The sequence below is a fragment of the Beta vulgaris genome, chromosome 5, assembly GCF_026745355.1.
Source record: "Beta vulgaris subsp. vulgaris cultivar EL10 chromosome 5, EL10.2, whole genome shotgun sequence".
Lineage (NCBI taxonomy): Eukaryota > Viridiplantae > Streptophyta > Magnoliopsida > Caryophyllales > Amaranthaceae > Beta > Beta vulgaris.
The window spans coordinates 56,881,000-56,953,088 of record NC_079206.1 but is presented as its reverse complement, the minus strand read 5'-3'; the positions used below and the strand labels follow the sequence as shown (position 1 = coordinate 56,953,088).

At 35.2% G+C, this 72,089-nt stretch overlaps 3 protein-coding genes and 1 long non-coding RNA gene across 4 annotated transcripts; 3 read left to right on the top strand and 1 right to left on the bottom strand.

Annotated features, from left to right (window-relative positions):
- Window positions 1–11,487: 11,487 nt before the first annotated feature.
- Window positions 11,488–12,778, bottom strand: LOC109134973 (uncharacterized). The gene is made up of 2 exons (XR_002039853.3): window positions 12,261–12,778; window positions 11,488–11,595 (listed from the first exon to the last, which is right to left on the bottom strand). It is a non-coding gene; the product is annotated as an uncharacterized LOC109134973 (long non-coding RNA).
- A 12,235-nt stretch (window positions 12,779–25,013) lies between these two features.
- Window positions 25,014–29,085, top strand: LOC104894051 (gibberellin-regulated protein 6). The gene is made up of 3 exons (XM_010680219.3): window positions 25,014–25,165; window positions 25,294–25,339; window positions 28,487–29,085. The coding sequence occupies exons 1-3, from the start codon at window positions 25,100–25,102 to the stop codon at window positions 28,666–28,668; spliced, it is 294 nt and encodes a 97-aa protein (XP_010678521.1). The 5' UTR covers window positions 25,014–25,099; the 3' UTR covers window positions 28,669–29,085.
- Window positions 29,086–34,577: 5,492 nt separating this feature from the next.
- Window positions 34,578–36,881, top strand: LOC104894050 (gibberellin-regulated protein 6). Its single transcript, XM_010680218.4, has 3 exons — window positions 34,578–34,757; window positions 34,893–34,935; window positions 36,301–36,881. Exons 1-3 carry the CDS (start codon window positions 34,689–34,691, stop codon window positions 36,480–36,482), a joined length of 294 nt encoding a protein of 97 aa, XP_010678520.1. The 5' UTR covers window positions 34,578–34,688; the 3' UTR covers window positions 36,483–36,881.
- A 20,454-nt stretch (window positions 36,882–57,335) lies between these two features.
- On the top strand, window positions 57,336–59,253 carry LOC130591465 (uncharacterized protein At2g29880-like). The gene is made up of 2 exons (XM_057394789.1): window positions 57,336–57,668; window positions 57,991–59,253. Exons 1-2 carry the CDS (start codon window positions 57,336–57,338, stop codon window positions 58,276–58,278), a joined length of 621 nt encoding a protein of 206 aa, XP_057250772.1. The 3' UTR covers window positions 58,279–59,253.
- The last annotated feature ends 12,836 nt before the right edge of the window (window positions 59,254–72,089 follow it).

The following is a 72,089-nucleotide window of genomic DNA, read 5'->3' as shown; positions in this document are numbered from 1 at the left end:
GCTTAATTCCCTATTTTAATGCCTAGATGCTTGTCTTAAGCCATAAAGAGAACGTTTAAGCTTGCAAACTTGATGTGATTTAACTTTGTCATAGCCTAGGGGAGGTTTCATGTAAACTTCTTCATCCAAGTATCCATGAAGAAAGGCATTATTTATGTCAAGTTGACATAATGGCCATTGCTTTGCTGTAGCAAAAAATATAACTACTACCCTTATTGTAGCCAATTTAGCAACTGGAGAGAATGTGTGAGTGCCCAGCTACCTGCTGATAACCATTGGCAACCAAACGAGCTTTATATCTTTTAACACTACCATCAAGATTATGCTTCACCTTGAAAACCCACTTTGAACCTATGGCTTTCTTCCCTTCTGGTAAAACAGTGATTTCCTAAGTGTCAATAATGTCTAAGGCATGCAATTCCTTCTGCATTGCTTCTCTCCATTATGGAAACAAGCTTGCTTATGCATAAGAATGAGGTTCATGAATGGGAGAGTCAACGTGAACAGCAAAGGATCGAGAAATGGAAGCTGTGGGTGGAAAAGTAGGACAAATAAAATCCTTTAGTATTTTAGGTGGTTTAGATACTCTTATGGAATGTCTTAAAACAGGAGTATTCGGAATATTATTTTGTAAAGATACAGAAGAATCAACACTAAAAGTGGGTGAGTTATTATTATGAGAAGGAGAAGAATGAATAGAATGGACAGAAACGGGAGAATGATTAGAAGTTAACGGAAAGTTTAGCATCTAAATCATTAGTTAAAGGTTGATGGATAGAGTTAGAATCAACATTGTGAGATATAGAACGAACATTAGAATTTGTAACTGTAGTGGAGTATCAGAATCAGTAGCAAGAGACACAATGGGTAAATGTCTTGAAGAACAGACATAATATTTTAAAACCAAGAGATTTTTTGTAAGGAAATTCATCTTCCTTGAAAACAATTACTCTGGTAACAAAGTACTTGTGTGTGTCAAGATCATATACTCTATAACCGTTTTGAGCAAAAGGATAACTACAAAAAAATATCATTTTGCTCTTCGGCTAAAATTTGTCCTTAGACCTATCCATATTGTAGGCAGAACATAAACTTCCAAATACTCTAACGGCATGTTTGGTAGTTGGTCATAAATGGTGGTAATGGGAATGAATTTATGTGTAAATTTGTGAAAATACCATTGTCCATTCCCATGGTAATGCTAATTTATCCTAAAGTGTCCACTTTCCTTCTTGAATTTTCATTTCCATCCAATACCACCTTGTAGGTGGTAATGAGTGGTAATGAAAATTGCTTCCTCTTGTAGACAAAAACACAAGTTTAGGGGTGAGATTGTTTGCACATGGAGAAAAAATACCTCCCCATGGACATTTTAAGGATACTTCCCTTATAAAATTACACTTAAAATTCATTCCCATTACCACAATTTATTAACGACTACTAAACGGGCCGTAAGAGAGATGTAATCAGGAGGAACTCCCAAAAGAACCTCTAAAGGACATTTTCAATTTAAAATAGGTGTAGGCATGTGATTAATGAGGTATGTGGCAGTTAATAGGCAATCACCCTAGAAATGAGTAGGCATATTGGCATGAAATTTCAAGGCTTGTACAACTTCGAAAAGATGCATATGCTTTCTTTTTACCCTACCATTTAGTTGAGGTCTTCCTACTATACTTGTTTAATGAATGACACCTTTAATCATAAAGAATGAAATACATTATGTTTGTATTATCTCAGTGCCATTGTTTGTTCTAATGTTTTTAATGATAGAGCACAACAAAAATCCGCCTTTTTAGCGTCTGAATTAAGCGTCCGACAGTATAAGCGGACGGTAAATTCAAAATTAGCGTCCGATATATGACAGACGCAAATTAGTGTCCGCTTTCTGAGATTTAGCATCCGTTCTTTTAAACTAATGCTAATTAGCGTCCGTTAAGTAAATTAACGTCCATTTGGCAGACGCTAAAAAAGGGAAATTTCAGCCGATTTTTAAAAAATAAAATATTGCAATTTACCGTCCGCCTCCAGTCAAAATACTGTCCGAAGGACGGACAGTAAATAAGAGGTATAAATAAGCATTTTAGTACATCCAGTCAAACAAACCATTAACCCTAACCCACGCCTCTGATCTCTCTCTTCCTCACTCTTTCCACGCCTCTCTCTCTTCCTCACTCTTTCCACAGTTTCTCTCTCGTCTCTCTCTACGGCCTCATCTCACATTTATCTCTCTACTGCCTCACCGCACGGTGCTCTCTCTTTCTTTCAGATCTCACGAAATCAGGTTTCGCTACTCAGATTTAACTAATAAATTTGTTTTTTTTTAGTTTTGATTGTTGATTATGGAGTTTATTTTCTCGATTTTCTTTGTTTTTTTATTTTCGTTTTGCATTTTCTTGTTCTTGGTTTTTCGGTTTTTCATAGATCTGAATTCCCTAAGATTTTTTAATTTTTTTGTTTTTCGGTTTTTCTTTAGTTTTTTGAGTTTTCGATTTTATGAGATTTTGATTTTGTGTGTTTTTAATTTCGATTTGGTTATTCAATTTTTCAATTTCGCGATTTTGGGTTTTTTGTCTTTGGTTTTTCGGTTTTCATCTTTTGATTTTTCTGAGATTTTGAGTTGTTTCTAGTTTTATGAATGTTGTTTCCAGATCTGGTTTTTCTATCAATTTTCATTCAATTTCGCCCTCTTAATTTCGGGGTTTTTGTGGTTTGCTTAAAGCAACGACTACCATCAAGATAAGTTTAATTTTTAATTTTACATGAGTTTAAGTAGATTAATTTTTATGGTTGAATTTTTGATTTTATTTGGTGAATTTCGGATTTTATTTTGTTGAATTTCTGATTTATTTGTTTAAATTTGGGAAACTATGGTTGAGTTTTTTCGTTTAAATTTACCTTATGAATATCGTTTTTGTGGTGTTTTGTTTAACCTTTTTTTCCCCAGATTTGTCGAAATGATGATGAAGATTAGCCATGATGAAGACGATTGATGATGAAATGGTTTGAATGATGAAGATTTTGGTTTTATTGACTTTTTGGTTGATTTTTTTTTTTATTTTTTGGTATTTATAGGTGGTTGATGCGGTGGAGATGTGGCTGATGCGCTGGTGAGGTTTCTGGTGGTGCGGTGGCTGACCTCGGCATGGGCAGTGGCTCCGACTAGTATTAGATTGAAGTTTGTTGTATTAGATTTTAGTTACAATGTATTTATACTATTATAGTACTAAATTTTGGTATTAGATTGTAATTATATATACTTCTCATTTGTTTAATTCTCAATTTTTGTTATTCTAACATATTGGTTATTTTGAAATAATAATTGAAAGTTAATAAAATGAATTAAATAAAACTAATAAAGTAAAACCTTGGGTAAAGTGAAAGCTGATAATAAAAGCAACAGCTTGGGAAAAGTAGCTGAAAAGTGACAAGTCATACTTATGATGGGGTCTGTTTTAGCGTCTGGTTTCACTGCTTTAGCGTCCGACTTTAATCGGACGCTAATTAGCGTCCTACTTTTAATTGGACGTTAATTAGAGTCCGACATTAATCGGACGCTAATTAGCGTCCGACTGTAAGTCGAATGCTAACTCTAAAATTTCGTACGCTAAATTTTTAGCGTCCGCTTAGCTAACGGTAATTGGACAATTAGCGACCAGAGGTTTTGCATCAGCCTTTTAGCGTCCATTGACGGACACCAATCTCTTTAGCGTTCGATCCCGCGTTTTTAGCGTCCGATTTTGGCGGACGAAAAAGAGTGATATTCTTGTTGTGGAGTGAAATTGTGTTTCAACTTGAGAAAAAAAGAATATATAATGATGCTTTTTAATTGCATTTTGTTATGAAGAGGGAAAGTCCATGTGGGTCTACTATTGTCATCTAAAACAGTCAAGAAATAAGATGCTCCTAGTAATGTTTTGGACTTATAAGGGCCTCATAGGTCAATGTGTATAAGTTCAAAGCATTATTTAGCTCTACTAAGACTCTTAAGGGAAGGTAATTTGTGGTGTTTAGCTAGGATACAAACTCACAAAAATAATGTAACAAATGATCACAAGTACAACCATTAACATACTTCATTTTAGACAAAGATAAATGACCTAATCTGGCATGTAACAAATCAATGCCAACAGAAGATGATTTGACAGTAACAGATGAAGGAGAAGAAGAAATGTTTGTAGGAATGGATGTAGAAGTGGAAGAAGATGATAAGACTGTATTTGTGGATTTAGCATAAGCATCAAAATCAGAATTAGAGCAAGCAAGTAGAGAGGAATTTAACATGGATAAACCATTAATCTGTCTCCCAGCAACAAGAGCTTGTTCATGTGCAAGCCTTTTTAACTACACATTCTTTCTCAGTAAACAACACCTTTAATCCAGTATCCATCAACAATATTCCAACACTCAATAAATTGTCTAAAAATTCGGGAACCAGTAAAACATTTTTCAACACAATATTATAAGATAAAGCAACATCGCCAATTTCAGTTACATAGTTGCAAGATTCCTCAGGCAATCCAATTTCAATTACTTTATCTAATTGTCTCTTGTGAAGCAACATATCAGCATCATAAGTCATGTGATATGTTGCTCCTGAGTCAATAATCCAAACACTATGATGAGTTTGATTGCAATTTTTACCTACAAAATGTGCATGTGTTGTACCAGAGTTATTGGAAGATTCTCCAATAACCTGTTTGCCCTTCATAGCCTTATAAACTTCTTGAATAATGGACTGTATCATCTCATAATATACTACTCCTCCAGAAGTACTTGCACCATCATTTGAAGGACCAACAACAAAATTATACTCCAAAGGATTGTCAGCAGCATAGCAATCAACAGATACATGTACAACCATCTTGGCAGAACCAGATCCATATGAACCCCCTCCATTAGGAAACTTCTTCTTGTTGGTAACAATTCAGGATAGCCATTAGTTTGAAGCATTGATCCTAAATATGAGCAACGACTTTGCAAAAATCACATTTTCTGTCTAACTTCTCTTTCTTCCAATCTTTCTTGAATCCATTTCTAGACTGATTTCTCCGAGCAACTAATGCACTAACCTCATGATTGACAGCAGCATGGTTGAAACCACTCACTTCATCTGTTTGTCAACTTGCTGAACAAGATAAAATTCTCTATTCATGGAAGGCATGGGATCCATTGACATAATATTGCTTATTGCATTGTCAAATCCACTATTCAAGCCTAACAAAAATTGCATCGATCTCACCTCAGATTCAAAATCAGCAATTCTCTTCTAGAATTCACAGTTACATTTAGACATAGCTCCACAATTACAGCTAGTAATACTCCTCATATTCTTTAATTCATCCCAAAATCGCTTTATCTTGCCATAATAAGTCATAATTGATAGATTTTTGCCTCAAACTCTCCAATTCTCCCTTCAATAGATAGATTTACGGTCCATGAAATTGATCAAATCTCTCACATATTTCATTCCACAATTGTTCAGAACTCTCAATGGAAGTGAAATTTTCTCCAATGTCTTCATTCATTGAATTCACTAACCAACATATTATCATATAATCACATCTCATCCATCTATTGTAATCTTTATTAGTTTCTAAAGGTTTCTCAAGAGTTCCTTCAATAAAACCTAGCTTGTTCTTCGTAATCAACGCACGTTTTACATTTCGTTTCCAACTAAGAAAACTACTACCATTCAAATTCGCAACACCAAGTTTTCCTACTATCTGATCTGAATTAGAAAAAAAAAAAGGATCATTATAAGTTGAACTCACATTGTGATTATTTCCAGAAATTCTATTTTCATCATTCGCCATTTCCTCAGCCATATTTCAAGAATATGAATCGCTGGAAAATAAATCAATTGATTCAATCAAGAATTCAATTGAATTCAAACACAAATTCTAATTGAGAATTTGAGATTCTCAAAAATCAAGATGAAATGAGCAATCTCTGCTCTGATACCATGTGAATATTGTAATATGGAAGAAGAATTTCGTGAGAAAAAAACTCGGTTTCACAAATTGCAATATAGAGTTTCTTGATTGTCCAAATGAACTAACTAGGCTACTTATAATAGCTTACAAAACATAAAGGAGGTTAGTTATAAGTGTAACTAACTTCTTATAACAACTAGAGTTTGTTACATTTTATTAGGACTGAAATATATTTCATATCCGACCTATAAAGGACTCCACAATTCAACATCTACCTTATAAGGCTAATCGTGATACATAGTGCCGATGAATTGTTAACATTAACCGGGCATCATGGTTTTAGACTCGCAAAAAAATTTGCATCTTGGATTAATATTGAATTCTTTTTTTTTTTGCGTCTTGTGTAACATGTTATACCATAGCTACTTTGTAACATGCATAAGGACATAGGTTTTAACAAGAATGACATGAACTATACAAATAATGTTATGAATCTCATGTAATTTTGTCATTTATTTTATGTCATTTGAGTTTCTTCTTTTACAGTAGAAGTGGTGGTTTGTGGATTGTTATACACCACCCAAGAATTTATGATTCTTTGTATTTTCATGTTTTGGTATTGAAAAATGTTAAAGTAGTCTGAACCAACAATTGGTTGTTTGGTTCCAAAAAAGTTTTAAATCAATGATACCCTAGATCGCAATTAATTTGTTTTGTGTGTTGATATTATGAAGTACTTAATTGGTCCCAATGTAGTCTCTATACTTCCACAATCCACCTAACTTTCAATGAGGAGTCTTTTACTTATTTTCTCATCAAGTTTGTGAAACTTAATTACAGTGAATTTGGATCTTATTCCTCTTTTCATTTATCTCTTTCTCTAATAAGTTATTATACTTAGCCTTTTCACATGTTAATTAGTATAACCTAGAAGTGATCAGGTCTAAAACCACAGTTCAAAAAAAAGGCCCTATTTTGGGTAGATTTTCTACCCTGGAGTAAAATTTGGGGAAATTTGGGCTTTCGTCATAATTTTTAAGTCAAGAAAGTTTCTTTCTACCTAACTTAAGTTTAGACCCAAATAGCACCATTCAAGGGACGCAAAACAATGTTTTTATACTAGTGCAACTAGCTTAGCCTAATTTTTCCGATTCAGGAACAAGAATTGGGCAAAAAAATTGAGCTTGTCCGACACCTTGGTCGAAAATGGGACATTTTTCTAGCAGAAGTTAGGCCTAGCTCGACTCATGAATCGTGATCACCTCTCATGTATCCTTGCTTTTTGATTTAAGATTTGTGTGAGATGTTTTCTTTCTCTAATGGTCAAATTTATAATTATATTTTGTCATGCATGTTATTTTTCCTTAAATTAATTTCATGTGATAGATAATCGTAGTGTTTGAACTAAATAGAAGAGGACTCTTTTACTAAATGAAACCCTAATAATTATAATTGGTTAAGACATTTGTTTTCATTGCTTGGGCACCATGAAAAAAGAGTTCAACGAAGATATTATGTTGTGAATCATGAATGATTATGTTGATTAATTGGTGGTTGAGACCATAATAGACTTCCTCCACTCCTATTTAATTACAACACTTGTAGTTTCAACATTATTCACAATATCACTTATAAAAGTAGCCAATAATTATAATTAAGTAGGCCATGAAGTTTGTAATTAATTCAAGATTATGTAAATAAAATTAAAAGATGTTGCAAAACATATTGTCGGTCACATAGTTTTGGTTGTGACTAGCCAATATACTTCCTCTTTCTGAAATTCTTCTATGTGAAACAATTCTATCAAAAATATCTCACATAAAAGAAAGAAGTATTTCACTTATTTCAAAGCGAATGAAGTATATAATTTGCTGAACCATGTGCATAACTTTTTTTGCAGCATTTATTTTCACTCCATCTCTCCGTTTATCTTGTTTAATTTAAACCTTTTTCAATGACTTTTCTATATTTTTTCACATTTTTGTTGTTGTTATTTACTTTATATATCTTTCCTATTTACTACTTACACTTGTCAAGATTTCTCCTTACCTTATTAAAAAAAATCATTGTGTGTGTGTAGGTACGTACGTACACACACATTATCAAAATGTATGGGCAATTATTAGTAGGAAAACAAAGATTTGCATCAATTTTAGAGCTTTATTTGCATCGATTACGGGTGTGATGCAACTAATTTGGACGAAAATTACTCTAAAATCATGATTGATGAATCGGTTGTGTAAGGTGTTCAGCCAAGAATATATATAAATGCATTTGCATAGATCATTAGTCAACAACCTAATAATCATTTTGGAAAATGGTAAGAAAAGTCATTTGCTCTTATCATGGGTTGATGAACAACCGACGCATATAAATTATCCTATAATTTTCCAATAGGATTATTCGCGTTGGTTTCTGACCCATGACTGACGCAAATGACACTATTTGCGTCAAGTTTTCTTTAACGACCGACACAAATGATGAAAAGGGTTATTTTATATTATTCATATATATACTTTCACTTACGGATTCTCACATTGCCAACTTAACATAAGGAAATCCCATATGCTACTTATATGAAGGAAATCAATAATACAACTAATAATCAACAAAAAAATTATGATGCCCAAGAGACTGAGTGTTTCACCTAAAATGGAGTGGGCGCTACTAGTTTGATCTCTAGCTATTGCAAACTAACTACCTAATTCTTAAAATTTACTTATTTTGTGATCATGGTTGTAATTTTAGACATGCTTGTAATATTTAAAAGTAGTAAGCAAATTACTCAACCATTAAAGTAAGATAATTGATACCTGCTTGAGACTAAGACCTGCACAACCAAGTTAGTTGCTTGACTTCAAAAAGGTAATATGACTTGAAATTGAAAATAGGAAAAGGTGATGTTCACACTACATATGATTGGTGAGTGAATCTACATCAACCATAAATGTACAATTTTTTTGTGTTTCCTTCCTAATTATGATTGAATAAAAAATCAAAAATGAATATATTGATTGATATATGGGACCATACAAGCAACAATGTATTGTTGTAGCCGACCGTTGGGAGTCTTTATAGCTAGAAAGTAATATTGCTTAAAAGGCTAATGTGGCAAATCAAAGTACAAGCTATTGTAAGCTTGTAACTCACTATTTTTTTCAGAAAATAAGTAATATTAAGAGCCCAAAACAACGTAAGATTGCCTAAGCAACCAACACCACTAATCTGGACATACATAGATGACTAGTAGAATAAATGCTATTTGCTGCGGTTAAAAAGTGCCCTATTGCTGCGAATTTGGGCGCGCAGCAATTAAGGGCGCAGCAATAGGTATTAATTATATTGTTGCGGTTTTAAACCGCAGCAATATCGACAAATATTGCTGCGGTTTTTAGGCCAAACCGCAGCAATATATTAATTTTATTCAGATTTAGAAGGCATATTGTCGGTTTGGACGAAAACGCAGCAATATGCTATATTAATAATAAAAATAGCAATGTGCGGTTTTTATGGAAAACGCAGCAATAGGGTCGTACAAAAAAAAATTTTTTTTTTTTTTGCATTTTGCCATTAAATTTGGTAGACAAAACAGTTAAAAGAAAATAAAACACTATTGATTGATACTAATGACAAAAATTATTATACAAAATTCAAAATCATAAAAAATATAATATAAAAAACTAATATAAAATTACTTATGAATATCATTAATATATAAAAATAAAAAAACATTCAACTGAACAGATAGCTAGTTCAGTATCGGTGGATTACTACTAAGGTATACTTTTCAGAAATCATATAGAGAATGAAGACGAAATAAATAAGAGAAAAGTCTATCTCTAGTTCTCGTACATTATACTTGCTACAGGTATTCCGCTCTAGCTCTCGCTACATCTTTGCTAAGTATATAATAATACAAAGTAAAATAAAAACTAAAAAGACAATTGTTACAACCACTGCTAATTACAAAAATATATTAAAACAAAGATTAAGAAACTGATCTAAAAAACAAAAACAAAAAAAAAACAAAAAAAAAAACCCTAAAACAAAAATCTACATTCAAATCTATAAAAGGGAAAAATAAAGACAAATTCTACACCAAAAAATTTACATACAAATATTTAAAAAACGAAAAAAAAAGAAACTAAAAAAAAACCAGATCTGATAACTTTCGAACAACAAAAATTCGAGCGAATAACAACTTTCAAACAAATTTCGAGCAAATCTCGAATAACTTTCGAACAAATTTCGAGCAAATTCGAACAATTTGTAACTCAGAACGCGAGAAAAAGAAAACGTGAGAAGACAAAACGGTGAGAACAAATTCGAACCGCCGGCGTGAGAGAGAGAACGGCGAGAGAGAGAGATCGAGCAGTGAGAGAGAGAACAGCGAGAGAGAGAGAGCAGTGAGAGAGAGAGAACGGTGAGAGAGAGAGAACGGTGAGAGAGAGAGCACTGAGAGTGAGAGAGAGCAGTGAGAGAGAGAGAGAACGGAGAGAGCAGTGAGAGAGGACGGAGAGAGCAGTGAGAGAGGACGGAGAGAGCAGTGAGAGGCGCTAAGGAGGGAGAGAGATAAGGAATGACAAGGAAACCCTAATGGGCCTTTTTGTTATTATTTTTAAGACAATATTGCTGCGGTTTTGGACTGGGAACCGCAGCAATATATTTTAAAAATATTTTTTATTATATTGCTGCGGTTTCCCCCCAAAACCGCAGCAATATTAGTCTCTCCAGGCCCCACATTTTTTTCAAAATGTATCTATTGAACAATATTGCTGCGGTTTTGGGCGGGAACCGCAGCAATATTGTTATTTTTTGTTTTTTCTTTTCTTTTTGCGTGTTATATTGCTGCGTATAGGTAAAACCGCAGCAATATCACCGCAGCAAATAGCATTTATTCTACTAGTGGACTTTACAAGCTTTCTAACCAATTTTTATTTGTATCACTCACTTTAGGGCAAAGGATTTGAAGACGCATGCTTTATACTAAATTTTATATCCTGTACAGTGTACTCTATCATACTAACAATATTCTCCTAGTAAGCTTGATTACGGTTCCTCCAAATAAAGTAAGTAGCAGCAATAGTGGTGGGGGAGGGGGCGGCGGAAGTGAGGGGGATGCTGAGGTGGTGGGTGTGGGGAGGGGGCTGGGCTACCTGGAGGAATTAGGGGAGGGGTGGGAATGGGGGAGCAAGAGGAAATAAAAATAAAAGAGAAAAAAAATAAAAAAATAACCTTGGTAACATGCTACAAGTCATCTAGGTGCATTTGTGCCGGCCGGACCTCCCCAATAGTTGGGATTATACAGGAATAACCAATAGTTGGGGGTTTTAAAAGTGAACGAGCGAAAATTGGGGGTATTCTCATCCATTTTTCCTTTTAGGAAAAGTAATAAATAAATTAATTTCAGGCAAAGTAATAAATAAATTGTAACGTCCCGAAAATTACATAACTTTAATCGTCAGCGGAAGCATAACTTAAGCATGTGGGTTATGGCCCACAAATAAAATAATAGCCTAAAATTGAAAATCCACTGTACGATTACTCATCGTAAAATAATACTTGTTTATCCATCATACAAGATATTCTAAAACATCATAGAATCATACATAATCTCCATAACGCAGTCTATTAGTGATCCACAACTGTTCTTCCTTACCTAAAACATAAAACAAAACGTCATGAGCTGAGGCTTAGTAACATACTACTCTAACAACATAAATTCATTTCACATCATTTTATTTATAAATAGGAAGGAGAGAATAAGTAAAATTATTTTGCGAACATATCATATCATGCATGTTACATTATCTTCTTTATCATGTTCATCATTTGATTCATATTATTTGGTAACTTGGCTCGTATAACAGAAGGGACGTCTCCCCAGAACATAGTAACATCGTAAACGGAAGGCAGCCACCCGAGGACAAAGCCCTCACTAAAAGGAAGGTGGCGTTAATGCCCATAATATAGAAAATGCGCGGTGCCACCCGAGGACAATAGCCCTCACTAAACAGAAGGTGGTTAACCGGACGGAAGGTACGTGCACGACCCAGGATAACGGGATACTTGCCAAGAACCATCTTTCACTTGAATTTCATCATGTTTCATTTCTTTTAAGCATATCGTCATCATCATGAATAATTATATTCTTTCATTTCATCCATAACATCATCATCATCATCATCATCATTTCATAGCATCATATCATCATAACCATCATAAAATATTTCATTTCCCGCAATCCATATATAAAACATAATATTAATCATGATCATAAAACATACTTCGAAGGGGAATGCGGGTGTTAGCAGTAGACGTTACCTGAATTTCCTGCTTACCAACCTTGATAGTCGGGGGAGGCTCGTAATATCCTTTATCTTCTTTAATCTATTCAAGAATATTTTTATTAATGAATGTTTCATTATTTAGCTTTTAAGCCTAAATATTAGTTGGAGCTTATTAAGGTCATAGCGGTCATTATAACATCATAAAGGTCTCATTAAAGGTCGTTATTATCTTAGTCGTTAACAACTTCTTAAGGTGACTCTTAAACAACTAATAAGTGAAATAACTCCTTTAGTTATACTTTTAGAATTATTGAGACATTAAATTATATTAATACATATATATAACTATTTAAAAGCATATTCTTATTATAAGGGTCCATAGTTAATCATCAATTAATCGTATTATTAATTAAGTTTCTCACTATACTAGAACCATTAACATTATTATAATATTATTTAATCTCATAAAACTAATAAGTCAAGCTATCTTGTTATTATAAGTGAACTTAAGTATTAGTGAAGTAATAATAACTCAAAGTCATATTATAAATAACAAGCTTATTGGATTCTAATTAGTTTCAAACAACTCACTTTATTTAGTAATCATGAAATATAGCCTAATAATAGATTTTAAGTCTTTTAATAAAAACATAACAAGTCCAATCATCCTTTAGCCCAACATAATAAAATTCAGATTATAAACACTTAAGTCTTAGTCCAAAATTATTCTCGTAGGCCCAAACTAAAATAACTAACAAACGGACTAAACTTGGGCTTAGATTAATGAACTTAGGAAAATCAGAATTTCTTTAAAAGAAAGCAGAAGATGGCGTTACCTCTAGATTGGATCCGATCCGAAAATTCATTAAAGGGGTGAAAGTTCGGTGTGCGGTTTGGATTAGGGCCTAATCCAATCCGATCCGAATAAAATTTGGATTTCAATTTTTCAATCCGAATCCAAACCAATTAGGGTTTGAATCCGATCCAATCCAATCCGAAATTTCATACTCTAGATTGGATCCGATCCGAAAATCCGATTTTTTAAAACTCTAGTTTTTCGATAAAATAAATTAAGCACAACAGAAGCCTAGTAGATCTAGGAAATAAGGAATTAAGTGCAGTTAGTGTTTTAGGGGAAGGATTGCAGTGCTATGTGTATTGGGCTATTTGGAGTAGTTTTTTTATAATAAAAAATCAGTTAAACACTTAAGCCAATCCAGATACATAATACAAGACATATTACTATTTGGTTATATTGGATTTTTGGATCCAATTACCCTCAATCCAATCCGATCCGAATATCCAAATTTTCAAAAAATCTTAATCCGAATCCAATCCGAACACAGTTCGAATCCGATCCGAATTACTAATTCGGATTGGATTGGATTGGATTTTGGATTTTATCCGAATAACTTTCACCCCTAAGATTGGGTGCCTTCTATGCCAGCAGGGAAATGACTCCTGCTCTCTTCTTTTCTTCCAATGCCATTTCAGTAACGTGGTTTGCCAAGGCATTATGAACTGGTTGCATATAAGGATGAGTACGCAAGAAAATATCTATGTGCACTGGAGAAAATAGGGTAGATTGTTCCGTAGCAGGATCCAACAACAAATTGCTTATGCTTACCTAGCTGCCACTGTATACCACATCTGGAAAGCTAGAAATCACACACTAAGGGAAGCTGCAGTTTGGAGATCCGACTTTGTCAATAAGAAAATTCGGTTAGATGTATGTATTAGAGTCAAAAGGTAAACTCTGCCATAGATGGAGAAATAGTGAGCAACGATGGTTTGCGGATTTAGTTGGATAGGGCGGATGTTAATCGTGTCTGTTATTAGCCTCAGTATGGTATCTTTATTGTTGTCTGTAGTGATGGTTGGGTGTTGAGGAGTTTTGGTTGGTGTGTATTGTAGCTGGTGCTTTAATGCTCTTTTGGTAATAATAAATTCTTACATTTTTTACCAAAAAAAAGTAATAAATAGAGCAAAGAGTAATCAAGCATTTAATTAAAGCACAAAATCATCATACATGCCACAAACTTAGAGATGAATTTTACAACACACAAACGATAAGCCAAGATGGACAAATAAAGGGGAGACACGAAGGTTGTTGCCTCCATGGTTCCCTGCTTCAATTGGAGTGAGAATTTAAGATCTTGTCTAATGGCGCCAGAACATGCCTAGATACCTAAGTTAAATCTAAGAACTAAACTATAACCCCGTAAGGGGGTTGGACTATGCTAGTGCTAAGCTACGCTAAGGAATCGAGAAATGCTAGAGTTTATTTGATGGATTGCTCGTCCTTTTCTCTTGATAATATTTTCTCTATTTATAGAGAATCATAATGTGTAACTTCCATGCATGTGGGGGGAACATGTTTGAATCATATTTGATTCAAACCTTAACTGTTTTCTGACACTGAATAATCGTTGCCCACTAATGCAAGCTTGCCTTCATGTTGAACCATCTTCTGATTATCTTATGATTGTTATTCTTTCACTGCCTTATCTCTTGATAATCCTGATGATCTTCCTTTGGATTTTGTTGACATTTGACCTCTGTTAACTTCGCTTAATGGGCTTTATACTTATATTGGGCCCTTATGTTAAAGCATAAAATAAACCTTTTGAAGTTTGATATAAATTAAACCTTTTGTAACATAATAAATGTTACTGGACATCCCACATCCGAAAATGGTAGTAACATCGATAGACAACTTTGACCATCAATTTCTTCAATTGTATATTTTTACAAATTATTTAAAAATTTAAAAGTACATATTTATATTAACTCAATAAGAATTAAAGTAATAACATGTACCTTACATATTACTATACTAGAATTTTTTTGCACGCGATGCGTGCTTGAATTTTTTTCGAAACAAAAACTTTATTTTCTTCGGTATAAGAGTCAAAATTTGAACATTAGACATGCGAAGCATAATTGTTTTTAGTTGCAAAATTTGATTGATTTAGTTTATGTCACTTAAGTCTCTCACCAATCTTTTTTGTTTTACTTTTCAAAGTTAAATTCTATGAATAAAATAGAAATTTATTTATGATTTCTAATATTATAATTTTTTAGTTGATTTTTGAATTAAGTACGGTACTTCATAAATTGTAAAGAAAGCGGACACTTTGATTTCAAGTTAAATTTTTCATAGGTTGTAGTTTGTAAGTGAATTTTTAAGTTTTTGTAAAATTTTCTCATTTTAGTGATTTGCATAACGTAAATTATGCAATTTTTTTAGTTGACTTGTGAGTGATTGTTATAATTATATTTTTTGCATTTTTGCTTGAAGCCCACTTTGATTTGTAAGTGAATTTGTAATTCGGAATGGGAAGGGGGTAACTAGAGATGGCAATGGGTAGGATTTGGACAGGGTCCTCTAGGATCCAAATCCATATCCGTTTTTTAGGCAAGGATCCATATCCTACCCGGATCCACTGGGTAATAAAAACAAGGATCCGGATCCAGATCCGGATGGATCCTATGGATCCGGGTCCTAAACGGATCCAAAACGGATCTTTGTCTATTGTCTTCAAACTAACTTAATTTTCACAATAGTTATCTAATATCAATCAAAAAATACATTTAATTTTTGAAAAATAATCATTGCAACTACTTACAAGTATTCAATTATCAAACTGTAGATTAGTTATCAACCCAATTTTCGAACTTAATTATCTTGTAAATTCGCACAAAAATCACACATTAATTAAAATAATAATCTGAAATTCAAGCGAAAATCCGTTTTACATGTACTAACTAATATTATAATATTATCAAAATATAATATTAAATTATAATAATATTATAAAAATGGGTAAACAAATCTGGATCTGGGTAATAATTTAGGACCCGGTCCAGATCCGTTTTTTTCAAGGAGGATCCATATCCTGCCCGGATCCATAGGGTCCAAAATTTGAGGATCCAGATTCGTCAAAAATGGATCTGGATCCACGGATCCGGGTAGGGTCCATTACCCGTTGCCATCTCTAGGGGTAACATAATTTCTTCATTCGGGGACACCATAGCTCCCCCTTCCCTCATATAATAGAGATATGTTGTACTTTAATTCTCGTATAATATTTTTCATAAACCTTTTTATCTTGATAATTAATCGCTACTATATACTCCCTCCGTTTCCTAAAGATCTTCCCTCTTTCCGTTTAAGGGTGTTTCCAAAAGATCTTCCCTCTTTTGCTTTATTCCTTATTTGGCAAAACAAATTTCCCTATTTACCCTCTCATGTCACTATCATATGGTCCACCATTACATTATTAATTCAATTTTACTCCCTTTCTCTCTCCTACTTTAACCCCTTTTATTTGTTTATTTATCTAAAAACCTTTATCTCTCATACTTTACTCACACCATTCCCCACACAACTTGATTTTCCTTGGTATCTGTAGGAACAGTAAGTGGGAAGATCTTTAGGAAACGGAGGGAATATATATAATAGAAAAAGATAGGTCCAAATATATGTAAAAGTTTCATTATATATAGGGAATACTATAAAAAAGTAAATAATTTTTTTCCTTGTCTAACTTTTAAGTTTCAATTTTACTACAAATACACCTCTATTTTTTTTATCATGACCCACCATTAATTGTGAATGGTTCTTAAGAATAGTGATCTGTAAGTAAATTTTTGTAAATGTTTTTGTATGTATTGACGGTCTAGGTGATTAGTTTTAGTTTGTATGCTAATTTTAAGTTTAATAAAGTTTCCTGATTATTTGATTGATTTGCGTAATTTTTATAACGTGATTTTCTCAATTGTATGAGTGATTTGTAAAGTTTCTTCTTTTAAGTGATTTGTGAGTGAGTGTTGTAAATTAATTTTCGGTAGTTTTTTTTTTTAGTGCCGATTATGATTTTGACATTACTTTTATAATTTAGTAAGATAGGGGGGGAAAATAGGCATTTCAAAAGAGGACATCGTTGCTCCCCCCTTCCCTTATATAATAGAGATTAGTGATGTGGTAAGTTTTAATATTTAAATAATATAAAAAGTTAATACAATATACCTATTAAAAAATGAAAGAAGTAAATTCCAAAGCTAACTTTCATGATATTTTGCTTGTTCGTTCTAACTTCATTCATTTTTATCGGGGTCAATTACACTGAAAGATCGAGTGGGAGCACATGCATCAACGTTGCTCTTGGCCTTTGTTCGATTATTAGATTTTCAACTATTTCAGATCCTCGACCGCCTTCAATTATCACCATTAATATATCAATATCTTTTATTGACTTGGAAATTTGTGGCGTGAACATATTACTAGATCTGATGCATACTATGACACAATTGGATCCGATCAAATCAGCAATATATCTACTTTCTCAATGTGACGAAAGGACTTGAATCAAGCCAAGTTTTCATTTGTTTCTTACTTATAACAAAACACAAGGAGAATAAGGCTATGTTTTTTTAGATTGAACTGAATTGAATTGAATTGAATTTGTTCGAATTAAACTGAAATGAAATAAACTAAACTGAATTAAACTGAAATAAATGAAAACTGTGAGAATAAACTAACTAAACTAAATTGAAATAAAGTGAAATAAATTGAAATATAGTGAACTGAACTGAAATGAATGTGTCTCAACTGACTGTGAATTGAATTTTTATTAATTCGGTCAAGAATAAAACCTAAGTGGTAGAGAAGGAGCCATGTACAGAGGAAAATTTACTTGGCATTCCTTTCTTAGAGAGTGGAAGTGATTTTTTTTTTTTTTTTTTTGGGAAAACTATTTTCTCTACCATTAAACCATTACATTTTTACATATACTGTTTTTCATTCTTTACAACAAAGCAAATATATGAAAAAAAATATTATTAAAATTATTTTTCTTCCAAATAAATATCATCTCATGCCTCGTTCTTTTTTTCATCTTGTTACCCCGGCCCGTGAATATAGTTTACATACTTTGATACTTACATGGTGAGCCATTACTGTGAATGATTATTAGAGTGCTCCTCCATTATGCAATTCATAGATCTTGTTGACTTCTTGAACTTAATTCAATTCATAGATCTTACAATCACCTTTGAAAGTGAAAGTGATAAGAGCTTAGAAAAGATGGACCATTATGTCCCATATGTTATGATTATTAGAGTGCTCCTCCATAGTGTCAGATTAGACATCCACAACAATGACAGTCGAAGGGCTCAACCCCGGAATATAAGTTGGTTTTAGATAAACAAAATTTTGCGGTCCTCAATCCTAATTTAAGGTCTAATAGCTTAATAGAAGTATTTAGTTGTAGAAGCATAACGATGATTGAAAATCTATTATCTTATAAAATTGAATAATTAGATAGTGTACCTATGTGATAGGTAAATGTTTTATCTATTTCCATCATTAACATTAATTACGTGGTCGAATATTAGAGAAAGCTAACCTATATTTATCTTTATATCCAAAAAGAATGGTCGCAAAATTAAATTCAATTGAGAATTGAGAATTATCTCTATATCTCTTTTTGTGTGTGGAAGTCATAAAATAAGGATTAAAGAACCAACTTTTTATTTTTTGGTCGTAGTCGGGCAACAAGATGAGTATTTTAATAAAGAAAGTCATACAAAAATATTACTTCATGTCAATTACTGTAAAACGGGTCTTTTTTAAGAAATTAAAACTAAAAAGTACAAATTTCGTGTCAATTATTGCAATTCATTCAAAATACTTATAATTAATGGCGATTTTTAAAGAAAAAACTCCAAATTATCAAATTATTAAAAAATGACTGAAAGAAAAAACGAGCTTACAATTTTCAACTTTCAAGCTCTGAATTTACTCCAATCATTCCCGTTAACAAAAATATTAAAAAAAAACAAAAAAGAATAATTTTTGAATCCCTGACCAAAATAGTTGAAGTATTAGGAGTAATCCATTGAACTATGTCATTGCTTACATTCTACTCCATCATGCACGAGAAGTTATTGAGTTTATGTAGAATATAATATGCACCGATTCGAGTACAATCCACAAACATAACGCAAACCCCATGTTACTTCGGCCTCATACTTCGGAAGGATTTTGTTCGGGACTGAAGGCTGAATTATTGTCCTCACTCAACACCTCAACCTCAAGTCTTGGTGTAACTTCTCTTTTTTTAGAAAAGTCGTGTAACTTCTCTTTCTTTTTTAATTAAAGGATCTTGTTAGCTTATTAAAACTAAAAAAATTATAAGGTGAAAGAAACGCATTATAAACTGACCCTACTCAATAAAATTAGTTTTGGTCAATTTTTATAGTCGCCCAAAGAACCAAAACTAAATGGAATGTTTCACCACCGTCATAACTTAAATGTAACCATGTTAAACAACTCACCTTCCATCTCTAGCTGTCCTCATATAGGACATTTTTGACAAAATTAGCGGTTTTAGTAGCTATTAGCGGTTGCAGTAGTTGTAGCTGTAGGGGGTAGTTGCTAGCTGTCTACTAGTAGCTGTCAGCGGTCAGGGATTAAATCTATACTAATATATTAAAAGGCGTTCCTAATCGTGGAACGGTGCCACGTGACGCTCTCCCTAAAGCATGTATTTTACTCCATGTAATTCACAAACAATAAAAAAAACTAGAAATTGCGTAGCACAAGGTTTGATCCCATGACCTCAAGGTTATATATTAAAGTCTTAAACACTAAACCAAGTGATATTTATTGTTACTACTCTAAAGTATACTATTAATAAATGAAAATTTTCCTTACCCGGGGCATAGCCCGGGCCTAATAACTAGTTAGTTGTTTAATTAGAGGTGTTTGGCAAAAGTAGTTGTTGAAATTATAAAAGACAATAAATGACATTTATTCTAATACGAAATGAACTACAACCATTTTATATGTTCATTCAATAGTTAAATTCAGAATTTATTTTTTCAAAGAAGTTATGCAAAAAGGAGTTTACGACTTTTTAGCTGCTAAAAAAATGTATAAATCTAAGAAAATATTCAACCCTCGAAAAATTTATATTACCAATTTTACTAAAATACTTGTAAAATATCTTATCTTTAAAATAAATTTTTAAATTACATCTCTGCTATTGTAAAATAAATATTGAATTGCATAAAATAAAACAATTAATAAACAATAAAAGGAAAAAGAAATTAAAAAATATTGGTTAATAATTCTACCTTACACTATTTTAAATCTCAAACGTTACTTGTAGTAACGTTCCACAACCGCTACTCATAATCTACTCCAACTGCTACCCGCTATTACAACCACTACACTCATAATCTTGTCAAACCGCTAACCGCTACCTCAAACGCTAGTGCCAAACAGGGCCTAACTCGAATAACACAAGAAATTTCATCCTGCTACAATTTGACTTCATGCTTACTAACGCACAACTTCGACTATTAATATATTTATATTTCTACTGGTAAATAATATAAAGGTTAAAAATAATATGTAAATAAACATTGAGATAGATCCAACACATAAATAAAAATATTATGTAAATAAACATTGAGATATATCCAACATTAAGGTTAAAAAATTATGTATATTTATATTTTTTTCCTGTTGTCCATCTTGTTACTTTCTTCTTTCGTATGTTTAGTGCGTTAGGATGGCTAATATTATAAGATATCTGGTTGAGCTACTTGCTTGCTGCCTAGACTGTTGACTCTCTAGTGCTGCAGGTTCATACCCTTAGTTTTGATAATGACAAAAGGGGGAAGAAATGTTATTGGTATAGTTAAATTTTTTATCTTAGTTCCTATGCATGTTTTGCTCATTTCCGTTCCCAGTCCTAGTTGAGTCTAGTTACTTAGGTTGTGTGTTTTGCTAATTTCTGTTTCTCATTTCTGATTTTATTTCCTTATACTAAAAATGCAAAAATGAAAAAAAAATTTAACCAATTATTTGCCATCATCAAAAAGGGGGAATATTGTTGTATTCACTATTTTGATGATGACAAATATTTATCTTTGATTAATTTAGTTTCTTTTATTTCGTGTGTTTTGTTATATTTATTTATTTTATTTTATCTTATAATTTGGGTTTGTTATTTTCTCTTAGGTTTATTATTTTATATCACAAATATCATGTTTAATAACTTATGGAGAATTGATTAGGAGTTTAATCAAAAATTAAGTTATTAAAGTTATTTGTGTTTTTGACAACAGTTAATATTATGTACTTTGATTTTTTGAAAATATTAGAAACCATAATATTCTTGGAAGTAAGTATATGCGCAGGAAATGAACATGCTAATTGACGTGAAGCTTTGTGAGGCGCTAACTTCCAGCACCTAAAAAGAAGGGCGGTTGAAGTAGTTCCTAGATTTTAGGAACTACAACAACCCACAACAGCCTACCTATTTCTAAGGCGTGTGATCGTGGGTGAGGATTTAAAACCACAACAGCACAACTTCAAACAGATTTCTAACGGCTACAAAGTGGATGAGTGAGGCTGAATTTTTGCTCCCACTATGTTCGTGGAGAAGATCATGGGGCAATCTGTTATCTACAAATAGTTGTCTGTAACGAACAAAATAATTATGCTTTCAGTTATTCTTGTAATATCATTCAAAGAAAGTGTATTCGGTTTCTACTCTTCTTTATCTATTATTCATTGTACTAGAGATTGGATTGTGTGAAACAAACTTTGTAATCATTTTGAGAGAACAAGAGAAAGAGAAAGAGAAGAGAGAAAGAAGAAGAGTTCTAGTGAAGTCAAGAGAGAAAGTCACTTGTTCAGGGGGAACAAGGTGACAGGGAACAAGTTCGTAGAGGAACAGAGAAGGTCCTATATTAGGTTGTACAAAAGAGAGTCTTTTGGCCTAGTGTACATATTAAAGAGAATTGAGTCAAAATCCCTCGTGGTCAAGGTTTTTCTTCCTATTCAGCCTAGTAAGTTTTCCTTGTAAAAATTCTCGTGTTCTTATTTCTTTTAAGTTTATGTACTTATCTCTTTCTTAGATAAAGATTATTTTATTTCCGCAAAAAAGTTTGAAAATCTCCCCAATTACAATTCACCCCCCCCCCCTCTTGTAGTTGCTCTAGTGTTTGTACTCGACTAACAAAACTGAATAATATGTACTAGTACGACTAGACAATTCACGGTGTCAAAAACAGACCTAACCTATGGGTCCACACGCATCAAATCTGCATCCGATGTGTTCAGATCCGACATAATCAGGTTTTCTGACCGATCCATTCCTATTCGGAATCAACCCAACCCAGTTATAACCGAGCATATTAGAACTTAGCCCAATCTGTTACCAACCCAAACTTAATCCGAACTCAGTTATATCCAAATACCAAAATACAAACCCAATCTGCATCTGACCTAAAGTCAATCCAAACCCAATTAGACCCGAGAAAACTCATTTAGACCCAACCCATTGTAACCCGACCCATATCAACACATCTCATTACCGACCAAAGATTATCAATCAAATATGTTTGCTCAAAACTTTAATTCATGTTCTTATAAGTACTTCTATATAAGATATTAAAAAATTATTATTAATAAAATCTCTGGACATATTTGATAATATGATTATAGTTAACATTGCTCAAGTTTATTAACTTGTTCATTTATGTATTTATCGCGTTCACTAGTAGAGAAACGTCGATTTGCGTCGGACCTGGGACCCCTATTTGCATCGGACATAGATCCAACAGCACAAGTCTCGACGCAAATGACGAATAAGTGATCTGTGTCGTATCAGGAAACGACGCAGATATTTTAACCATTTGCGTCGCATGTAGCATACGGTGCGACACAAATGACCAATTTGTGTCGCACAGTACACAAGGTGCAACGCAGATAGCTCTTAAAAGTACCAACAAAGCAGTCTGAACCATGCATTTTCCATCCGCATTCATTTGCGTCGCACACAACTTAGCATGCGACGCAGATGAGTTTTTAAGCTTTCATATTTTCTCTTTTTCAGCTTTATATTTTTTTTGTTTTTTTTTTTCATATACTAAACGAACATTAATAATGTAAAGAATTTAAGGGCAATGTGAAGAGGCAATGTCCAACATTAGTAACATTTATTTTATATTAATAATGTCAAATATGTATTACAAAATCTAGAATGAGAGACGAAAATATGTAAACTAGATATAAAAAAAATACATTGCAAATGTAGAAAATATGTAAAACTAAAATGAAAGTAATCGAGGGCGAAGCACTGCCGACATTTTCCGACGAAGAAGACGAGAAGAACCAAACACAGATCTGCAAATGAACATAAGAATTTCAGAGAATTAAAAAAAATCCTAGATTAGAATAAATACCAAAAAAAGTAAATAAAAAATCAGATATAAAAAGTAAAAAAACAGAAGGCCATAATTTTCAGATGCATGAACTGAATCTAGAACGTTTTAATTTTTCACATCTGAAAATGAAAAAATGAATTTTCAGATCTGATAATTAAAACAAAAATAAGATCTAAAAAATTAAAAACGAAATAGACTATGATAAGCGCCAAAAATAAAACAGAAAATTAGATCTACAAAATGAAAAAATGAAGAAACAAAATTGTAGATCTATAAAAAAAACCCGAACCTGTCAAAGTGAGAGAGAAAGAGTTTTCGAGGAGAGAGAAAGAGTATTCATCCATGGCGGTTTTCGTTGTTCACTGACACTGCTCGTTCTTCAATTTTGTTTGCTGACACTACTCGTTCTTCAATTTTGTTCGTTGTTCACTTGAGGCGCACGATTAAGAGAGAGAGAGAGGGTGAGAGGGTGAGAGGGAGATAGAGAGAGAGTGAGAGGGTGAGAGGGAGAGAGAGTGAGTGAGAGGGTGAGAGAGAAAGAGAGGGTTTGAGGATTTGAGAGACGCTGCTCGACTTTTTTTAGGGTTTGAGTGTGAGAGGAATATAAAAGCCGCTAGCTAGGGTTTAGAAAAAGTGGGTTGAGCTTTTGGGCTGATCTGTGTCGGATGGGCCAAGGGGTCCGACGTAAATTAGCCTTTTGCAACATACACTAGTTAAGTGCGACTCAGATAGGGCTTCAAATTTCATAACTGGATGCAGCGAAGTACGTCGGATGGACCTCAATGTCCGACGAACATGAGCTATATGCGTCGCACATCAATAGGGTACGACGCATATAGCTCGTATCTGGTGTTTATGCAATGATGTTTTGCGTCGCATTGTTCGTAGCGTGCGACACAATTATGCTTTTGCAAATCGTCCTTTTTCTACTAGTGATTGTCGCGTACACAGACATACGTATGACGTCACAAACTTCGATCGAATGACTAGAAACGGACGGACTCAAACATATAATAGACCATTCCAACCCCACCCGATTCTGACTCAAGTCACTCAAAACACGACCTGAGCAGACTCAAGTCCATCCGAATCCAATTAACTGATCCGCACAAACCCATTTAGAACCCGATAATGTCTACTCAAAATCGATTCGAGCCGAGCCGAAATAAGTCGATTCATACCCAACCTGCACTTGATAATACGTTGGTCGGACCTGATCCAAACTAAGTGACTCCGACCCAACCCACACTCAATCCGAGAAAAGGTTTGATACAATATGATCTGACATTAATACATCCAAACAGGCTCGGGCCAACCCAAACCTACCCGATAACCCAAATTAACACTCCCACACACTACGCATCATAGTTCACAAGACGAGCTCAGCGATATTGGCGGGGGAGATAAAGGACAGTTTGGGCATTATACTTAAAACGGGAGAGGCCGCCAACTGAAAGTCAATGCAAAAGGTATAATTTGTTTTGTTTATATGGGGTTTCCAAAATTAGTTGTACCTAATAAATCTATAAATACCCCTTACGAACATAATCTTAGGCATCCCACATTAATCTCCAATCAAATTCTCCCCAAAAGCTTCCTCCACCGTCTCTTAAGTTATATTGCAAAATGGCCAATTTTAAGCTTCTATCTGTGCTTTTGGCTATCCTTGTCATTTCCATGCTTGCCACTGAGGTAGCTTTATTAGTTTTAATGTATACTGCTGATTGTTAATTAGCTGAAATTACTTGTCCTTGTCAATTGTTTCTTTGATGAAGTACATTTTGTAAATAAACATACTAATGTACTTTCCTTTCTTATAGGCTTTGGCAGTGAACAATTATGGGAATAATAGTTTGAAACCTTACCGTAAGTTACCATTCTAATTTCTAATGCTCCCTTACATTATCTTTTCTTTAACAAAATAATTAAAGTTTACTCTTTCAATTAGGGTTGTAAGCTGTTCAACTATAAGTCAATTTCGTGAAATTAATCCATATTACAAAAATTTAATTTTATAGTAGTCCAACAAATTATGATATTGTTACATTAGAGCATGACCACTCATGCCCCAAAAAATATGTCTCCTCTCTCTCAGCATCAACTTTTTCTCTCATCTTACAAAAGTTGATCATATCTTATGACACATTTTGACAAATACATCTCACTCATGACCCAGAAAATAATTCACTTAGAAAGTGTGTCAAAATATAGCAAAATGAATGTCTATTTATAGATCACAAAAAAATAGGATTGTTGGTGATTTTTTTTTTTTTTTTTTGCGATTTATATTTTTAAAGTTATTCAGATTACAAAATCTAAATAACAATGACTAACCTTTCTGATTCAGCAGCCACATGTAGAAAAATGGTTGGTTGGCTCGCTGTGACGCTGGGTAGTACCGATACGTCCAATTGTTTATGTGCATGAGTGGCGCTTCTTCATTGGCTCTTACAATTATTGCCCCATAAAACTCACTGTTTTCATTGTTTCCTAGCCAAAATTTCCCCACTTTTTCATGGACCTCTCCATCTCCTTTTACATGACTTAATCCATGATTTGGATCATAGGATGTTCAAACATGGATTGAGTCATTTTATGACCCAATTTAAAACATGAAAAATTCATGGATGGAAGGCAATGTCTTTTTTTTCCTTGATGGATGACTCAATTTCATGATCAATTCTACCATGAGTGGGCATTCTCTTATATAGTATATTATGTCATCATGATTTTATCATTTTGATATATATATATATATATATATATATATATATATATATATATATATATATATATATGAAACTTTTGCCAACTTCACACAAAAGGAACAACAAAGATCTGTTAGCTTAATGTTAAGGCTAATATTTATGCTTAGCCAATATCCCTCGCTTGCTTAAATTTCGTAAACATGTAGTCTTTCCAAAAAGAATAATTAAAAGACAAAGACAAATGTCGTGATACAACATGATCCCGAAGGGTACAATACCTAAACAAAAAACAAAACAAAAAATATTATAGAAAAAGCTAGTAACATGTATTTTAAATGTCAAAGTACATCTAAAATGTACTACTCTATTTCTCGTCATGTCATTAAGAAAATTTTCCATTTTTACATTATTATTAATGTCTCCCACATGCACACACATCTTTTTTTTACATATATCTACAAACATTGCATAGAGTAATTTATTTCAATTCTTCCTTCGATAATTTTGAAATTAATCCTTTTTCACCCTAATTAAAGTATATCTTTTTAATATTTCCTCCATGTTTTTTATTTGCAATGCTATAATTATGGTACTATTTATGCACTTACTTTAACCGAAAATATATGCATAACATATAATACAAATTTTAGCATGTAATGTATTATTGGATTCATCTCAAATATATACTTATAATATTTCATGTTTTAATTTTTACAAATATATAATTAGAGATCTTGATGGTCAAGGTTGTATATCAGCAAGCATGAAAGTCAAAATGTTGCAAGTAAAAAGTATTGGATAAAGTATTATAAAATGACTCAAATTTTTTCTAATATTATATTATTAAATGTCAATCATAAAATCATGAGATCATCTATAAATATACAGTGTACTACTCCCTCCATTTCCTAAAAATCTTCCCACTTACTGTTCCTACAGATACCAAGGAAAATCAAGTTGTGTGGGGCATGGTGTGAGTAAAGTAGGAGAGAGAAAGGGGTTAAGATAAATAACAAATATAAAGGGGTTAAAGTATGAGAGAGAAAGGGAGTAAAATTGAATTAATAATGTAATGGTGGACCATATGATAGTGACATGAAAGGGTAAATAGGGAAATTTGTTTTGCCAAATAAGGAATAAAGCAAAAGAGGGAAGATCTTTTGGAAACACCCTTAAACGGAAAGAGGGAAGATCTTTAGGAAACGAAGGGAGTACTTCGCAACAAGCAAGTTTATATTTTCATATCTATTATTAGTTACAAAACAATCGTTAATTATCAAAAAAAAAAGTTACAAAACAATCGTGCTTGAGCATAAATTAAATGTGGTTGAGTGGCATATAGAGAAATTTCTTTTTCATTGTCATTAAAATTATTACAGTGACCAATCTTTGCTTTGAGAGTGATTTTACCACATATTTACTTTGTGAAAGTTGTAGATCTGACAATAAAATTGAGTTAAGATTCAATTATTACTTTATTTGGAGTTATGTGCTAGTAGTTAGTTATGTTGTCTGAAATATTATTACTAAATAACCTCTAAACATAACAATTTGTATAACTTGCTTATAATAAGGCCATAAGGGTACATGTCATCTAGAATTACTCACACAAAATACACTTAAAAGTAATTTGATGTTTTGTGAGATAATCAGTAGTTGGGATTACGAAATAACAACTACAATTGAGACCGTTCTTGTTAATATTCCGCATAAGTATAATTTAGTTGAATATATTAAAACTCCAAATTTTGAGAACTTGGACTTTTCAGGTGTAAAACAAATATTATTAACGAGATTTCATTATATGTTACTCCCTCTGTTTCAAAATATAAGTCATTTACGCTTTACGAAAATTTGCTTTGACCACAAATATCTCTCAAATACGATAAGTAAAAATTATAAAAATTATACCGTTGGATTTGTCTTGAAAAATACTATAATAATATTATTTTTTAAAATTTTATATCAACATAAATTAAGAGTAATTAACGGTCAAAGTTCGACCTCGAACATCGTACGTGCCTTATATTATTGTGAAACGGAGGGAGTACTGTATTACCAAATGATTTTTTGTTATGCCTTTAAGACAATTGTCATCCTCCAATCATGTATGTTTCCTTGATGATTTTGTAAAAAAAAAAAGTTGTTTCCATGTTACTTGGGACATTTTTATATTCTTGGTACATAACGTGACCAAGAAGAGATAGTTCCAAGTATGACTTTTAACAGTACGTTTTTTTTAACCACCAACCCTGGTGTTGACATTGGTTCCTTAATAACTTTATTTGGTTGAAAAATTCAACAGAATGCCAAGGACGATGCGTACAAAGGTGCTCCAAGGCTAGAAAAACCCACGAATGCATGTTTTTCTGTTTGAAGTGCTGCAAAAAGTGCCTTTGTGTACCACCGGGTACCTACGCTAACAAAGAAGTATGCCCTTGTTACAACAACTGGAAGACCAAGAGGAATACCTCCAAGTGCCCTTAATTGCATCTAATATCCTCTTCTTGAAAATAATTCTGTCCCTAAAATTATGAGGCGGAAGGTTTATTGTCTATGCTTGTACTACTACTACTACTTTGTTCTTACGTTGAGGAATAGTACTAAGTTTTTGGTACTAGAATATGTATGCTCGTGCTATTATTTGGAATTAAGGTTATTATTGAGTTGTAATTTGTGAGTCCTTACTTTTTTTTTTTTTTTTTTTTTGAGGGGTTGTGAGTCCTTACTTCATCGGCTAATTTTCCAGCCTTTCATTGGAATGAGGTCTAAAGAGTTGTTATAAGCCCAACAATTGAGAGTTGTCACTAGGTAATACTCTAGTGTTAGGGAATTAATTATGTGTATTTATATTTGGAAATGCTTGATATAAATTTATAATGAAGATTTTTGCAATTTCAGGCATTTCTTAACTCTTGTCGAGTGATTCTCGTATCATTTTCAGTTGAATTATATAAGTAGATCAAGAGACATGCTAAGATCTACTATATATAATAATGGGCCAATGGCCCAATTAGCTCGAACAATGGGTGTTTGCTTGTTCATATCAACTCCAAATTGTTAGCTAGATTGTCGTTAATAATTGATTAGAGATATATAATTTTAGTTATTATTTAACGATAGGTAAGTACTTTCTGATTAACAGACATATCGGTATGTCAATAGCTATTAACCAGAAGAAGATAAATACATTATCGATTATCTGTCGGAAATTTTTGAAGATTGATAGATAAAAATTTTAATTACTGGAGCTAAAGGATTGGTATTAGGCCTGTTTGGCAAATCGAGTTTAGATGTTAGCTGTTAGATCAGAGTTTAGAGTTTGCTGGAGTTTTAACTTTTTGTTCAGCAGATTTGACTGCTGATTTGACAACTTTTTTTTATAAATATGTTTAGTAACAATTAACTACTTTTTTGAGGGGAAAGAGATGTGCATTAATCAAGGGACAGAACATCCATCAATACATAAGGAGCAACTAATCTGGGATAATGATTCTCCCAACACTGCTCTACACTAAAAAGCACAACTCTAGCGAGGTTATGGACAGCAGCATTTCCATCCCTCTTGACATGACTAAAATGAATAGAGTTCAAGTTCTTGCTCAAACAAAGAACATCCCCTAAAATAGAATCTAAATCTGAAAAAAATAAAGACCCTTTTGACAACCTGGAAATATCAACGAGGGCATCTGACTCAACTATAACTTTCGATAGTACATGAGATCTAGCACTGCGAACCGCAAACAAGATAGCCTTGCACTCGGCAACATCCGGAGGCCACCTTCCCCTTTGTCTTTGAACACTCGCAAAAAGGACCTCGCACGACGAATTTCGTGCTACAGCCGCTATACTCACCCAACCATCCATGCCAACATAGGCATCAGTATTGATCTTCACGGAGCCTTGAGGTAGAGCGATGCATCGACAAGAACTAGCGTGTATTGCACGACAAGGCTGGCCGTAAATCTGGTTGTTATACTCCTTATACTCCTCTACTTGACGACATACTCGTTGGCTTACTACCATTAGTGGACAGCAGATATTATAAAAAACAAAGCGATTTCGTTCAAACCAAATATTCCACGCCAAATAACATCCTCTCTGAACTATCTTTTGGTCAAGCTTGGACCATCGCTCCACCATCTCGCAACCCCCCTCCTCCCCGACATTACTCATCATTCCTCCGCAGCCATGATCCTCCCACAACCTACTAATCCTAGTAACAATTAACTGATTGCTAAAAATTTATTGTCATTTGTTTGTGTGAAAGGACATTTATAGATATTTTAATACATATCGTAGTATTATTATTAGAGGCAAAAAATTCATTGAACGTACTTTTACCTAATCCTCTAAAGAAAATAGGCTAGGAGCTTTTTCATTTTAAGAGTTTTTATTCCAAAACTCTCTTTTACCAAACACCCCTTTAGAATATTTGATTAGTCAAAATTCGAAAAGTGGTCCAAAATTTTCTTTTTACTCCAAAACTTTAATAGTCAAACATCCCTTTAATATTTACCACTGAATAATTGCAGCTATTTTTGGTATTTACTTGGATATATGTTGCATTCTTTCTTCATCCAAAAAAATATAATTCTATACTTAAAATTGACCTTTTAGGCTGGTCACATAAAAACAATATCCACCACACAGGCAGCACATGATTTGAAATCCTTTTTATCAGTTTTGGGGCATCATGAAGCTGCATCCTGGATCATGTACTGCTACTCATATGCGAGCACATGTATGAAGTCTGAAGTGGGTCCGTCCTTAAATTCCATTCAAAGCTCTCCCTTCGCTAGCCTATTATTTCAACGGACCTTCTGTAATCACTTTCTTCACTAATCATCATCACCTTGTTGGCCATTACTTTTCAATAAAGATTAGAGGCATCGAGCATTATCCAGCAACCGCGACAAGATCAAAACTATCTATAAGTGATATTATACCTCGTCGGTTATGAAATAAGTAAAACATTTCTCTTGAAAGAAAAGTGTTTTACTTATTTCAAAACGAATCAAATATGATCTTAAAATACTTAATCAATAGATTAAAGATATGAGGACATTTTTATAATATAAAATTATTTATTTGACAAAACTAAATCATAGAAGTTGTATGTGCTTCCTAAAAATTTACTTTTTACAAAAAGGAAAAAAGTTACTTAACAAAATCCTCTAATTTAGTGCTTAATTGTAAATTTGCTCATCAAAGTTAACCAATTAAGTTACATCTTTTTAGGTAAACATAACAAGATTTTTGACAAGACCTCAAAATAACAGAAAGTTGACCCAATAAAATTGGATTTCAAATATGAAGTTGCAGTTTGAAACACTATGAAAATCCAACATGGAAACTCAAATATAAGTGGGGCAAACTATACTAAAGACATTGGATTGGGGGGTTTGGTAAAAAGATATATACTAACAATTCTCTTGCAGCTGAGCTTTTAGCAATCTCGGAAGCACTTCGATATGCGGTGTTGTATAGCCTCCCCAAGGCTATTATTTACTCTGATTGTAAAGATGCAACGAACCTCCTCACAGGAGGTCACTCTGATCTTTATTCAAATCTGATTAACATGTGCAGGCAGTGGCTCACCCAGAGACCGGATCTTCAGATTAAACACTGTAGCAGGAAGTTCAATCTAGTAGCTGATCGGATGGCAAAATCGTCTAGAATCATGGATGGGGATAGTGTTGTAACTAGGTTTTTCCCCAACCCCCCTAGTTATTGTTCGGAACAAATTCTCGCGGATTGTAATATGTTTGACTTTATTAATTAATGAATGAATGATTGGCTTTGTTTACCAAAAAAAAAACTATACTAAAGACAACCTTATGTGATCCATTGGGTGGAATGACCAAAAACATTTATTCGAAAAAACAGAAATTTCTTAGATAAAACCAGCAATTGTATCCTACTTATGTATTTTCTCCTCCTTAATCCCCTTTCCGTTTTCACTATCATATCTCCATCTACTTAATCCCCTTTCCGTTTTCACTATCATATCTCCATCTACTTTGTGGCATACCGTACTAATTAAGTTTGGTATCATCCCATCATGAAATTGCTCATTCTCCAAATTTGTTGGGGGTATATGTGCTCAAACATGAGTTATATGTAGGGTGATAATGAATCTGGCATGCTTGTTGAACAATTCGAACTCAACTAGGTCAAAGCTTAGCTCGTTGTGGCTCGCCTCGAGTTCGACTTCGGCTCGAAACCTTAACGAGCCGAGCTAGTTATGACAACCTCGACTCGAAAAACCCGTGAACAAGATTATATTTTTATATATAAAAATAATGTATTATTATTATGTAAGTACACATAAATATATTTATTGTATATATTATACAAAGATAAATTAAAAGTTCTATTGTCCACGAATAAACTCAAAAAATAAATATATTCCAAAAATAAATATAAAGAAGCGTAAACCAAAAATAATAATAAGTCAAGCTTGTTCATGAACAACTTGATAACCGGTCGGTCATAGCTCGATTCATCAAGTTCTCACCTCAAATTCGAATAAACTTAAATGAACACGAGTCGAGCTAACAAGAGTTCGGGCTCGATTCGGCCGATGAGCATCCCTAATTATAAGTAATCATCTTTATTTCGTATTTACAATTTGAAGCATTATGGTTCTTGAATTGAGGCAAACAAAGTAATATTTACTTGTAGTTCCTTGATGTTTAATTAGTTAAAATGTAATATTGTGTTAGTTTATGTTTTATCATCATCAATGTTTACTCGAATTTAGTCAAGCATTGTTAGAAGAAAACATTACATGTAAGTTAAAATTACGATTATTTCAACAATTACCCCCGAGTCGTTTTCAGAAAATTCACGAGGCACCCTCATACTTTTCAAAATAAAGGGGGTACCCCTCAGTTTCATGGTTTTAAATCCAAATAGCCTTAATGACTAATGATGGGTAACTTCGTTAATCTTAATCCTAATAAAACCCTAACTCCCAATTTCCAACCCTAACCCCTAACTTATAACCCTAACTCTAACCCCACTACCACCCAACCCTAACCTCTAACTTCTAACCCTAACTCTAACCCCACCACCACCTCCCCCACCCACCCCCATCCCCGCAGGCCGTAGCCACCCATCCCTACCCATCCCCACAGCCCCCTACCCCCCACCCCCGCCGATTTCCACACCCCACCCCTGCCGATTTTCGCACCCCTCCTTCCGCTAATTTGCATTTTTCTCTCTCCTCCAACTTTGATTCACTTTCTCAGCTGCTAGGATGAAGAGGTGGGGGAGGGGGATTGCGGGGCTGTGGGGGTGAGGAAGGGGGCTGTTGGGGATAGGAGTTGTGGGGGGTGCGGGGCTACTGACTTTAGGGGGTGCTGCGAGGGAGGGGTGGTGGTGGTGGTTGGGTGGTTAGGGCTTTAGGGTTGGGGTTAGGTGTTAGGGGGTTAGGGCTAGAGGGGTCAGGTTTAGAGGGGTTAATTAGGGAAAAAGAGGGTTAATTAGGATTAATGTCTGACGGAGTTAATTATCGTTAGTCGTAAAGAGCATTTGGATGTATTACCATGAAATTGAGGGAGTACTCCGTGTATTTGAAAAGTGCGGGGGTGTGAATTTTCTGAAAACTCGAAGGTAATTGGTGAATAAACCATTAAAATTACTTACCTCACATCAGAAAATGAAAAGGAAAAATTAAATCGTACTCCACTTACTGAAGATTGATTTTTTTTTTTTTGAAAGAGTACTGAAGATTGATTTAGCCGTATGTAAAGCTGTCAAATACTATCGTATTGAAAATATTTGACATTAATCCAATTTACTCAATTACAAAAAAATAAAAACCCAAATTTAGAATATCTTCCCTTATTAATCTCAATTTTTTATTTAGTAATACATATTTCCAATACTAACGAAAACCACCATTCTCCAAGGCCCTCCTCCAAAACGTGAAAACGAAAACCTCAATATGGATGTAAACGTCTAGCGGCGTGGCGCAAGTGCGCAACTAACGTTCAGTTACTTTGTACACTTGCGCAATTTGTTGTAAAGTTGTTGTTTTCAGGTCTTGCTCTTCCTGTGCACCCCAAATAAAAATCTACTTCTCCCCATAAGAACTGTCCCTATGTGCAAAATCACGTCTTGATTGAAGGAGCTAATTACTTGTAGAGTTGTAGTATTTACATCTTGCCACTCACCAATTACCATTTACCCTTTCCAAAACCCAAAAAATATCAGAAACATTCGCAAGTAGAAAGGATAATTAGGACATTTTTATAAAAAAGTAGGGCCACCGCAAACTGGAACCAAAGTAAAAGTGTCCATATTTTTTTTTTGACAAAGTGACCATATTGGGAGTCTCAACTTGGGAGTTGAGTGCACCAATTGAATCTATAAATACCCGTCTATAATCCTCTTACATAGGCATTCCAAAATAAGCTTCATTTCCCATTGTTTTTTTCTTTTGTCTTCACAAATTTCTCCTCTTGTTTTGTTAGTGTTTGTCTCCATTTCAAGTGAAAATGGCCAACTCTAAGGCTATCTCTCTCCTTCTCTTGGCTCTCATAGCCTTTTCCATGCTTGCCACTGAGGTACTTTTGCTTACTTCCTAAACTTTGAGGACATTTTAATAAATTTTTTACACACTTGAAAAAAAATTATCAACTTTTTATTTTGCATGTTGGGAACATTTAGTTTATGTTTTGTGACATTTCTTTTGTTTTCAGGTTTTGGCAAAGAACTATGGACCTGGGAGTCTGAAGGGTTCTCGTAAGTTACCATTTCATTATTCTATTTTCTAAGCTAAAGGATTCTGTTCTGAAATATTTTTCATACTCTTGGGGTTAGTTGTTCTAAAGAATTTGCTAAATTTCACGTAAGAGTCCGACATTTTAGAGAACTGTTCTCCGCGAAACATGCAAAGATGGGACATTATACGATGGAGAATATATGTAACATGTTATATATTCTCCTCGTAGTTTTAGAATATATTTTTGTACATACTTAAACTGACTTATTGGTATCATGGTATGTTCTAACTGCTACCCACCAATTCCTCGTTTGGATTTGGTGTGGGAACCAGTTTTTCGTATAGGCATTTTCATCACTTAGTTGTGACTAGTGATATTTTCAAGTTAAAGTTTAGATAGCAGACCATTTGTTACAAAACACAAACAAAGGAAATACTTTAATAATCGCACTTTTGCGAGCCTCACTTACTTCCACTTTTGTTTATGGTACAAAGGGTACTTTAATAATTGCACTTTTTCAACCCTCAAATTTCTTCCACTCTTGTTTATAGAACAAACAATTTGCAATTAAATCGTACTAGTCTAGTAGTCTTAATTACTTTTGTTCTTTGATTGTTGATTTATTAGGACCTACCAAACATTCAATTGAAATAATTGTCAATAATCAAGTAGTACGATTTTAAGTTCATTTGTCATAGTATTGGATTTTTAAAGATTTTGGATGTTAATGACACAGATTTCGGTCGTTTTCACGTAATACCAAAGAAAACAAAGTACTTTATTCCTTTGATAACATAGTACCCACATGTGAATGTAAATGTATAGACTTATAGTATAAATTTAAGAATTTTGTCAGTGTATTCTGAGCAATTATAGTAATACTTAGGGTAGATTTGATGCTGAATACTACATATCCCTTCTCATTAGGGATAGTTACATCTAAGACATCATGGTTTTGCTTAATAGCAAGAGGTTAGCATATATTGTTAAATAATTTGGACTGTTTTATGTTCTGACAAGTATTGAACCTTTAAGGTTTCAAATTGACTAGTGTCTTGAATTTCGGATTCGTCAAAGTCTTTTCTCTCTATATTTTTTTTTAAAGAAAGACTTAACAAGGATTATATTCTAAGCATACACATTTGAGAGGGACCAATAGTAAATTGCTAGTATGTTAAGATTTTGAGTAACATTAATAATCTCCCACAAGTTTAATATAATTTTTGTTATATACTCGAGTGTATCGTGCTAGATTAGGGGCTCGCTTTGCTCGTTATGATAATTCTAATAGTTTAGCAAATTTCTTTTGTTGCTATTATTACCATGGAAAGATGAAAACTATAAAATTTTATTGTGACATTTTCCTTGTTTATGTATAAAACAGAATGCCTTGGTCAATGCACAAGGAGATGTTCACGGACCCAATACCACAAACCATGCATGTTCTTCTGCCAGAAATGCTGCAGGAAGTGCCTTTGTGTCCCACCAGGCTTTTATGGCAACAAGCAAGTTTGCCCATGCTACAACAACTGGAAGACCAAGGAGGGAGGCCCCAAGTGCCCTTAATTTCTTATTTGACCAAGTTAATACTCCTTCCGTCCGAAATTAGTCATCAAATCTACCATGAAATTTTAACAAGTAGTATGAGAAGTAAATTCGGACGATGAACGTAATACTATTATTATTTTTACTACCTAATTAATACTTCAAGCTAAAAAGTACTAATCTCTCATTAGTACTAAATATGTATTTTTCAAATTTATTTTCCCCTTAATTATGTGGATTTGATATTCAATCGATCCATTGGGAGGTATAATGGGCTTCTGTGAAACTCCCAATTGAGAGTGTAATAGGCTTGGCTGATATTTTTGGCCAATCTATATATGTGTCATATCTGCTATGTTGTCTAGCATTATTATATTGTTGAATGTTGATTCAAAGTTAATGAATATTTTCAGCTTTTTATGTTCTGAATCTCTACCACTTTGTCTCCCTTTCTCTTTCTAGATCTCTACTTTTTACTTTTTTTTAATTTTTCTCATGTTACCAGAGTAACTGTAAAGGGCGGTGATCTGCCAAGACACATGAATTCATTACTTATTTAATGTAAGATAAGGAGTAATAAATAATGTACACTTACCCCTTACCAAATTTAAGTCCATCCTTATTAAATTCTGGTGATTAAATTTTATGAGATTCATTTGAATAATTCTTCAATATTTCTTTTTACGTGAGCTCCTTTCATCATATTTTAAAAACACTATTAAACATAGTTGTTTTCTATTTTCTCAATCAAAGTATATAGTCCGTCCATAAAAATTCTTCTTACCTTAAAAAAAATATTAAGAATTTTTTTCTTGAATAATGCAAAAGTGGATTTTAATTTCAGAAATATGCCCAAAAAAAAAATTCTCTGCGTACCGTCCATGTAGGACGGCACACGAGAAACTGTTTTTTTTGTTTTTCCCCACGTAAACCGCTACCCTGAGTACTGGTTTACCTGGGCAAAATGTTGCAAGAGCATATCAAACTCTGGCATATGTAAACCGCTATTACAAATAGCGGTTTATGTACAAAAAAATCCCGATCAATGCTGCTTCCCCATAACTGGCAAACTGGGGGGAGTTGGGGATTTCAGTAAACCACTACTTGGAGTAGCGGTTTTCATTAATGAACCGCTACTTGAAGTAGCGGTTTATATCACTCAGCACCAAGCTATGGATTGGGGGGTTCAAGGACCAGTGAACCGCGACTTGAAGTCGCGGTCAATTAATATTAACCGCTACTTCAAATAGCGGTCTATTTTTACAATAACCGCTACTTTGAGTAGCGACTCATAAGGGTAAACCGCTATTCGTAGTAGCGGTTTTACTTAAGTAGAAAAAAAAATTCTCGCGTGCCGTCCAACGTGGACGGTACGCAGGGAATTTTTTTTTTTTTTTTGGGCATGTTTTTGGAATTAAAATCCACTTTTGCATTATTCAAGGAAAAAATTCAAAATATTAAACATACCCTTATCTTTTTCAATTTCGTTTGAAGCTTTTTTTAAAAACTATTGCAACTTTTTTTTTTTTTGAAATAGAAGGGGAATTATATTAAATCAAGTTTTGTTAAAGCAATAAAGCTTTTGGGGGAAGAAATACATGCAAACATATTACTCCATCCGTTTCTTTTTTATCTGTTTCATTTTAATGTACACATTATTATTTTCTTATTTTTGGTAACATGTTATATCTACTTTCTCCTCTTTTACATTCATTTGGTCCACTTTTTATTATAATAACCTCTTTAAAATTTCTTTATCTCACTTTTGTACTTTCTTCTTAGTTCTTTCCCAAAATAAGTGAGTAAATTAAAAAAAAAAACACGAAGTACACCTAATGTCGAAGTGCACTAAAATATCACTCGCCCAATTTACATGAGAAAACAAAGGTGTACGAAAGTTCCATAAAAGCTTAAAATTATCATCATAGATCAAATAAACGGGAGTAATGAAAGAATATCTCCTTAGACAATTTTTGACAATTATTAAATACTATTCCCTCCGTATTAGTCGCTAAATTATGCCATTTAGATGTTTGCTATATTTACAAATTAAACATTTCAACAAATAGTATATTGGATCACTTTATATTTACCTATATTCCCTTATTTTTGTACATATTCACCTAATTAAAATCTCAACCCCCCACCTAACCCATTTACCCAACCCCCCCCCCCCTAACTTTCACCAACTGGATTTTAACCATCCCTTCAAAACCCTAATCTAGTTTACGCCTCTCTTTTCTCTCTTCTCTCTCACTCTAACGTTCTATTCTTCTCTGACTATCTCTTTTCTCTCTTTTCTGCTTCCTCAAATCTTAAGATCTAGGATTTGATGCTTTTTCAGTTTTTCCAAAGTGAAATTGTTATATTTAGGTTGCTTTGTCTCTTATACTTCCTCTATTTTATGGTAGATATGTTGTTACTATGATGATAGTTGTTGGGAAAATTGATGTTCATGATGTTTATGGTAGATCTAGTGATTTTTGGCTAAGTCGTGCATTTTTTGGCTAATATTGTTGACATTGTTGTTATTTATGCCTCTCATGTTGTTACTTTGTTATTTATGCCTTATTATTATTGTTATTCATGCCTTTATCATTGTTATCTCTGTTATTTATGCCTTGTTTGACGTTGTTGCTGTTATTTATGTCTTTGTTATTGTTATCTATGTTATTTATACCTCTGTTGTTGGTGGTGGTGGTGGTGATATTTATGCTTTACACTGTCAGAAATACATCATAGCAGAATAGTGTAGCAGAAAGAATGAATCAGACACTTCTAGAGAGAGCTCGGTGCATGCTCTCTAATGTTGGCATGACTAGAAGGTTTTGGGGAGAAGCCGTCAGTACAGCATGTTATCTGATCAATCGTGGACCTCATTCTGGGATCAATCTCAAAACACCATATGAGATGTGGTCAAGTAAACCTGCAGATTAATTACTCAGATATGCGAGTTTTTGGTTGTAATGTTTACTATCATGTGAATGACGGTAAGTTAGAACCAAGGGCTAAAAAGAGAGTGTTTGTGGGTTATGGAGATGGAGTAAAGGGTTATAGAATTTGGTCTCCATCTTAGGGTAGGGTTATACTTAGTAGAAATGTTGTTTTTGATGAAAATTCCATGGTTAATCCTACTGTGAAGTCCATTGTCTAGAATCGCGAATCAAATCGTCTACCATATTTTGAATCGTAAAATCGTAAGATTTTAAGATTTGAATCGCGATTTTAATAACTTTGGTGTTGATAAACAGGTGGAGCAGCAAGTCACTCATGATGAGAGTGATGACTATTAGGGGTGATAATGAGCCTGACAAGCTTGCGAGCAGCTCGGGCTTGGCTCGGTCAAAGCTCGGCTCGTTGAAGCTCGGCTCGAGACTTAAACGAGCCGAGCCGAGCTAGGCAATGCTCGGTTCGTAAAGCTCGTGAACAGCTCGATTAATATTTTATACTAAAAAAAATATTATATTAAAAAAAATTACATTAAAAAATTTAATACAAATTTATATTTTAATTTAGATTACAAATTATATATTTTAATTTGTGATCCAACTTCACCTCTACTCCACTAGGCATTAAAGTCCCACATTGGTTAAGAAAACAAGGATCAACCTTATTTTTTTTTATAAATAGCTACTACTCCTTACTTCAACTTAAAGTTTAATTTTGTATCTCCTTGGTTGGAAAACAAAAACTATACTTTATTTTCTTCATAGAAGAATGAAGTATATTTTTAAATATTTGATTATTTAATACTTAAACTATTTAATAATTTTTTCTTTAGCAAAACATGGAGTCCCGCATTGAAATTTTAACAATGCTAGGAAGGATTCCAAGTTATAAAAAGCATATGTAAACAAAACAAGGGTATAATGAGTTTTTTTTTTTCTTTAACAAAATATTGAGTCCCACATTGAAATTTTAGCAATGCTAAGAGGGATTCCAAGTTATATAAGCATATGTAGAATGAGTTTGTTTCTCTTAAACAAAACATGGAGTCCCACATTGAAATCTTAGCAATACTAAGAGGGAAACCAAGTTATAAAGCATGGGGATAGTGAGTTTGTTTTTCACTAACAAACCATGGAGTCCCACAATGAAATCTTAGCAATGCTAAGAGGGAAATTAAGTTATAAAAGCATATGATGGGTGAGTGAACAAGCTCACCTACTTCGAGCCGAGCCGAGCTCATTAGTCGAGCCTAAACGAGCTCACGAGCCAAGCCTAAACGAGCTCACGAGCCAAGCCTAAACGAGCTCACGATCCGAGCTCGAGCCGTAGATTCTAATCACGAGCTCGAGCCGAGCTCGGCGAGCTCACAAGCCGAGCCGAGCCCATGAAAAGTTAAACGAGCTCGAGCCAAGCCGAGCCCAGTACTACTCTGGCTCGGCTCGCTCGATAAGCACCCCTACATTGACTATCAACACATTGGTTATGAAGAACCATCATCTTCAATACCAAGTGAAGAGGCGCCTAGCCTGGCTCGGGAGCGTCCTATACGGACAAATTTTGGTAAACCTCCAAACATATATGGTTTTGAAGACATGGTGGCTTATGCACAGCAGGTTGCTGAAGAGGTGGATGTATATGAGCCATCCACATATAGGGAAGCAGTTACATGTACGGAATCTACCCATTGGCTTGCTACAATGGGGGAAGAGATGGAATCACTTCATAAGAACGAGACTTGGGAGCTTGTGTCTAAGCATCTAGGGAGAAAAATAGTTACTTGTAAATGGGTTTTCAAGAAAAAGGAGGGGATAACATCTGAAGAGGGGTCAAGTATAAGGCTCGACTGGTTGCAAGAGGGTTCACACAAAGGGAGGGTGTATACTACAATGAGATTTTTTCACCTGTCATCAGACATACTTCCATCAGTGTGCTACTAGCAATAGTTGCACATCAGGATTTTGAGCTTGAGCAGCTAGATGTAAAGACAACTTTTCTACATGCAGAGTTGGAGGAGGAAATATACATGGCTCAACCAGATGGGTTCCAGGTTCCGGAAAGGAAAACAGTGTTTGCAAGTTGAAGAATTCCTTATATGGGCTAAAGCAGTCTCCAAGGCAATGGTACAAGAAGTTTGATAGCAATATGATGAAGCCAGGCTACCACAGGAGTTCATATGATCGTTGTGTGTATCATAACAAGCTGACAGATGGATCTTTCATCTACTTAGTGCTATATGTAGATGATATGTTGATAGCTGCTAGGAACAAGTCGGATGTTCAGAGATTGAAGGAACTTCTGAGTGCTGAATTTGAGATGAAGGATTTGGGTGCAGTAAGGAAGATTTTGGGTATGGAGATTTATAAGGAGAGGGCTCAAAAGATGCTTTTCTTGTCACAGAAAGGTTATATTGAGAAGATATTATCAAGGTTTGGCATGTCAGCAACAAAACCTATAGATACTCTAAGTGCTTTAAATAGTCACTTGTTTGTAGCTTTTGCACCTAAGTCTGTTGAGGAGAAGGAGTACATGAGTCGCGTTCCTTATGGTAGTGCAGTAGGGAGCTTGATGTATGCTATGGTTTGCACTAGGCCGGATCTTGCACATGCAGTCAGTGTGGTTAGTAGGTTCATGAGTGATCCTGGTAAGGAGCATTGGCAGGCATGTAAGAGGATCTTTCGGTATCTTAGAGGTACGTCAGATATTAGTCTCATCTATGGAGGTGATATGACATGTTTAGTTGTAGGATATTCTGATTCTGATTATGCTGGAGATGTGGATGGTAGAAGATCTATGACTGGTTATGTCTTCACTCTTGGTGGTTCTGTGGTACGTTGGAAAGCAACTTTGCAGCCTACTGTAACTCTGTCTACTACTGAGGCAGAGTATATGGCCTTGACGGAAGCAGCTAAGGAGGGAATCTGGTTAAAGGGGTTAATCAATGATTTGGGTCTACATCATGATCAGGCAACTGTGTATTGCAACAGCTTAAGTGCGATATGTTTGGCCAAGGATCAAGTCCATTATGAGAGGACTAAACACATTGATGTCAGGTATCATTTTCTGAGAAGTGAGACAAGGATTAAGGTGAATTAAGAAGGTAGGAACTGCTGATAATCCTGTTGATATGTTCACCAAGTCGGTTCTGCAGAGTAAGTTTCAACATTGTTTGCACTTACTCAATATTCGTGATTGTTAGTTGCCCTCTTGGGGGTATTCTGGGGTCCTTAGGGACTAATCTGATCTGGTTGTCTTTTGGGACAAATCTGGTGTAGGGAGTTTCTGGGCATTGTGATCAATGCATCTGGTTTTCTGGTTATTGTGAGAGGATTCAAGTCAAGGTGTAGATTTGTAAGAATAGTGCCTTGAATGTGTTCGAAGAAATGCGTCAAAGGGGTGTTTTGGAGTACCGCCCGATCGGGTCGGGAAAGGCCGTCCGATCGGGCCCGTGACGAATTTGAGAACAACAGTCTTCGTGAAGACGCCCGTTGTCATCGGTCTAGCTCGCCCGATCCGGCGGACTAGCGAATTACGAGTGGGCTAGTTTCGTCCGACCGGACGCGCAACAAATTTGAGGATTAATAATCGGGCGCCCTCTAAACGCGGAAACGCGTTTTTCTGACGGGAGTATAAATAGGTTACTATACCTAATTGTTTATACTACGAATTTAGTCTAATTCTCTCTGTAATCTGGTTTTCCTCATATCAATAAAATATTCTCTCTCTCTGCCGTGGACGTAGCCAAGTTGGTGAACCACGTAAATCTGTTGTCTGTTTTTCATTGTTTTGCATTCTTTATTTGTTTCTTTCTAACATCTGTCATAACACTTGAAGATAGGAGCAGGAGCAGGAGTAATATTAATGTGTAACAGCAGGATCATGAGAGTCATTGGAAAAGAAAAAATCGATCTCTAATTGCTCAAAAGCCATCAACGCCTTCTACGACCAACGCTTATAATTGTTACCATCGAGAAGTTTCAGTTCATAATCAGAGATATTGAACAAAGACTCACTGGAATGAGTAGTTGTTGCTAAACTATTTGCTTTCAAATTGTCAGATCAGAACAAGAGCAATGGCTTTAAAATAAGATTTGAATGTTGTGTTGTAGTAGGAGTCACTAACTTGAAAGCAATTACAACCCGACAATACTGGTAATTGACACTGGCCAGAATGCTCCCCAAGGCTAACACAGTCGTACACTTACGGCCCGTTTGGTAATTGGTCATAAATGATGGTAATGGGAATGAATTTGTGTGTAAATTTATGAAAAATATCATTGTCTATTCCCATAATGCTAATTTATCCTAAAATGTCCACTTTCCTTCTTGAATTTTCATTCTCGTCCAATACCACCTTATAGGTGGTAATGAGTGGTAATGAAAATTGTTTCCTTTTGGAGACAAAAACACAAATTTAGGGGTGAGATTGCTTCCCCATGGAGAAAAAATGCCTCCCATGGAGATTTTAAGGGTGCTTCCTTAATAAATTACACTTAGAATTCATTCCCATTACCACAATTTATTAACGACTACCAAACGGGTCGTTAGGGCGTGTATGACAATGGTGCTTGTGGTATTAGCTTTTACTTGTGAGTAGATGTTAGTTGTGGTGGTAGCTGTTAGTGGTTGGTGGGAAGTTGTTAGCTGTTCAAGTAGCAATATAAGATATTGATATTTGGTGAAAGAAAGTTGTTACAGTAACTGTTTACAAATAATTAGTTAAAAACTCAAACGAAACTTTAGTATATAATTTATACACCACTAAAAGCTACCCAAATACTACAAATTGTAGATTTTGACAAATAGTACTTATATCACAACCTAACCAAAAACTACTATTTTTATTTTGACTGGGTCAAAAGTACTCAAAATATTAAAAGTTTCTGCCAAACACGACCTTAGTCACCACTAACTTAGAGTGGTTTGGTGTACATCATGCATTACCCATGTTAGGAGAAGAATAAAAGCGAAAGGAGAAGTGTTTTATATGTTAGGGTTGTGAGTGCGTAGGGGAAGCAAATTAAAGATGTAGAGATTGAGATAAATAAATAGAGTTGGAAATGTGTGGCAAGAAAAGTAGCAAAAGATGGACACAAAATTTAACGTGGGAAAAATCCTCAAATAGAGGCAAAAAACCCACAGACGACGAGTACCCAAAATCCACTATATGAAATAGGAGGTACAAGAACCCTAAATATTATTAGGGTGAGTATACAATAAAACTCTCACTATAGTAAGAAACTCACAAAAGAGTATTACAAAGAAGAATAGTGGATTAATTATACAAGGTAGGTTACAAACATAGATGGTTAATAATTGTAGGAAGGCTTATGTATGATTTTTGGATTTGTGGGTGTTGGTTGATCCAAAGCATATGCACAACACCTTATTTATAGGTGTATAAGTATGTCGGTTAACATGCATCCTCAAATATCTAGATTTCTCTAGCTTAATGACTTTGACATATGCAGACATTATATTTCCCCAAATGATTTCTAGAGAAATCTTCATGCAACTAGAGCACTACTTCAAGAGATACACCGACATAGAGTTAGGCTTTGGGCCAAATAAAATTTGGGCCATATTGACCCAACAATCTCCACCTTGGACCAAATTTTATATATGTACTCATCGTATGAACTCCGAATTTTATGTAGATATATCACACTGGCCCAATCTTAAATTGGGGTTAGAATGATATGATATCCTGGAACCCGTTTTATGACGATATTGATCGATGTCGAACCGGGGTTGTGTAGGAAGAAGCCATAATTGAACACCCTTGTAATACATAGAGATTTCTATGTCTAACGGCCTTTAAAAGTTCATGAGCACCTTTGGAGACTTTAAGTACTCCACCTTGAGCCGAAATCTTGCACCCTTTAGAATCTAGAGTGCCCAAAGAAATGATGTTCTGCTTCAGATCAGGAACATGTTGAACATTGGACAGAGTCCTGATCTTACCATCATGTGTCTTGATCCGTACAGAGCCAATACTACAAACTTTGCAACAGGAACCATTGCCCATAGAGACGGATCTATTCTTCACCGATTTGTAATTGATAAAGTGATCCTTTTGAGAACAAATATGGTAGGTGCAACCGGAATCAATCACCCAATTAAAAGTTCTACTTCTTTCAGGAGAAGTAGCCAAAAGAACATCATCGGATTCTATTTCACCAAAATCGGCTTGTGCAGTTTCTGATGCTTTTTTCTCATTTTCTTCTCTTTCGAGCTTTTTCTTTAATTTTAAGCAATCAGAAACATCGTGCCCATGTATTTTACAATATTTGCATAATTTTTTAGATTTATGCCCATTAGAAATGACCCTATTTTTGGTACTTATTTTTCCGTGTGATCTCCCTTCTACATTTAATCCTTCGGCATTATCATTGGAATGCACTTCAAGGTCAAATTTTTCTTTTGAGAGTAAATGTGATTTAACATCCTCAAAAGATAAAGTATCATTATTACCATATAACATGATTTCCTTGAAGTGCTTGTACGAAGTAGGTAGGGAGACAATTAATAACACGGCTTTATCCTCATCTTCAATCTTGACATCCAAATTTTCAAGATCAATAATAATAGAATTAAATTCATTAAGATGAGATTGAATGGAAGTACCTTCGGCCATCTGAATAGTGTAAAGCCTTTCCTTGAGATGGAGCTTGTTAGCGAGACTTTTAGTCATGTAGAGGGACTCGAGCTTTAACCATAGCCCTGCAGTGGTCTCCTCGTGAATAACCTCGCGTAGTACCTCCTTAGTTAGACATAGTTACGTTGGATTGTAGATAACGCTTTTTCATCCAACTCTTGCCATTGCTCGTCAGTCATAGTAGATGGCTTTTTCTGTTTGCCATCAAGTGCCCTTTTTAATCCGCTCTGAGTAAGAACGGCCTTCATCTGGACTTTCCAGATGCTAAAACTAATCTTGCCATCGAATTTCTCAATCTCGAACTTCGTTACCGAAGACATCTTTAATATAATAACACTCTAAACAACCTTCGGCTCTGATACCACTTGTTAGGGTTGTGAGTGCATAGCGGAAGCAAATTAAAGATGTAGAGATTGAGATAAATAAATAGAGTTGGAAATGTGTGGCAAGAAAAGTAGCAAAAGATGGACACAAAATTTAACGTGGGAAAAATCCTCAAATAGAGGCAAAAAACCCACGGACGACGAGTACCCAAAATCCACTATATGAAATAGGAGAGTACAAGAACCCTAAATATTATTAGGGTGAGTATACAATAAAACTCTCACTAGAGTACAGTAAGCACATTTGACAGATTCTTAGAAGGAACATATTCAGGGTTATTACTTATTAGCCCGAACAACTTGTGTATCTCTAGTGAAATGAAATGGCATTCTAACATGTTTGGTTTTCTATGGTGGACAAGAATTCTAGCTATGTAGATAAGTTTTTCCCAATTCAAAATTGATTATGGTTTGTTTATTCAAATCATGGATAAAAGTAGTATATTTAACAAAATAACTAGTGTATTTAATTAATAAAGTAGTACATTGGAATATATTTGTGAGTTGAAATCTTGTGAATGGTATAAGACTGACTTTGAATGCACATATCTCTTAATATATAAATGGTTTTGATGTGATTCAAATTGGCGGTGATAACTTGTTTCAAGAGCTTTCCAACGATAGGTCATATGCCCAATTCAGCTAAGAAACGAGAAAGTTGCACCCGTTTTACGAAGAACTGCCGAGAGCATACCACGACTAGCAGCAGCCACTGCACCTCACGGTTTGTGAGATGCATTTCCGAATCAGATTTTCTTTTTAGAGTTTTGTGCGGAGTATATTCTAGGGTTTTTTGTGCGGGGTTCCTTATGTTATAAACGGACCTCTTGGTGTTCATTATTTGACACAACTTATGAAATACTTTTAGCCTCTAGAATTTTAGGACATCTTGTAATTATTCTCTCTGTTTTTCTCCATCATAGTGAAGAAGCTCGAATCCCCACCTTCGGACGTAGGTCTATTTTGACCGAACCACGTAAATCCTTGTGGTCTTTTGTTCATCTTCTTTATTGCTTTTATCATCCTTATTATTTCATTGATTTTGTTCCGCATTAATCAAACTACAACATCCCGTTTCCTAACAAAATACATCATCACTATGATAATATACTAATAAATAGGTCATATGTTAGGTTTCTATGTATTATCTTTGTAATGAATATACTATTTTTTTCTTGATATACCACCAAAAAGTGTTATGAATAAAAAATATTCCTAATATTTCCGATTCAGGCGTTTCTCACTGTTAAGGGTTGTATTGTTGACTTGTTGTCACGTTTTGATTATAATTGATCCTAGAGACTTTAAACAAAGTTTGAAATCATGTTTTGATGGTAGCAATCTCTTCAGGCATATTTAAGGCATTGTTTGGTTGAACCTAGAAAATGGGGGAATTGAGATTTCATGGGAAGTGACTAAAAGCCTTATTGTTTGGTTAACATTGCACAGTAAAAACAAGGGAAGTAAAACTTCCCTGGGAAGTTGAAATTCCCTTAAAACATAGGAAGTATCTTACCTTACCCCCCCCTTGGTCAGCCAAACTTCCCACATTTTACTTTAGCTGAAATTACATGATTGCCCTTGTAAATTTGGAAAGGCGCCTTACTATTTTTACTTTCCCGCCTCCTGATGATAGCAAATATTTCTTTTCATCTGAGAGGAGACCTTGACCCTCTTTCATCTCCCTCTTCTCACACGGCCCCAAATCTTCAGAAATTCAGGTTGTTTCCTCTCTTTCTCCTTCCCTTGGCATACAAATCTACAATTTCAATGACTAATTTAAATTGTCTTTGTTGTTTGGATTATTATAAATACAAAATCAACTCATTTTTAAAATAAATACAATATCCTTCTCCTAGATGTATCTGATTCTTCATATCTCATGAATTTCTCTTGGATTTGGCATTGTTGTGTAAACAAATCTTGAATTGAAGTGTAATTACAAAATTCTTAGGTTTGTAGTTTTTTTTCTTGAATTTTCGGATTGTTTATTTTGGGTGAATGTGCAATTATTTTCTGGGTCATATTGTGAGATTAATGTTATCAGATTTTTTTGGGGAATTTGCTGCTATGAATTAGCTTTTTTTTGGGTGAACTTATACAGTTGTCAGTTGATTTATGTCCATAGTTAAAAAATTTGATTGATGTCGATGGGTTGGTCGTGTGTGGTGGTTGTTTTCTCTCTCCTCGGTGGTGTCTCCATTGTTCATAATCTTTACAAACCTGACCTTGTAATATTTGTTCTCTCTCTCTTATGCTTTTTCTTTGTTGCGCACCACCTGTTTGATAAAATGCCCCAATCACTGTCTTGTATGTTTTTGGGTTTATATCAATTTACTCATTTTATTCTTGGATTATTTGGCCTTGTATGGTTATCTTATCTTTTGGTCTCTATGTAATGCTTGTTGGACTTGGATTGGATAAAAATGGATTATCAACTACTCCTAGTAGTATGAATTATGTAAAGTTATGTTGCTCCTACTGCCGCTTCTGAATTGTATTTGATGTGTTAGTGGGTGCTTGAGTAAAGTTAGCAGCTTTCAATGATTTTTGTCTTAGATTCAATCTTTTTGCTTAGTTTGGTGTTGATGCTATACTAGGTATTGTTGTTAATAACTACTCTTTTAATCTAGTTCCTTGGTATATTTTGGCAAGTTTATGAAGACAAACACCACCATTGCCAAATAGATTGGTAGCCAACTTAGAAATTGGAATACACCTTCATGCGTGTCTTTTTCCATTAGTAATGTTTGATTTTATTTTTAAACAAAGTGAAGTAATGAAGAATACTTAATCAAATACTCACTTGTTTAGGTGATTTGGGAATCAAATTTCTGATATGATCAAATTGTGATAAGAGTTGACTTTTAGGAAGTTTAAAGTTTGGGTCTTAGCTTGTGTTGTAGTTTCCAGTAGGTTATTGTGTATATGAATTGAATTTGTGAAGCTGAAAAACAAACTCTTTTTCCCCTTTATCCATTATGTTTTGAAAATTACACACCTTACAAGGAAGTAAACTACTATTAGAAACTAATATTTGCTGTTGGAACATTTATAGGGTAATGGGTTTGAAACTCATATGGGTATGTACTAGAAGAGGAGGAGGTCTAGTATGCAAAAGGCTAGAGTGCATCAAGTGGCAAAACGCATTGATAAACCAAGGGAGACAGAAGACTGGCCGCGAGTCGCGACAACCGTCGCGAGTCGCGACCAGTGGCCCGTCGCGAGTCGCGACAGGTGTCGCGGGTCGCGACCAGCGCCTCGCGACTCGCGAGCTTTTTCGCGAGTCGCGACGTGTCTTCTGCCTTGGAATGCGAAAAGATGCCTTGACGGTTTTATGTCCGTTGTGATGTTATGGCCTCATTTTAATGACCTTTAAGGTCCTTAAATCAGCTGATTAAAGGCCTTTGATGGGTGATTAAACATGGGGGTTATGGATTAACTACTCTAGTCAATGAAAGGTTTATTCTCCTATATAAACCTTGGGATTCCTATGAGTGAAGGGTTAGAAGAAAATCAGAATTTTCTATTCTATATCTCTCAAATACTTCTTGCTTAGCTTAGAGAAAACTTGCAATCTTCTCTTGAGTGTTCTTCACAAACACAAAACACAAGTTCTTGTTGATTCACTTAGAAGATCATCTAAGTGGATTGTTTCTCTCCATTGTATCTCATTAGTTATTTCGTGTTAACCCGGTGATCCTAGAGGGGCGAAATTAAACTAATAGGAAAGCGTAGTTTCCGTGCCTTGGAGTGGATATCCGGTTCTCTCATTGATCACACATATAACAATCTATTAGTTTAATTTTTTTCTCATTTCTTTTCGGATATGGCTCAATCACTCAAGGACATGACTATGAACTTCCAAAAGTTGGATAAGTTTGAGGGGGTGGGCTATCGGAGGTGGCAAAAGAAGATGCACTTCTTGTTGACCGCCTTGAATGTGGTGTATGTGTTATCAACTCCTATGCCACCACTCCCGGAAGATGGAGAGGAAGAGCCTCTTGAGACTACTAGGAAGAGGATAAAGTGGGAGAATGATGACTACATTTGTCGTGGTCATATTCTCAACTCTCTCACCGACCCGTTGTTTGATCTCTACCAAAATGTGGAGAGTGCAAAGGAACTTTGGGACGCTCTTGAGGCCAAGTACATTTCGGAAGATGCTTCAAGTAAGAAATTCCTTGTTAGTAATTTTAATTCTTTTAAAATGACTAATGATCGGCCTATTATGGAGCAATTCCATGAGGTTCATCATATTTTGAACCAAATAAGATCACATGGTATGGTGATGGATGAGGCAATTGCGGTTGCCTCAATCATTGACAAATTACCAAATTCTTGGAAAGATACAAAACATCTTTTAAAACATAAAAAGGAAGACATGTCCATGGAGCAATTAGGAACTCATCTTCGTATTGAAGAGGGGATCCGGGCTCAAGATGGGGTTAAGGATACTACTCCTAGTATTCCTAAATCTACCGTTAATTTGGTAGAGGTTGGTGGGTCTAGTAAGACCAAGAAATCCAACAAACAACAACAACAATAACAAAACCAATGTTGCAAACAAGAAGAGGAAGACCTCTCTTGTTGGATATGCAATGGTCCTCATCTTAAGAGGGATTGTCCTTCTAACAACAAGAAGAAGACAAAGAACACCAACCTAGTGTTGTTCAAAACCAAGGTAACAATGCACATGTTAATGTAATTGAAGAAATGCATTTTGTTGCTATGATTTCTGAAATTATGTGTGTGCAGGTTGATGATTCTTGGTGGATAGATTCGGGAGCCTCTAGACATGTGTGCAATAACAAGGATTTCTTCAAGTCTTTGAAAGATTTGGATGATGGTCCAATCTTGTATATGGGGAATGATTCTACGGTAAAGGCTAGAGGCATAGGCCAAGTAGAATTGTTGTTAACCTCGGGAAAGACTTTAACTCTCCGGGATGTTGTGTATGTACCGGAAGTTAGGAAGAATCTTGTGTCGGAGGTCTCTTGAATAAGTATGGTTTTAAAGTTGTTTTTGAGTCGGATAAATTTGTACTTTCCAAGGGTGGTATTTTTGTTGGACAAGGTTTCTTTTGTAATGGAATGTTTAAATTTAGTATTGATAATAAAATTGGTACTAGTTCTATTTACATGCTTGATGTTTCTTCTCTATGGCACAATCGTTTATGTCATGTGAATTATCGTAGATTATATGACATGTCTAAAATGGGGTTAATACCTCCTTTCGATTTAAAGTTAGAGAAGTGTAACACTTGCTTGCTAAATAAAATTACAAAAAATCCTTATCCTAGTGTGACTAGACAAACGGTATTGCTTGAATTGGTGCATAGTGACTTGTGTGACTTTCATAGTTCACCTTCTTTAGGAAATAAGAAATATGTTGTAACTTTTATTGATGATTTTTCAAGGTTTTGTTACATATATTTATTATTTACTAAAGATGAAGCACTAGAAAAGTTTAAGACCTTTAAAATCGAAGTGGAACTCCAACTTAATCAAAAGATTAAAAGACTTCGAACGGATAGGGGTGGTGAATATTATAATCCAAGTTATTTTAGTTCCATTGGTGTAATTCATGAAACAACCGCCCCATACTCACCTCAAAGTAATGGTATAGCGGAAAGGAAAAATAGGGTCCTAAAAGAAATGGTTAACACTATGCTTTCTAATTCGGGTCTTAATGACGGTTTTTGGGGTGATGCAATTTTAACTGCATGTTACATTTTAAATCGAGTTCCTAATAAAAGGAATAAGACTACCCCTTATGAACTTTGGTGTAATAAAAAGCCTAATCTCAATTACCTTAAGGTATGGGGTTGTAGGGCAATTGTCAAATTGACGGAACCTAAAAGGAAAACTTTAGGTGAAAAAGGAATTGATTGCATTTTTATAGGCTATGCGGTACATAGCAAAGCCTATAGGTTTTATGTCATTGAGCCCAATGACTTTGTCTCTATTCACTCCGTGATAGAGTCAAGGGATGCAATATTTGATGAGACTAGATTCTCATCGATTCCAAGACCAAAGGACATGATACCTAGTACTAGTTCCAATGTTGTAGATGACATTTCAAATGATCATGATACTACAACACCGGAAATTAGGAAAAGTAAACGAATTAGAAAAGAGAAATCTTTTGGACCGGATTTTCAACTATATTTAGTTGAAGGGTCAAGGGAGTCAATTTCGACTCAAATTTCATATTGTTACAATATGGAGGAGGATCCTAGGTCCTTTGATGAGGCTATGAAGTCTCATGATTCTGCTTTCTGGAAAGAGGCAGTGAATGATGAAATGGATTCTATAATGGGTAATCACACTTGGATTTTAGCTAATTTACCTCCCGGTTGCAAACCCCTAGGTTGTAAATGGATTTTTGTAAGGAAAAAGAAAATCGATGGAACCATACTAAAACATAAGGCCCGGTTAGTGGTCCAAGGTTTTAGGCAAAGATATGGTATCGATTACTTTGATACTTATGCTCCAGTAGCTAGAATAGCTACTATTAGACTATTGATAGCATTAGCTGCGATTCATGGTCTAGTAATTCACCAAATGGATGTAAAAACTGCTTTTCTTAATGGTGAATTGGAGGAGGAAGTGTACATGAATCAACCTGAAGGGTTTGTGGTTAAAGGTCAAGAAACTAAAGTTTGTAAATTGTTAGATCTTTGTATGGTCTTAAACAAGCACCTAAGCAATGGCATCAAAAATTTGATGAAGTTGTGTTGTCTAGTGGGTTCAAAATAAATCAGTCCGATAAGTGTGTATATAGCAAATTTGATAATAACGGTAAAGGAGTTATAATTTGCTTATATGTTGATGATATGCTTATTTTTGGGACTGATTTGGAACAAGTGGAAAAGACCAAAGTCTTCCTTTCCTCTAGCTTCTCCATGAAAGATTTGGGTGAAGCGGATGTTATTCTAGGTATTAGAATAATAAGAGGGAAAGGGTCGTTTTCTTTATCACAATCTCATTATATTGAGAAAGTGGTCAAGAGGTATAATGAGTCAAATTCGACTCATTTTGCTACTCCTATGGATCCTAGTATTCACTTGGTTCCGAGTAGTGGTACTCCAATTTCACAATTGGAGTATGCAAGCTTAATTGGAAGCTTGATGTATGCTATGACTAGCACTCGGCCGGATATAGCCTTTGCTATTGGCAAGCTCAGTAGGTATACTAGTAATCCTAGTATGTTGCATTGGCAAGCATTGAGAAGAGTGTTAAGGTACTTGAATAAGACCTTGGATTATGTCATAACATACAATAGAGAACCTTCTATCTTAGAAGGTTACTCGGATGCTAGTTGGATTTCGAATAAGGAAGATTATTCATCCACTAGTGGTTGGGTGTTTCTTCTTGGAGGAGGTGCCATTTCATGGGCTTCCAAGAAGCAAACATGTATAACGGATTCCACTATGGCATCGGAATTCATTGCTTTGGCTTCTTGTTGCCAAGAAGCGGAATGGCTAAGGAATGTGTTGAGTGAGGTGGACTTATGGGTGAAACCAATGTCACCTCTTGCTATCCATTGTGATAGTGCATCAACCATAGCTAAAGCATATAGTGAAGTCTACAATGGCAAGTCAAGGCACATTGGAGTTAGACATAGCTATGTGCGGGAAATGATAAGGAATAGTTGTATAACTATTAATTTTGTTCGGTCTAGTTTGAACTTGGCGGATACGTTTACAAAACCGTTGTCAAGGGAACTAGTGAACAAAATGAACAAAGGGATGGGTCTTAAGCCTATTGATCAACCTATGGTGAAGGAAAACTCTATTTGATGTCTAATACAACGTTAGATCTCAAATTCAAGGAGGATAGTACTTCTCTAAGAGGTTGGGAGCACTTGTTTAATACATCCCGAGGTTAGTGCTTGTTGCTACAATGTAAAGAGGTTGAATTTTATTCTTAATAAATCTTTGATAAGGTGCTCAATTGTAGGAGCATGTCCGGAAAGATTTACCTATGTAAGCTAGAAGTTTGGCCGCTTCATCAAGTCTTAGGCTTGACTTGGAATGCTTATGAATGGATATGGACACCAAGGCTTCATAGGTGTCGGAGGTTTTAAGAACCTAGTTTATGTTTGTGTGTATTAGTAACTTCAATAATTTGTAATGGTTATATGATTCAAAGCTTTGTCTATCATTATGATCTAAATTATTGTAAAGATTACTTTTACTAAATGGAAATTCAATCGTTAGATATTTCCATGATGCATGAACATGTGTGTTTGCGATTTATAGCAAGTTGAAAACTTTTCAACATTACCCTATAAATGGGAGGAGGATTGTTGGAACATTTATAGGGTAATGGGTTTGAAACTCATAAGGGTATGTACTAGAAGAGGAGGAGGTCTAGTATGCAAAAGGCTAGAGTGCATCAAGTGGCAAAAGCATTGATAAACCAAGGGAGACAGAAACTGGCCGCGAGTCGCGACAACCGTCGCGAGTCGCGACCAGTGGCCCGTCGCGAGTCGCGACAGGTCGCGGGTCGCGACCAGCGCCTCGCGACTCGCGAGCTTTTCGCGAGTCGCGACGTGTCTTCTGCCTTGGAATGCGAAAAGATGCCTTGACGGTTTTATGTCCGTTGTGATGTTATGGCCTCATTTTAATGACCTTTAAGGTCCTTAAATCAGCTGATTAAAGGCCTTTGATGGGGTGATTAACATGGGGGTTATGGGATTAACTACTCTAGTCAATGAAAGGTTTATTCTCCCTATATAAACCTTGGGATTCCTATGAGTGAAGGGTTAGAAGAAAATCAGAATTTTCTATTCTATACTCTCTCAAATACTTCTTGCTTAGCTTTAGAGAAAACTTGCAATCTTCTCTTGAGTGTTCTTCACAAACACAAAACACAAGTTCTTGTTGATTCACTTAGAAGATCATCTAAGTGGATTGTTTCTCTCCATTGTATCTCATTAGTTATTTCGTGTTAACCCGGTGATCCTAGAGGGGCGAAATTAAACTAATAGGAAAGCGTAGTTTCCGTGCCTTGGAGTGGATATCCGGTTCTCTCATTGATCACACATATAACATTTGCCTAATTGAGTATTGAGAAGGATAATTGATTAAGAATATAATTTTTTTCGTGTTAATTTTTCCTTACTAGCTTTCGAGTATAAGAACTCTTATTTCTTTGCAATAATTTGTAATTTTTTAGTGTGTATTTTGTAAACAGATATGGCTCGCATGCCACGAAATAAACAGAAGAAGATTGCAACGACATGTATTATCATTTATAGGCAAATGGTGGTTATGGTTATGGCGATAATAGTCGATCTCATATATTTACTTTCTATCCTAAATATCAAAGTGCCTAAGCCTATAACTTATGTATTTGATAATTCTCTTGAAGAAAGGTGCTATGCTAGAATTTTAAATCTTAGGCCAATTATCCAAGGGAGTGATGTAGCATGTTTAGATAACCTTAGAATGGATAGAGCTTGCTTTTATAAGTTATGTGAGATGCTGAGGGATGTTGGTGGATTGCAAGGAAATAGGAACACTAGCTTGGAAGAAATAGTTGCATTATTTCTTTTCACTCTTTCTCATGATACAAAAAATCGAAGAACTCAATTATACTTTAGAAGAAGTGGAGAAACGATTTCAAGACACTTTAACTTAGTCTTGAAAGTTGTTCTTAGATGCCACCATATTTTATTTAAGAAACCTGAGGCGGTGACAGAAAATTGTCAGGATGAAAGGTGGAAGTGGTTTAAGGTAAGTTAAATTTCGTACTAAGAATGAATTGTTTAAAAAATATTTACATAGGGAAATCAATAAGTGAATTTATCTTCCCTCTTTGAAGAATTGCTTAGGGGCATTGGACGGAACACATATTAAGGTTCGTGCTGGTGATAAAGATAAAGTTAGATTCAGAAATAGGAAAGGAGAATTCACCACCAATGTTCTAGGAGTGTGTACTCGTGATATGCAATTTGTTTATGTATTGCCTGGTTGGGAGGGTTCAGCACATGACAATAGAGTTCTTCGTGATGCGTTGTCGAGAAGAAATCCTTTAAAAGTCCCTCAAGGTAATAGGAAATTTGCATTTTTTTATACATTTTGTCAAGAAAAGCTAATGAAAGAAAATTATTAAAAGTTTTATTGGTTGTTTTTAGGTTACTACTATTTATGTGATGCTGGATATATGAACTATGAGGGATTTTTAACACCATTTAGAGGTCAAAGATACCATTTGAGTGTTTGGAAAAGTGGGGCACATCCGGTATCGGCTGAAGAATATTTTAATATGAAGCATTCACAAGCGCGGAATGTCATAGAGAGATGTTTTGGATTGCTTAAGATGAGGTGGGGTATACTAAGAAACACAACTTGGTACCGTCGAAAGGCCGTCAGTAGAATTATTTTGGCATGTGCTTTGATGCATAATTTCATTCGAACATATATGACCATAGATCCTATGGAGTCTTTAATTGGAGATGACGTACAAGAAGATATCAGTGAAAACAATATTGAGGTTATGGAGACTAGTACTGAATGGAATGTCTTTAGGCAGAATCTGGCAACTGAAATGTATGCAACATGGTTGAACTCAAGACCTTCTTAAAGATTTTTGTGATTAGTAATTACTTCTTGTAATTGGTTTTTGCTTTTAGTTGTAACTTGTAAGGAGAATTGCAAATCAAAATTAATCTACAATGTATGTTACGTGTGTTGTACTTTTGGATATTTAGTACAATATCTACTTCATATTTCAATGAATTTGGCATCTTACAATGCATTTCAAAGTGTCATATACTTAAAGGATGTGTGCTCATTTTTTTTGAACTTAAAGTTATTGTTATATAGCTGAATTTATACCTATGTCTTCTATATCATATTATTTTTGTGTTGTAGAGATGAGTCAAGGTAGAATCTGCATGAGATGGTCAGTTTGCGAGGATCGGGCCCTCATTAGTGCCATGAATGATCTTGTCGATCTTGGTGGTTGGAAAACGGACAATGGTCAATTCAAAAATGGGGCTTTTGCTAAGTTGGAAACTCTAATGAAACAAAAGCTTCCCGAGTGTGAAAAAAAAGCTAAGCCCCATATTGAGTCTCGAGTAAAGCTCCTCAGAAAACAATATGATGCTATTTCAGAAATGCTAAGCCCGAGTGCAAGTGGATTTGGATGGAATGAAGAGGGGAAGTTTGTTACATGTCCGCAAACGGTTTGGGACGAATGGATTAAGGTAATGTTCGAAAATTATATATGTTTTTTCCTACCTTTTGTTTTCTTTATAGTTTACATGTCAGGTTTACATTGCAAATTCTCAGATTTGATACATTACTTTTAATAGTGCAGTTTAACATTGAAAGTAGTGATGAAGTTTACTTTCTTCCTGTAGATATATCTTATTGAAATGTTAGTTAGAGATAATATAGTAGTTTTCTTGTTGTGGCTCCGAAACAATTTTAGAAAAGCCATAGGTGTAAGTTTAAAGTCATTACTTGTTTATTACAATAGAAAAACATTGATTGATGTATGTTCTTGTTGTTGTGGTGTTATGACAGAGTCACAAAAATGCCATTGGGTTGAGAAACAAACCTTTCCCTTTTTTTGACGAGTTGGGCAAGATATTCGGCAAAGATAGGGCTGTTGGAAATGAATCTACAAATGTACATGATGTTCTTGAAGAGATGGATGAAGAAGAAAGGGAGGAAGAAGGACAAGAAGTCCCTCAGTATAGTTTAGAGGAGATCAGTCCTTCGTCTCAAAATAGCCCAATGGGACCTCCACCTTCACAACACCTTCAACTAGAAGGACAAAAAAGGCAAGGACCGAAACTATTGAAGTCTTGAAAGAATTTTCCACTAAACTTGAAAAAATTAGTGATGTGATGGAGGCGGCAAGTGAGCACATAGGAAGGTTAGCTAATTGTTTCCAACACGAGTCAGATTCTGCTGAAAGAAGGATGAAAGTGACAAATGAGGTTATGAAAATGGAAGGATTAACTCCTACTGATGTTATTTTGGTCTCAAAGAAGATTGCTCTCAATCCTCTAGAAGTTGATTTCTTCTTCAGCCTTCCTGATGAAGACTACAAATATGCTTATGTTCAAGGTTTGTTGCTTCCAGATCAATGATTGAAAAAATAACATAAGTCGAAGTAGTAGCTACGACATGGTTTTAATGTAGTATGCAAATAGTATGTATATAGTTTTGGTATGTTTTTGGTTTTTTGTAAGCCATGCTAAATTATACAAGTGGAGGTTAAAGTGAAATATTTTGGGTTGTCATGTTATTGCTGACTATATATTTAGAAGCATAGGTAATAGGACCGATCCGATTTTTTGTAAGGCCCGATTTCCGATTGTTAACTTTAACTTCGGAAGGATTGAAAAACTACTACTTCACATTGTAAAATGCAACAGGTTAAACTCGTTTAACTTTTGTGTGATGCTATCTTCATATATGGTTTCCCATTGTTCTATTTTTTTTTTTGTATTATTATGTATGAGAAGGGTGTTACTAGTTGTATTAAAATTTTTATTCCTTTACTTTATCATATTTGTGTAATTTTTAATGAATAGTTTTAAGTGTGTGGTAGATGTTTAAAAAAATTACACATAAGTAGTTAAAGTTAGTTAAATTTCATGGGAAGTATAACAAGTGAACCAAACAACATATAGGAAGTAGATTCATAGGAAGTGCAAATTCCATAGTACCAACCAAACATGTTAATGCCATTTCCTAGGAAGTCATTAAGGGAAGTAACTTCCCATGAAATGAAACTTCCCATAGGAAGTTAATTCCCATGTGAACCAAACAATGCCTTAGGTTGCAAGTAATTACCAGCTATGAGACCATTTACATACACTAGAATTAGCGACTTAATGTGTTTTCATGGTGTTCAATTTTGTGTATTGGGAATATTCTATTAGAGATTGAGCGAATCCAAAAATTTTTTTTTTTTTTTTTTTTTTTTTTTTTTTTTTGACATCGAAGTAACGTACAAGTAAAACCAAAAGAAACTTAATTAAAATGAAGCCTAGCTCGACGGCCTTGCGTCGCTAGCACATGTGCTTGTTGGACTTGAGAACGAGAAACCTTCATTAGACAGCACCACTGAAAGCCCTCCGCCAAAATGCGAATGTCCGTCAGTGTATGATTACCGAGATTTGCGGTTGCCTCTGAGACTCCAGGCTGCGAACCAGTAACTCTGAATCCGTGAGCAGGAGGATGTTGGAGAAGAGTGATGTTCGAGCCCACCTCATGGCGTGAAGACATGCCATTGCTTCGGCCTGTAAAGCAGAAGGTGTATATATAAACATCCCATGCTGATGTAGGCGCTGATGCTGTTGGTGAACCACATACCCAACCCCACCTGACCCGTCTCCTGCCTTCCAGAGCCGTCGAACTGAATAATAACATCCGGTGTACCTGTAGACATTCGACCTAGGTGTGCTATGATGAAGCCTGGTGGTCGAACATAATTAGGGGCCGGAGGCGGAGGGGGGGTAAAAACAATCGCATCGATAAACCGTGAGTGTTGACCAGCACCTTCCCGAACTTGGCCGTCTAATGATTGCAAAGATGCCCTAACCTGTCGAAAGACTTGGCCATTTCGCGTAGTCCAAATAGCCCACAATGTGTTAATAAACTCCGGCAACCGATTACCCCCATAACCATCTTCTTTACGAAATTTTCCAATCCATAATTCTAGCCACGAGGCTAGGGTCAAATCCGGGAAATCTAAAGGCGAAATGTTCAAAGTACTTCGTCCCAAGCCTCTAGAGCTAAAGGGCAGTGTCTGAAAATATGTTGGTCGTTTTCCTCATCGTGAAGACACGTTTGGCATTGGTTCAAAATAGGAATTCCACGATACTGTAGATTTGAAGCCGTGGCCAAGCAATTATGCCACAATTTCCAAATAAACAATTTCCACTTTGGCATGATGTTCAGACCCCAAAGTTGACGAAAAAACGTCGAACCAACTGGACCTGTCATGCTCTGAATTTCTTGTGAATGTTGCTGAAAAACATAATTATAACCTGATTTTGTAGAATAGGAACCAGATTGCGTATGAGGCCAATACGGTTGATCGGGAGCCTCATTAAACAGTGGAAGCTCAATACTTTTGATGTGTCTAGCATCTCGAGGAACAAATAACTCATTGATCCGTCGTAAATTCCAACCCTGGTGGTTAGGCAAGATAAGATCCTTGACATAAGTGGAGGCAGCACTACGCAGCGGAACAGAATCCCTAAAAGTTGGAATCCGTCCGTGAACCCAAGCTTGGTTCCCTGCACGAATAGACGCCCCATTACCCACCTTCCATACACAAGCTGCTTGAAGAGTGCGACTGGCCAAAAGAAGCCCCCGTCGACCCCAAGAAATACCATTTAATGTCGGTCGGATCCAATCATTGAGCGAAGTTGTAGAATGGAACACCCTTGAAACCAACAATTGGGGATGCTGGACAATACGCCAGACCTTTTTCATAAGAAGAGCTTTATTAAATACCCCCACATTGCGGATGCCAAGCCCACCTTGACCTTTTGGCTGATGAATAATCTTCTGAGCTCGCCAATGAATCCCTATTTGCGCGTTATTTTTCCAGAAGAACCGAGCAATCATGGCATTCAATTTGTTCACAATCGTTGCTGGAATCGGGAAAACAGATAGCTGATTCATAATGGTAGCCACAAGAATAGAATTGATAATAATTAGCTTGGACGACTGTGATAAGAAGCTATGATTCCATCGAGCTATCTTGCTTGAAATGATATCCAGCAGAGGGGTAAAATGTTGAACTTTGGATCCCTGAATGTCAATTGAGGAACCCAGATACGTCCCGAGAGAAGGTTTATCGTCCATTTGAAGGATGCGTTTGAAGCCCTGACGTTGATCAGGTGGAATGTTCGGACTAAATTTCACGAAAGACTTCTGAAGGTTAACGACCTGGCCGGAAACAGAGCAAAATCTAGTAATCATCGTATGCAGAGCTTGACATGCTTCCTCCGATGCACGGAAGAAAAATAAAGCATCATCTGCAAAGAACAAATGAGAAATAGTAGGCCCTCGTTTTCCAATCTTTATACCTTGAAATTTACGGATATCCATTGCCAGCGAAGTCATGCGTGATAAAATGTCCATACAAAATAAGAAAAGGTATGGTGATAAAGGATCACCCTGCCGCAGTCCACAAGATGGATTGAACGTTTGTGTAGCCGACCCATTAATAAGAACCCGATAAGAGACCGTTGTTATACACTGTGAAATTAGCCGAATCCAAGCCCCAGGAAACCCATACGCTTGTAAAACCTTGAGAATGAACAACCAGCTTACTCTATCATAAGCTTTGTTCATATCCAATTTTAGTGCTGCTAGATGCCGGAGCCCTGACCTTTGTTTATTAATAATGTGTGTCAACTCGTGTGAAATCAATATATTGTCATCCATGTGACGCCCCGGAATAAAAGCATTTTGGTAGTCCGCTATCAAGCTAGGAAGGAGGTGCTTCATCCTGTGCACCATACATTTCGCAATACATTTATAAACTACGTTACAAAGACCAATCGGACGAAATTGACTAACCTCCTCCGGTGGGTTATTTTTTGGAATTAAGACCAATAATGTTTTGTTCCATTCCTTTAAAAGAAATCCCGTTGCAAAAAACCGTTGGATAGCATGGGTGACAGAAGGGCCGACTATATCCCAATGCAATTTGAAAAATTCTGCTGGCATTCCATCTAACCCAGGTGATTTATCATTTGCAATTTCAAACATTGCCTTACGAATTTCTTGGCTTGAAATAGGCTCCAAGAGAGCCTGCGCCTCTATCCGTGAGAGTTGGGGTATATTGAGCTCCCTTAAAACCAGATCAATAGCCTCCCCATGCTGATTATTTGAAAGAGGGGACACTTCCGCTACCCGGTAAAGATCCTTGAAGTAAGCTTGGATCATGAGGCAAATGTCATTAGGATTTTCAACCCAGACTCCCGCAGAATTTCGAAGCATGAATACATAATTTTGATGTTTCTTTTGTCGAAGCCTATTAAATAAAAATTTTGAGGGATGTCACCAAGCTGTAAATGACGATCTTTATGCGTTGTTGCCAATAGTTCCAAGCCATGGAAGCTTCATCTAACAATATCTGGTGTCGCTGCACCAACGCAGTGCCTTGAGGAATAGTTTGGACTTGGTTGCCTTGATGGTGAAGCTCGTTAAACAATTTTCGCCAATTAACGCCCCAGAAAAGTCGCTTATCCAAACACCAAATTTTAAGACGATTTCGCAGCATATCCAATTTTCGCATTAGACTATACATGGTCGACCCCTCAACATGAATGGACCATATCTCGTGTAGTATTGCTAAAACATCAGGGTGTTGCAGACACCAACTTTCAAGTTGGTAAGGCCGGTTTAATTTTCCCAAAAAACCCGAGGTTTGTAACCAAATGGGAGCATGGTCGGAATTGATGATGGGAAGTTTTGTATAATAGTTGAAGGAAACTCTTCTAGCCATTCCTGAGTCGCATAGGCTCTATCCAACCGTTCCATAATAAGAGCGGAATCCAGTCGATTATTAGTCCAAGTGTAGCGTGGCCCATAAAATGGTACATCACACAAATGTAGCTCCTGTTTCCAACTTTGAATTTCCTCCCACCCCCTAATTAACGTCGCCCCTCCCATTTTATCCAAATACGAATCTACTTGATTGATATCTCCTATAATAATGTACTTCTTGAACGGTCTCAGAATGTTGATCAAATCAGTCCATAAAGCCGGGCGAAGCTCGGCTTGAGGCGCTCCATACAAAAAAAGACAGTGCCACACTTTTCCATTGATAGACGATATTTTACATAGTACATAATTACTACATTTAACCACTACATCCATAACATACGGACCCCAGCAAAAAACCGCTAAACCACCTCTAGAGTCTACAGCATCCACACCACAAAAAGAAGTTGGGTTAGTAGCCCTCAGAACTGGTACCACATTATTTACACTACATTTAGTTTCCTGGAGGAACAAAAACGCTGGACGGTAGCTTTGGAGGAGCCACCTAAGGTACGGAATTGTCGGACTTTGGGGATCATTCAGTCCTCGACAATTCCAGGCGAGAACATTCATCTTGACGTTGGTGGTTGAATCGGGTCAACCACGTCCCTTGAAGTAGCAGCAGCAAAAGTATCCACTGTTAAACCCAAATGAACCACTGCGTCTGCATCAAACTGTTGTTGGTTCACTGTTTCAGTAGAGGAGGTACTACGAATTTCCAGTTGTTTAACTTTTTTCTGTGTCCAACCTAGCAGAGGCTGCTCCGGGGAAGCACCTGCCACCCTTTTACCTTTCGAGTGCCTAGTGATCTGCAAATCTGGTTCAACGCCAAAAACCGTTGCCATCTCCACGTCCGTGATGGATTTCCCTCTCATTCTTTTAGACTGTGGCTCACCTGGTATTGAAAATCCCCCTTTAGCGTCCCATTCTTCCATTTTCCTTTTCTGCCTCTTTAATCTCGCCTGAAATTCATCACCACCAAAGCGAAAATAAGAGTGCAATGACTGACTTTTAGAATGTGAAACATCCCTACGTGTCTTCCCCATAAACATGGAGGCCGAAACCGGAAGTGCAAGAACAAGCTGATTTGCAGACCCTTCCTCCTGATTGCTGGTAACCATATTTTCTTCAGAGGACCTAGCAGCCTTATCAACCTGCAGAATATCTAACGGGGAAGTTGGGGAATATAATTCATCTCCTGTATTATTACCATTAATTTGAAGTTGAGTAGTAGGAGTTCCCTGCAAAACAGGGCTAAAATAGTCTGCAACCAAGGGAGGGGAGATGCGAAAGCGATTATTAATAAAGCGAGAGATATTGCGAAGCTCATCTGGTTCATGATTATACGCGTCCGTGGTTGATGGTGGCGAGACACATCCTGCTTCCGTATCCTGATAATCATTATTGTTTTCCTGGTTTAATATTCGCTCCTGCCAGTTGCTCGGGCCGGATTCATTTGGGCCTGGTGGTATGAGGCGCCAACCCTCTTGGATAAAGGCCTCCAGCGTATTCGAGGTGGGAATAGTTGCTGGATTAGAAGGAGGAGATGGCCTAGGATGTTCCTGAGCACTGGCAGACCCACACCAATTGTGAGGCAACCAATTGGGGAGGCCCAACTGTTGAACTAGAGAACGCACAGCATTAATATTAGACCCAGATTGAATATTCTGAGAGCATGGAGCCATTGTACCAACAGAAGGTGATCCAGGAGGGAGGTTGAGATCAAGAGTTGGAGGAGGATCTCGATTGTCAGCCAAGGTAGTAGGCGGGACACCAACGAACACACTGGGCCCAAGGTCCAAACCAAATCGCCTCCCAGGCGAAGGTGTAACATTTTCTTCCCATCTAATTGGGCTACGTTCATAGAGCGAAGCATTGGAAAAGTCCGGTGGAGGATTCGTATGATTCTGCGAGTTCTCGTCCGAGTAATATTGATGATGAGGATTCAGACGCGGTACATGGAAATCAGGTGTTGCATCAAAATAATCTTCTGAAGAACCATCCGATTCACCGTGATCATGAAGATATAAGTTGGGATATAAATAAGGATCATATTGCGGACCAGCATGGAGAGGAGGAATACTTTGGAGATTCAGTCTAGGATTCCTATGCAGAAAGCGATCAGACAAACCGCGAATAAAGTTCGTATAAAGAGGAATACCAGACTGGGTCTGCAGTACTGTCAAGCCACCTTCTTCGAAGCCGCTAACTCGGCGTTGAATAATCCTAGCCGCATCATAAGCAGATAACGGACACCGGCCCGTATTATGACCCACACATCCACACTCTTTACAAAACCTGAAGATGCCCTCATAACGAAAATACACCCACGAAACACGATTACCTTCAATAGGTAGAAAACACCCCGGTATTAATGGTTGTGAGAGATCTATGATTAACTTTGCTCGCAAATTTTGAGTGCTGAAGAAAGTATAGCTAGTAGCCTAGTACACCATTGGCTTAAGTCATTAAGTGCTTGTGTGGACATGTGAAATAGCCTACTACATGTGTAAACTAGCCTTTTATGCACGCGATGCGTGCGATGATATTTTTAGGCCTAATACTAAATAGTAAACAAACTGAAAATGTAAGTTAGTATTTAAGTTCACCTCCATTTTGTGAATAAGATTCTTCATGTTCTTTTATGTTGTTATTCATTTTTGTGATTTTGAATAGTTTTTTGTTTCTCAAGTCTTATATGTGCATGTTCTTTTATAATCAGTATGATGTTCTTTACTAAATATCGTCATGTTCTTTTTTTGTTTTATTCATTTTTGTAATTTATAATAGTTTTTGATATGGATTTCAGTAATTTCTCTATGATCCCAAAATTGTAACCGAAAAGTATAATACAATTTCAGTTTTTTTTCCTTGTCTAACTTCTAAATTCTGATTTCACAAATTGATATATTTAAGAATTTTCATCATTTTAATTTTTTCTCCTTTTCTAAATGTTCACACTTTGAGTTTCAATTATATTTGAAAGGAATTTAAGTTTTTCATACACAATCTGATTTCGCATGAAATGGTCATTTTTAATTTTTCTCCTTTTCTAAATTTGAACACTTTGAGTTTCAATTACGGTGAAATGAAATTTCAAATTTTTCATACACAATCTGATTTCGCATGAAATGGTTTTCGCAAATTAATGTAATATTTTTTCTGAAAATTTATTTTTGCAAAAGTTGTTCGCAAAAAGGTTTGATATTGTTTTGTTTTCCAAAATTTATTTATGAACATTGATATTCTGCAAAAGTTTTGGGCAAAAATTTTATATTGGAATTTAAAAAAAAAAGAACTAAATTTGTAACTTTTTCATCAGTGTCATAAATGAATCAAATTTCATACACATCTTGTTTTCTGATTTTATATGAAAATGAATCAAATTTAAGTCTAATTATATAAAACCCTTTTCAACTAATTGCTATTATCTCCATTTTTTCAACTACATAACAGTCGACTAATGTGATATAACTTTGAAGATTAAAAAAATTATGTACCTATTTGAAAGTTCGCAAACCGCCAATGGACGAATGTGTGATATCACTGTCAAAATCTTTTGTTTTTCTCAAATTTGTTGTTTATAGGTAATTTTTGTGAGTATGTAATTGTGAATGGTTATTAAGAACAATGATTTGTAAGTGAATTTTGTGAATGTTTTTGTATGTATTGACGTCCTAGTGTATTAGTTTTAGTTTGTAAGTTAATTTTTAGTTTTTGTAAAGTTTCCTGATCATTTGAGTGATTTGCGTGATTTTTACAACGTGATTTTCTCAATTCTTGAGTGATTTGTAAAGTTTCCTCATATAAGTGATTTCTGAGTGATTGTCGAAAATTAATTTCCGGTAGCTTTGTTTGACCCCCATTTTGGTATTGAGTTTCCTTTTGTAATTTAGAAAGGGAAGGGGGCAAAATAGTCGGTTTAAAAGAGGACATCGTTGCTCCTCCCTTTCCTTATGTAATAGAGATGTGCATTAAAATAGGAATCCATTAAGTATTTAGAGCAAGACTCGTAAACATTATTGCATTCTACAAAGAGAAAATCGAAAAATATAATCCAACAAAAGTTTCCTCATAGAGTTCCAATAATGAGATATAACACCAACCTTGGAACCAAAGATAAATTCGGCAATTAGAGAACGAAATGTCACGAGAGCCCAAAAAAATTCTTCATGAGCCCTATAATCTCAACATTTGTGTTCTTATTTTCTAGTGCATACTCTTGGTAAAGGAATCCAAATATCCATGCAAAGAAGTTCATCAAGCAGCGTGGCCTTGTAGGAACAAAGGATTTGCTTTTTTTATTAGTTATTATCCGATCTATACCCCATATAATTATAATTTTTATTTATTAGTATCTTACTTTGAAATTATAACACCAACCATCAGAGGCGGATGTAGCGTGAGTTCGGTGGGTTCAGCCAAACCCACGAAAATTTGGGAAAAAAGAACGGAAAAACAAACCTTTGTATTTCGTCCGCGCAATACTGAATCATATGTAAGCGTTTTTGGTTCACTGGTAGCTAGCACGCGATAAGAGTCTGCTGAGATTCAGTGCTACACGGGCTTGATTCCTATGTGTTTCATTCTACCTACTTTTCTTTTCCTTTATATTGTTATTTTTCATTTACTTGTTTTTGCTTTTTTAATACAACTAAACGTTAACTTTTGTTAGATAGAATAGTTATAATATTATTTCAATTCATTTTGGTAAAAAAATATAACATTGGGTTAACATAGAATTTATTAGTCTTATATACATGTGATGCGTGCGAAATCATATAAAATTCTAATAAAATTATACAGTAGGTAACAATTATTAGAAGCAACAAGAAAAAAAATTATGGAAGAAAGAAGAGAAAAAATGGTAGTTTGTATAGTGTATTTTGTATTTTTTAAAAAAAAAATAAAACTAATTCTTAATCAATGGAGTTGTGCTATTTATTTAGGGGTTTTTTTAAATAAAAAAATGGATAATGTCGATTTTACAAGTTATTGACTTCCATTTAATTCAGTGTCATTGTGATTTTGTACTTATTTTTTAAGTTAGTTCTTAATAAAGTGGTTAGTTAGCATGTACTTCTATTGTGTTCCCACCATCTTACCTTAATCCCTTACATGATACAGATTGGTCATAATTTAAAATTCAAATAAATTGTAATTTTAATCAATTTGGCGTGAGTATTTGTTGATTCCAAATCCACGCGGGTCAAATCTTAGATTTGCCACATTTGCCACTGCCAATCATTACTTGGTTTAGTGGTTAAGACATTAATATAGTAACTTGAAATCAAGGGATCAAATCTTATACCATAGTGCCAAGTGGCACAGTTCCTTGTTTAGGAACACTTTTTTTGATATATTAGTATTTACTAGCTTTTTATGCATGCGCTATGCATGCGGTGATATTGCTCAGTAATAAAAGAAATAAAAAATGAAAGTACATATATAAGTTCACCTCTATTTGGTGAGTAAGAAAGATCTAAACACTTGTAAATAGTATTTAAAAATACTTTAATAAGTAAGTATAAGTGATGAAATTGCATATCCAAGTAATGAAGAAAACTGAATTTTTTTTTTTGGAGTTTGTGTTTGTAATTAATTTTGTATTATGAAAAAATTTATCTGAGTTTGAATATGAGTTGTCTCTCTAATGAGGCTGTCGTGTTTTTTCGTCTGTGGTATTAATTTTTGCTAAGTTCTTGATTGTGAATTATTTTAGTTGATTGGATGTAAATTTAATTTGATTGGATTTTTTTATTGGCAAATTTATGTGATTTACCATTATATGAGTTGATTGGGTTTAATAGAAATTTTATTGAATTTTTAAAGCAAGTTTATGCATGTAATGGTTTTTGATTTACTGTTGGAGGGTGTAGTTGGATTGTAACTTTTATGTTGTGGAGGGACGAATATGTAAATTTATAGGAAATACTATTGTTCCCCGTTAGCTTATATAATAGAGAGATGTTTGTGAATTTAACCACAAAGTGGAAAAAAATAGTGTCAGGATCAACATTGGGCCCCAAATATGCAAGAAGTTTGCTTGGGGTTGCTAGTGGAAGCATGTACCAGTCTGCAATGCCATACGCCCACAAGGCTTCTTCTTAATTACAAATCATCTGACTCATGGACAACCATAAGCCCATTGACCAAACAGGATAGGGCGGGAGATCCTGTAGGTTGTAGGCCGACCCACTTTACTATATGCTCTTAAGTCTTAATCAAATTAAGATGTAAAATTTTGGGTTTTTTTAGTGTTTATGAATTAACAAATACACATCTATTCAAAAAAAAAAAAAAATTAACAAATACACATACAAGCAAAATCATTCATTTATACATATAGCTTTGAAACCATTTAAAACATTCAAAATTGTTTGAACAACGAACTTCCATGTGGATCGACCCGCGGGATTTGTTCGAGCCGAGTTGTGGGTTGTAAAGCCCGACACGAGAATAGTGGGGACAGACTTTAGAGTGGCCTGACCCACCTAACCCAATGCCATTTTTAATTTAAACCAACAATCAGGCCTTTTTTTTTTGTTTTTTCAGTTTTTTATCTCATTTTACCTCAGCCCCATAATAATAATAATACTAATAACTATTATTATGTTTTTTTTTTGAGGGGAAATAACTATTATTATTATTATTATTATTATTATTATTTATTTATTTATTCTCAAGTACAGTAGTTCCTTTTTGATAATCGCAACATCAAAATTTGCACAAGAAGGAGAGGAAAGAGATAGTGCGCCCTTAAAAAAATAGTGAGAGATTATAAAAAGAACCCTTTTGTGTTAAGAGAGACAAATAATATATTACGAAAAAAGTTAACATTGTAAATAATAAATAACTTTTTAAAATGAGATATATTGCAGGTATTATTAAAATGAAAGAAAGTAAATAATAAGTGTAGACAGTGGCTCTGTTTGGCAATACTAGTTGAAAAAAAAAATATTGAAAATTACAAGTTAATTGAAATTATTAAGATAAAGTTGGAATTCATAAAGTGGTTGATTAGCTTAACTATTTGGCAAAATTAGTTACTTAAGTTGATAAATTAATTTTGGAAAAATAGTTGTTATCAAAATTTAAAAAGATTTTCAAAATTTAAGGTACTCTCCAAACACTAGTAATTATTTTAGCACCTAAAATATGTTAATAACTTATGATTTAAGGTAACTAAAATACTTTTCTAAATTGGGTAATATTAGAAAAGTCAAGTTTATTAGGTAGGTGGACTTTAGAAGTAGTAAGATTAGATAATTAGGATAAATTAAAAGAAGTGATTATTGGATGAAGAGGATGTTTCACTTTTTTAATCAAAACAACTAGAGTAGTTTTTTTTTATGGGAAAAGATGTTAATATTATTCAGATCCAGCTAAATTAGTTATTACATCGATATCAGACATAACTTCAGTAGGAGATTCTTCAAGCTAAACTCGCGTCTCCTCATACTTCATACTGAGCCGGGAAAGATTGTGAGCAACCTTGTTTCCAATTCTATATACATGAGAATAGAAAATTACATGACATTGTTTAGCTAAGTAAGGCACGTGTGAAATAATCGTTCCAAAGCTTGAGGCTTCAATTCTTCCTTTCTTCAGATGTGTGTAAACATTGACGTTGTCCGTCTCATCTTGTTAGCCCTGCTTCTAATGCTGTAGATAGCACAAACCACGCAACCATTGCTTCGTCTACATCCACCTCACACTTTCCTCTCAGATTTTTGCACATAGCTGCCATAATATCCCCTTCCCCATCACGCACAATACCCCCAAGGCCTACATTGTCATCTTGAAAAATAGTTGTATCAACATTAGCCTTGTATAAACTGAGTTCTGGTGCTCTCCACACTCTTAACAATCGTTGACTGCTATTCCACACTTGCAGGGGTTGCTCATTCACTTTCTCGTATTCATCCACCATCCCTATAGCCCTTCGAATAACTACTATAAGCTCAAGCTTCTTCATGGAAAGAATCCAAGCATTTCCCTTTAGCCATATTCCCCACAAAATACTCCAAAAGAGCACCCATCACTCGGCATCGGTCACGCTCTTCATCAGTTGCGCGCAGTAGTCCCACATACTCATTGGAGTTCCTGCAGCCAAGCCTTAGAGGAGATAAGCGCCATATAACACGAGCTTCAGTACATTGCATCAAAGCATGAAACATAAGGTATCCTCTTCAACGTCGCATAATGGGCAAATTATATCTTCTGTCAATCCTCTTTTCTTCGTCTTCACCATAACAGGGACTCCTCCATTTAAAACACGCCAACCAAAAGTGTCTGATTTCAGGAGGGAGCTTCACACTCCGCAGCTTAACCCATATGCCATGATTCTCCTGAGCCGAAGGACTAGCTTCTTCATCTTTTTTCGCCATAAGTTCAGCGTAGTATGCACTCCTAATAGTGACATCACCATGTTTTGTAAGTTTCCAGGAACATTGGTCTTCACATGGACACGAAGATAACGGGATCCTCAAAATAGCTTCTTTTTCCCACTCCGTGAAATATATCTCCATCATGTCCCTATTCCATATGTCATTAGTTTGAAGCTCGTTCACAAAGCACGACATCTCTTCGCTCCTATTTTGGCAGGGACAAACTCTTGCATTTGGGAGTTTGGGGACCCAAGGGTCCTTCCAGATCTCGGTCATTTTCCATCCCCGATAACTCTTATAACCCCTTTTTTCAACAGGTTTCTAGAAGAGAGGATGGACTTCCATGTAAAGCTTGCAACTGGAATCACTTTCATATCCAAAAGAACTCGAGTGTGGGAAGTACTTATTTTTTAGAGTCTTGGTCATCAACGTATTGTTGTTAGATAAAATCCTCCATGCTTGTTTGGCCAGCAGTGCCTTGCTGAAAATCTGAAGATTTCTCATCCCTAACCCTCCCTTTTTTTTTTGGAGCATGCATACATTCTTTCCCAAGCCACCCAAGCGGTTCTCCTCTCATTACTTCTTTGTCCCCAAAAGAAATTTCGGCACAGTCTTTCAATATCATCAAATCATCCAAAATACTTATAGGGATTGCAAAGAATTGCATATTTGCATGGCATACGTTGGAATAGCTTGCACTGTAACTTTGATGAG

Coding starts and splice junctions, on each gene's coding strand:
- LOC104894051 (XM_010680219.3), top strand. CDS start 25,100: ATGGCCAATTTTAAGCTTCTATCTGTGCTTTTGGCTATCCTTGTCATT. Junction 25,166..25,293: donor TTTCCATGCTTGCCACTGAG/GTAGCTTTATTA, acceptor CCTTTCTTATAG/GCTTTGGCAGTGAACAATTA. Junction 25,340..28,486: donor TAATAGTTTGAAACCTTACC/GTAAGTTACCAT, acceptor AAAATTCAACAG/AATGCCAAGGACGATGCGTA.
- LOC104894050 (XM_010680218.4), top strand. CDS start 34,689: ATGGCCAACTCTAAGGCTATCTCTCTCCTTCTCTTGGCTCTCATAGCC. Junction 34,758..34,892: donor TTTCCATGCTTGCCACTGAG/GTACTTTTGCTT, acceptor TTTTGTTTTCAG/GTTTTGGCAAAGAACTATGG. Junction 34,936..36,300: donor TGGGAGTCTGAAGGGTTCTC/GTAAGTTACCAT, acceptor TGTATAAAACAG/AATGCCTTGGTCAATGCACA.
- LOC130591465 (XM_057394789.1), top strand. CDS start 57,336: ATGAGTCAAGGTAGAATCTGCATGAGATGGTCAGTTTGCGAGGATCGG. Junction 57,669..57,990: donor TTTGGGACGAATGGATTAAG/GTAATGTTCGAA, acceptor GTGTTATGACAG/AGTCACAAAAATGCCATTGG.